Source organism: Saccostrea cucullata, unplaced genomic scaffold (assembly GCF_032062105.1).
Source record: "Saccostrea cucullata isolate Sc308-1 unplaced genomic scaffold, CSIRO_AGI_Scuc_v1 ctg114, whole genome shotgun sequence".
In the NCBI taxonomy this organism is placed as follows: Eukaryota; Metazoa; Mollusca; class Bivalvia; order Ostreida; family Ostreidae; genus Saccostrea; species Saccostrea cuccullata.
In genome coordinates this window covers 184174-256262 of record NW_026930714.1, presented here as the reverse complement: position 1 = coordinate 256262, position 72089 = coordinate 184174, and the positions used below count along the sequence as shown (strand labels likewise).

At 32.1% G+C, this 72089-nt stretch overlaps 4 protein-coding genes and 1 pseudogene across 5 annotated transcripts in view; 2 read left to right on the top strand and 3 right to left on the bottom strand.

Annotated features, from left to right (window-relative positions):
- LOC134229800 (prominin-1-A-like) overlaps positions 1–19353 on the bottom strand; it is a 19650-nt gene extending 297 nt beyond the window's left edge. The window contains exons 1-25 of the mRNA XM_062711589.1: positions 18999–19353; positions 13603–13661; positions 12688–12893; positions 12256–12376; positions 11990–12059; positions 11663–11734; positions 11285–11385; positions 11120–11161; positions 10791–10845; positions 10613–10698; positions 9900–9979; positions 8813–8965; positions 6651–6783; positions 5551–5633; positions 5301–5409; positions 4800–4955; positions 4310–4348; positions 3975–4010; positions 3597–3650; positions 3418–3489; positions 3242–3310; positions 2390–2482; positions 1583–1707; positions 1442–1468; positions 1–1298 (exon numbers count right to left, since the gene is read on the bottom strand). The exon at positions 1–1298 is cut by the window's left edge and continues 297 nt beyond it. Coding sequence (XP_062567573.1) covers positions 1265–1298; positions 1442–1468; positions 1583–1707; positions 2390–2482; positions 3242–3310; positions 3418–3489; positions 3597–3650; positions 3975–4010; positions 4310–4348; positions 4800–4955; positions 5301–5409; positions 5551–5633; positions 6651–6783; positions 8813–8965; positions 9900–9979; positions 10613–10698; positions 10791–10845; positions 11120–11161; positions 11285–11385; positions 11663–11734; positions 11990–12059; positions 12256–12376; positions 12688–12893; positions 13603–13661; positions 18999–19218 — 2295 coding nt within the window. The 5' untranslated portion in view covers positions 19219–19353 and the 3' untranslated portion in view covers positions 1–1264. The remainder of the gene's footprint in view (positions 1299–1441; positions 1469–1582; positions 1708–2389; positions 2483–3241; positions 3311–3417; positions 3490–3596; positions 3651–3974; positions 4011–4309; positions 4349–4799; positions 4956–5300; positions 5410–5550; positions 5634–6650; positions 6784–8812; positions 8966–9899; positions 9980–10612; positions 10699–10790; positions 10846–11119; positions 11162–11284; positions 11386–11662; positions 11735–11989; positions 12060–12255; positions 12377–12687; positions 12894–13602; positions 13662–18998) is intronic.
- A 15042-nt stretch (positions 19354–34395) lies between these two features.
- On the top strand, positions 34396–54935 carry LOC134229797 (uncharacterized). Of its 2 annotated transcripts, none has more exons than XM_062711584.1 (4): positions 34396–34563; positions 52833–52935; positions 53266–53361; positions 54591–54934. In XM_062711584.1, exons 1-4 carry the CDS (start codon positions 34489–34491, stop codon positions 54857–54859), a joined length of 543 nt encoding a protein of 180 aa, XP_062567568.1. In that variant the 5' UTR covers positions 34396–34488; the 3' UTR covers positions 54860–54934. The 2 variants fall into 2 exon arrangements, with proteins under 2 accessions (XP_062567568.1, XP_062567569.1); XM_062711585.1 differs by lacking the exon at positions 34396–34563 and adding an exon at positions 52023–52231 and having other exon boundaries at positions 54591–54935.
- A 931-nt stretch (positions 54936–55866) lies between these two features.
- On the bottom strand, positions 55867–60237 carry LOC134229813 (spermatogenesis-associated protein 24-like). Its single transcript, XM_062711606.1, has 6 exons — positions 60075–60237; positions 59763–59840; positions 57905–57967; positions 57601–57731; positions 57093–57163; positions 55867–56478 (listed from the first exon to the last, which is right to left on the bottom strand). The coding sequence occupies exons 1-6, from the start codon at positions 60210–60212 to the stop codon at positions 56249–56251; spliced, it is 711 nt and encodes a 236-aa protein (XP_062567590.1). The 5' UTR covers positions 60213–60237; the 3' UTR covers positions 55867–56248.
- Positions 60238–60311: 74 nt separating this feature from the next.
- Positions 60312–65602, top strand: LOC134229812 (pantothenate kinase 3-like). The gene is made up of 7 exons (XM_062711605.1): positions 60312–60685; positions 61114–61466; positions 61662–61906; positions 62235–62411; positions 62847–62970; positions 63592–63717; positions 64302–65602. Exons 1-7 carry the CDS (start codon positions 60574–60576, stop codon positions 64389–64391), a joined length of 1227 nt encoding a protein of 408 aa, XP_062567589.1. The 5' UTR covers positions 60312–60573; the 3' UTR covers positions 64392–65602.
- A 1635-nt stretch (positions 65603–67237) lies between these two features.
- Positions 67238–70195, bottom strand: LOC134229810 (uncharacterized; annotated as a pseudogene).
- Between the last annotated feature and the right edge of the window lie 1894 nt (positions 70196–72089).

Below are 72089 nucleotides of genomic sequence, written 5' to 3'. Positions count from 1 at the left end.
CGAATGAAAAATAATTTGATAATTTGAAATCATAGACAAAACAGAGATATATACATGTACTTCAAAAATAAAATCACAATCAAAATATTTGAAATGATAATAATATGATCATTAAAAACTTGGGAAACAGAAAAAAATATTATCTAAAAAAGACAATTTACTAAATAAAATTAAGAACAATTATATATTATATGGCACAGCTAACGTTTTAGAACTTGTGTCGAATCCCTTTAATTAACATAATGTCAAAAATATGTTCAAAGCAAACGAAAGCATTCTTAAAATTAAATTTTGGTAAAAATCATTTGTGAAAAAAAAAGAATTTCAGTCAAACAAGTTTCAAATCACCTGACTGATATTGATAAAATATTCATGAATAACAAAACACCAATACAAAGCAAAAGAAACCTTTTAAAAATAAATATTCCAGTGAATTTAACTTAAGGTACACATGCATAGAATTATTCTAATTTTATTTGACTTATTGCCGATTTCTAACAAAAATACTTGCGATATTTCAGTCTTGATTAGGGAAAGGAAAAAAATAACAAGAGGTCCATGGGCAACGTCGGTCACCTGACAGCTTTTGGTAGAATAAAAAAGTATAAATGCATAATTTTTCTGAATCTACACTACCTGAGGATTCTTCTATATAAATATGACCAATCAAGTCTTTGCTTTTATTGAGAAGAAGATAAAAAAAAATCTATATATTTTTATGTATAACTTTGCTCGTCCATTATGGCCCAACCCTACCCCAAGGTTCATGATTTGAAAAGACTTGAATCCACACAAGCTGAGGATGCTTCCATATAAATGTGACCAATCATGGTTTTGCTATTCTCGAGAAGCACATTTTTCCTATATACTCCTAAGTAAAACTTTGTTTGTCCATTGTGGTCCCACCCTACCCCAGGGATTTTTCATATAGTCTGCATCAAATGTCAGAATTTTTCAAAATTAAAATTGATTGTTCAAGAAATTCATACACATTTCCATATATAAGAAGAATTATATTTAAATGAAACAATACAGTATTACCTCCTCAATTCTGTTAGTATGACAAGATAGTTGGTTGGCACTTGGAAAGAAACAAAAAAGGTATAATGCTGCAATGATGCATTTCAAGAAAATTACAAAATCATTGTTTTCTAAAACAAACGTTCACACACCAAAAATGTTGTCATATACATGTTCTGTGAACAGTAACATGCTTTTTATACATTAAATATGAATGTTGTCTAACAACCTAACTTTTTATGTTTTATTCTTCATCATCTTTGTGTCCTACTTGATTCCTGAAATTAAAAGGATGAATAAGTTGGAGATACAAACGCGTAGTTTATAAATGCATAAGTATAAGTTTATATATAAACATTTTTATCTAGTGGCTTATTATACAATTTGATATTATTCATTGTTTTGATTTTTTTTAACCTACTTTTTTGTGCGTTTGGTCTTTCCACTCCTATCGAAAGAAAGTGCAACAGAAAAACATTAAAGACAATTAAGTGTATGTTTTAATAATGGAAAATTGATAGACGTTTAAACTGCACATTTTAGAATAAGCCTTAAAACTTACTCTGCATCGTGTTTATTTTCGTAGACGTACTCCACATCTCGCAAGAAGTTGGAGAGTTTTGTTCCTATAACTGCTGCGGGCAGTAAGAAAAATATACACCATCCAATGGAAAACCAGAAACCATTCTTGAAATATAAGAAATAAATGTTTGACTACACTTGCGTAAAAAAAGATGTTGATTTCATATTACATGTATATCTTATACTTAAATAAATTCGATCGTTAAGCTTTACTCTTAATACAGCGAATAGTTAAATCTAGAAAATAAAAGTATTTCATTGAAATACTGCGATAACAAAATAAAATAAAATAAATACATCAATAAATAAATCAATCAGTTAAAAAAATCATGGATTCAAACGGTCAACCGCAGCTGCCATTGCCTAAAATAGGGCAACTGACTTGCATAATAAAAGCTAAGCTTCGTCATTATCAAAGAAATAAACTCATTAAAAAATTCACTATATAGTATTTAACAATTTTTTTTTATCATGGTTCAAAATAAACATTTTGGCATTGAAAGTCAGCAAAACGATTGTAAAAGCACTTAATGGACAATTTAAATGTCAAAATTCACTGAAATTTTAATTTGATTTCCTATATAAAATCAGTAATTGTAGAATTATAGAAGAAGAATTGTATTCAGAGTTCTAAAAAAGCCATTACTCCCCATAACAAAAAGAGTATGTATTGTCTTATTTTTTTTTTAAGAAAGAGGACAAAACTAAATCAGAAAAAAATATAATATATTGTATTTGCAAATATATACCTATTTTTTTTATTTCCTTTTGCAATATGTATACTTACAAACGCGTCCACAATGTATTCACAAAGAGAAATTTTTATGATAGAGTTGTAGAGATTCCACAAGGGCTGACATTGGCCTATTTCATTGTGTACCTGTTTGAAAATAGAGGGGTAATATGCCATAATGACTTTGATGTTGTTGGTACATGTCCCAGCACATAAAAATATTTTATTAAATACTTTCAAAAGCTTAGATGTTGAATAGGGAAAGGCAATATTGAACTTATGATGCTCATACCATTTTACCAAAAACACCCAAAAGGTACTTTGAGCAATGAGTTCACAAAATGATACCTCACTTCTCATGTGAGAGTAATAGGAAAAGCATTTTTTTTGTTTTTTTGCTATTGGAAACCCTATTGAAAAATATGGTAATAACAAACAGTTTTAAAGCCAAAACGTCCATTCAAACATTACAAATCAGAAGCAGAACAATCACAGGCCTAAAAAACATCATGTGCAGTGGGATCAAGTGTCATGGAGGAGTGAGTATCCTCTGCCGACCGGTCACATCCGCCGTGTGCTCCTTGTTATGACGGGGAAGAACGAAAAAAAATGTAGTCAATTCAGTGGACTAACAATTAGCATGAAATGTCACTTGAAGACCAAAGCAAGTGTTTTCTTATCATGGTTTGACATAAATTCTCTCTGTTGAGAGTATTTAATAGAAGCTGCACAATGGCATCTTTTTTTAAAATAAAGATTAAGTTAATTTCTCATTTAATTTTATTCAGTGGTATAGATGGATTTTTAGAGGAAGAGCTGTATTTGTAAACAGGGTTTTAATAGGGTTTCCAACAGCAATACTCGAAGTAATAAAACAACTACATGTATATATGTCTTCTAGCTTACCTTGTTTTTGACATCTTTGAAATATAAGTCAACAATGTTTACTGTTTCATTAATAAATGATTGTGCAATCTACAAAATATCAAAATATGAAATTACCTGTAAATAATTTTAATATCTAATGATTGGATTAAATGATTTTCATTATACGATGAACAAAAATTTAAGAGTATGATTACATTTTTCATTCCGTTCTTCTTCATAGCATCAGTCGCATTATTTAGTTGCTTTTTGACATTGTCTACAGCAGACTACAAAATACTTAAAATAATCAGAAATACATTCACAAGCTTTGCATCAAAAACTATATTTATCTTATAATGCTTATCATTTTAATTTTGCTTGGATTCCTACTTACGGGAATGTTTGATTTTTGTTTGGAGAGCTCCACCTTTGCTGATTTCATGTCATCCTATGAAATCATCAATCTAAAGCTATGTACATGTATTTATGTATTGTAAATATGTTAAATGGTGTATTAATAGATTTAAAATAAACACATTTTTCTTTTGCATGATATATCTATTTAATCATTCATGATGGTTTTCATAAAATCTTCCTATATATGCAATCGAATAGAACTGGCCTGAATTACTGGATTTTTATAAATGACATTTGTATATATTTATCATTTTATCATAAACATTTTTATGGATATTTGTTCACATATTTAGGTCTAAAAAATTTACAACATTTTATGTAAGCATGTTTATGCTTTCTTTATCAATATAATTACCAATGCTTTTTTCATGTCTTTGACGTGTGACGCACCCTTTGAAAAAAAAATCAGTATTCATTAAATATCAGGGGGTTAAAGAAAACCTGTTTTAAGATCCCAAGATAGAATATTAATTGAACACAAATTTATCTAATTTAAACATATTCTTAGTATAATGCTATTCTTGTCATAAGATGTTTATCCAAATTAACAATTTCTCTTTTAATTTTAGGTCATTGTTTACATTTATAGAATGAAAATATATTTCATTAAAGAAACTTGTAAGTATATTTGCAGTTTTTTTAATCATTAAATATCCAATTGAGTCGAAAAGGATCATGCACTGTACATACCGAACTAAAAGTTGAGATTAAATTCTCCATGTTTTTCAGCTGTAAGGAATAAATTATTGCAGAGTTATTTCCATTTGTTTTTATTTTGAAGAAATAATTTCAAACCTTAACCCAACCCAACCCCCCTCCCCTTAAAAACCATAACGAGTTGCTTTGAAGGATTAAAGAGCTTAAATGTCAATTTAATTCAAGTTTAATTTTGCTTGGACAGTAAAACAGAAAAATTGTATGGCAAATTGAAAGTTTGTCGGTATTGGGTGAGATGTTAACCTTGAAAAGTTTTCAATCAATATACGTATTTCCTTTCATTCAACAAAACTTGATTATACACTGTGTCATCCTACAAATTGTATTAACTATGTAGATACATGTATTGAATTTTTGAAGCAATACAAGCTTTTCAAGAGTTGAGTCTCTTTCTTCATATGTCGCTAAATAATGAAATACATTAAACATTTCTGTTTAGTTGTGAATATTGCCAATCTCTTACTGCTGTATCCAAAGCACTCAGATCTAAACTCTGCATCTGTTGTTTTACGTTGTTCAGACTTGCGTTTAGGCCTGCAGGCAGTAAATTTGCGGAGCCATATTTGGATGTATCATTCAGCATATCGCCCATCCCGGATGAGCCTTTGGTTCTCATATCCTGCAGAAATTATAAAATACAGTATTAGTAACAATAATTATTATAATTAAATAATATTGTTTAATGGTAAATAGAAAAATAGACGATGATGGAAGTAAAGTTTATTAATTCATGCCTCGCGTTCTTTTGATATTTTGTATTCTACAGAATAACTAAGAAATGACATATATAAGAATACGTTCCTTAGAAAACAATCATGAGTCCCAGAATGTTAAAATACGTTGTCTTTTATGATATGAATGCTATCATTATGAAGGTCAAAAATAATCATTTTCCCAATAACAGAAGAAAAGAGAAGAGAATTTTTAAAATTATGAATACTTTCAATTAAAATGACGCACTTACATTGATTATATCCTGTACTTTCTGCTCAAGTGTAGAAAATTTGAAATTGAACAATGTCAAATGTTCTATATCCAATGCCTTATAGATTGCCTGGTTTTTCTGACAGTTTCTGAAAAAAAAAATTCTGAAGAGTCTGAAAAGTCATTTTCCAGCTTGTAAGATCAACAAATTATGCACAATTGATATTATAGTGAATCTTTCAGTCAAATGGCTGCTATATTGAAAATGAAAGTAATAAGTAGAGGTATACCCAAAGAAAGTTTTAAGATCCATTTCATGTCCTTGTTCATGTTTAAGAACACCTTCTAGACTGTATTCAAATCCATCGATGAGCTTTAAAGATAGCTTCATAATGTCAAGTTTTTGTGATGTCATTCCTTGACGTGAAACAAAACGATTTCACAAAGCCTTGACATTGTGAAGATGCACAGATTACATGCAAATTCAAAGAACTGAGGTCTTCTGCTTTCGGTGTCAAATATGAATGGTCTATTATATATGTCATTAAAAATATTCACAAAGATTAATTTTTTTCATAGGCGTCGGAACCGAAGAGGGGGGGGGAGGTAACCCCCCCCCTATTTTTTTTTGGCAAATATAGATATAAGTACCCCCTCCCCATGCACACAAACAGAATAGGATATTCGTGTTAGGATAATACACATTTTCTTTCTTTCTCTCTATTTTGCTTGTCAAGTTTTTTTCAGGTTAGAATGTTTATTTTTCTTTTACTTAGCCCCCATCCCCTTTCAATTTGCTTTCGATGCCAATATTTTTGAAAATATGGTAAAAATCTAAGGTCAAGGGTTAATCTTCTAAAAAAATTTAAGAAAACAATACATTTTTGAAAAATAGGTTATACTTGAATGTCAAGGACTCAGGGTCACTGGGTAAAAAATCACAGTATAGTTGGAAAGGTCTTGTCACAAGTAATACACACATTAGATATAAAAGGTCTATCTTTTCTCTTCCAATACTTATAACCAAATTAATGTAATGTTAACATTTTTGAAAAAGTAAGTCAAAATTTAAGGTCATTTAAAATGGTTTTGTCGTAAGTAATGTACATGAGAAATATGAAAGTCTTGTCTATGTCCATTTAAAAGTGATAACCAAGGTTAAAGGTTTTGTGACAGACAGACGAATGAGATTTAGTCTCCCCTCGCTTTTCTCAAAGCGGGGGACAAAAAGCAACATGTATTACAGACATGTAAAAATTATAACTTTTTTCGGAATCATGGTAAATATGAATGCATCGTTATTTTTTCTAACTTCAAATTACTATTAATTATTGAATTATAATAAATTATCATGATCATAAAATGTTGGAAGGAAAGTGGAAACATTTACTTCGTCTATCAGCTCCAGTTTTGGATCTGTCAGCGGCTGGCAGATGTATCTCTCTAGCAGTGCTCCAGGAATATAAAGTGTCGTAGTTATCAACATCAGTAGTGGGCAGAACACAAATATAAAAACTAAAGACCTACAATCATGGAAGGGTCTTACAGTGAGTAATTTAAGACATCACCCAAGTAAAGATATTTTGAATGCAAACGGGAATCTGTTATTAACGTTTCAGCTAGTTTTGCCAATTTGTTTATTATTGAATAAGGAACACTTGCATATAAACAAATTTTGATTTAATGAAACCTGTTGGTAAGTACTGCAAATTTACTTCATATCGAAACATGTTACTGGGTTATTTTCCATCAGAATATGTTAAGCTTTATAAAATTACATGGTGGCTCAGTACAGAGAATGGAGAAATACAAGATGCGAAATCAATTGCAAACTTGCATCTCAAGTCCATTGGTAACATTAACCATGAGTCATTTGTGATTGGGCAAATGGAGTTAAAAGTGGACAATTCTACATGAAAATAATGGCCCTACAAGTGAGCATCCCCTGCCGACCGGTCACACCCGTCATGTGCTCCTTGTCATGATCGGGAAATAACGGGAAAAAAATCTTTCGTCAATTCAATGTGTAAATAATTAACTAACAATTAGTATAGAAACGTCAGTCAGCATTTAGTCAATGATAACTTGTATTTGCTGACAAGGTCATTGTATCGACCATGCAACTTACAATATGATGACTTTAAACAACAATGCTTATATTCTTGTTTCATCAACTTGTTTGTCATTAATTTACTTCGTTTTAGAAACTGTACTTACGTAGAGCATGCTCTTGAGTATCGAATCAACTGAGAGATATAAACTTTGGATGTAGGTGATAAAGGTATTTTGCTGCATAAATAAAGGAAGTTGACGATTGAAAAGTTTAAGTCATCATGTTTATCACAGAGCTTGATCGCTAGATTACCCTTTACGTCTTTTTAAAGTAAAATATCCAAATATGAAACAGATATGTTAGACTCTGTGGTATTTTTATCTCAAGCTCACTGGAATATATCGTAATGACAAGAGAATGGAAATAACCATTGTTAATTGACAATACGTCGTCGATATATATCTAAATGTCGAGTTGAAAGCCACAGCAAGTGTTTTCTTCCTTTTCACGTATAGGATTTTGGACAAATTCTGCTTCATTTGAATACAAAAAAAGTTTGCTAATAACGGGGCATAGACATTTTATAGAAATGGATATGCTTTATTGCGTATTGCTTAAAGGAAAGCTGGTGATAATAAAAAGGTTAAATAAATCATGTTTATCAAAAATAAAGATTTAAGTTCTCCTTCAATGTCTTTTTCTAGTAAAACAGAGGTCTATGATGCTGTAAATTGAAAATCGTCGTTGAGATATCTAAATATCAAAATCTCCTTCATAAGAATACACAAATATTTGTTATAATGGAATCACCTCACAAGCACCCATGGAAATCCCCCAAAAGACCCTTCTCTAAAGGCTAGCGAGGAACGATAGCATCTTTTATATATATATTTTTGAGTAAAATCATAATAATTTAAACAAAATCATTTTCAGAAATAACAACTTACAAGATATGAAAATTCTTTAGTACAGAGTATCCTTTTTATAAGAAAACGCAGTTGTCCGAAAGAAAAATCCTGGTTAAATTCATAAAATGTATGTATGTATTAAAGTCGACATTTCCAGCATTAACATCTGTGTTAAAGAGCCCCTTGCCCTATCTTTAGACGTATAGATAATTTTCGATTGACCTAAATTTAGCAAAAGTTACCTCCCGTTGGCAGCTATACTGGAGGTCCAAATGGGCCAAATGCTCATATTGCTTCATGTTTTATTTGCGATTTTGAATTAGGAATAATTATTTTTCTGATCGAAATATATAAATTTTTTGGAAGCCTCCTTTATTTAAAAAAAAAATTAAAAAAGATTTTCCACCAAATATATCTGCTATATTTTCTTAAACTTTGTAAGACAAAGAGGAAAACTCACCGAGTCGACCTCCAATATGGCGACCAAAGGGAGGTAACTTTTGCTAGATTTAGGTCCATCGAAAACTATCTATTCACTAACCCAATCATAAGACGTATTTACTAACCCAATCATAAGACGTATTTACTAACCCTATCATAAGACGTCCCGCGCAGTTAGAAACACAGCCTTTCTCCAGAGGGTCATTGACGGACCTCCCTCCACAACACCCACAGCACAACCCACAACAGTAGAGAGCGAGTATAAGGGAGACAACCCCAGCACAGCCGATCCCGGCATACCATCTGGTTACATGTAATGCATGCATCGTATTCATAATATGTATTTACGTTTTATTTCATTTAATGTAAGTCAAGCTTAAGGGGTCCCGACCCTCTGCTATAAAATTAACTTTAGAAAAATTTAAATTTTGTAATATTGATTTTCATAAACAACAATAACATTAGAACCACAAGGAAAATAGTTTGAAGTATGAAACTCTGCTTATGTTTTCAGAAATGATTTTTATGTCAGATCATGATATGAAGAAATTTAACATAGAGAACAGACAGAGTAACAATTTATTATCACAACATTAAATTTAAAATATGAGGTGCATATGAAAATAATACTTAGTATCATACCTATTAAAATCATGTACAAAACATTATGATGCAATGCTTCCTAAGTCAGATAATCAGAATGTTGTACGTTGTTGTTAGAAAAAAAAACATCTCTTGGGAGGAGTTATATTTCTTCTAAATATTTCTTCATGTGAAAAATTGTCATACTAAGTAAAATGCTGTATTAAGTACTTGAAACATTAAACCATTTTGAAAATGGTCTTTAAAAAGACACAACTGTACAAATTATTCAATTGAAGTTGAAGTTGAAATTGGATTGAAATGTTTTATTGTTAAATATAATTAAACAATTACAAAGAAATTGGCAAAAGAAAAAGAAAGTACTGTTTTCATCCTATGTTAGATTTCATCGAATTGACTACTCAGAGGTCTCAATTAGGAAACTCTGATTAAGAAAACTGTGAGTAGTATTCATATTTTGTACTTTGAAAGTTATCTGTCTTCTCAGAGGATCGGTACCCCTTAAGAGATAAAAATTTAAGTTTCATTTTAGATTTTTATGCGGTGATATCAATTTAGCCAAAAAAAAAAAAAAAAAATTCTATCATTTCTGAAATAAAAAATTCGCATTTCAACACCTTTTAGTGCAACTTACCTGTATTTGTCGTACGGTTTTATAAAATTAGAGTGATCCTTCACCATTTCTTTTGTTCCTTTTATATTAACTGTATCTCCCTGAATATAAGATACAAATATTATAAACCTCAATGAAAAATGAAAACGCCGTGAGATATGAGGTGACAAAAAAGGAATCGCTTGAATATAATGTATTTTTTTCCATCTCAAATGATTATAGCTAAGAAAACACGAACTTTAAGATTTTATTTTCTAGAAAATATAGAAAAAATTAAAAGTTTTCGAAATAATTTTCAATATTTACAGAAAGAGTAAATAGAAGAAGACACCGTTATTAAATTTATTAACATATACTTATAAATATCTTATCTTGAAATATTAATAGCGCGGTCTGAGCTTAGTATCCTCTATGTGTTTTCAATCGCAATTAATGAGCGAAACAGAAACAAAATCATGAATATATTAAGTACAAATAAACTTCATCATCGCCCAAAAAGCATCATTTCTGGAATAATTTTCTATTATCTTTTTCGAATGTAATATAAACTTTTTTAAAAAATCCTGTCTTTCTCTGTAAACTTTTTTTCTAGTCTCCGTCCTTTCTCTTGGGAGAATCGATTGAGAGAAGTTTGCGAACAATTTGGAGAAGTTATTCATTTAAGCATTCTACAGTAAAAATGTAAATTTAAATAACAATAAATCTAATTAAAAAAGATCTAATATATATTTTACCTTTTGTATAGCGTCCTTTGTGTTCGTCACCAAATCATGTATCTCTGTGTCAGCGTTGTCTAATTGTGTCTTTGCTTGGTTCATTGCTAGAAATCAACATATGGCTTTACATTTTACTTAAGTTTGAAAAAAACTTGGTTATTTCAGTCAAAAAAAAACTTTTAAAAAGTAATATTACTTGCAGCTGATCCACTTAAAGCGTTGTCAATTGTTGTTTTTATACTTGCTGTGGCCTAAACAGAGAGAGTCAATTTTTTATTGGTCTATAAACTTCATTTAGTTATTTATTTATTTTTTGATTAACAAATAACACATACATCTCTTGTTTGGTATAGAGAAATATATTTAAAAATTGATAAAGATTTATTGATAATAACAGGATAATTAGAAGATTTTACAAGCGCCATATATTTAAGATAAGAGATCAAGCTTTTCTTTTTGTAATTGTTTTACATCGACATCTAACAAATATACAGATATTTCAGTAATCAAAACAATAAAAATTACATCTCCAGATATATTTATTGGTGGAACTGTAGGAAGCAGCACCTGAAAAATCCAAGAAAAACACACATATACACGAACCATTTTATGTGCATAATCATTACATTTAATTAAAACCTTAATTTCAATTTTAACTCTTGAAAATATAATGCATTTTGCGATTCTGACCGTAGGCACAGAACATGTTGATGATATTGCTGAGCATGCTGTCTGAAATTTTTGAGTTCCCTGATTGATGCTGTGTATTGCAGAAATTAGATGATCTACATCTGTAAAATGAAACATTAAAAGAACCTTCATTAGACAAAATACCAATTTGATGCTAACTGTATTTTGATTTGAATAAGAAAAATTTGAATGAAATGTTCCATGAAAAATAATGATCATTTTTTTTTTAATTAAAAACTCAATTACGCTGCTAGATATAGATTTACACTTCATAACTATTCGGTCAAAATAAGGACCATGCCAGTCAGATTTTTTTTTCGATGTACAGAACAGCCTTACAAAACAAAAGTGTTAATTACGCATGATGCTATTGATCACCTCTCTGGAGATCCTGAACAGCGCCCCCTGTCAAAAGAGACACGGCTTTGTGCTGTAAAGTCTCAGAAAGTTCTGTTGATAAAACAATAATAATGAAATTATTTTATTTTTTATAATGTATAGTATATATATTTTATAAAAATAAAATAATTTTGATAATCAAATAGTTTATATATCTTATCATTAAAGGACAGATGAAACAAACACAATTTTATTTAAAATCTTGAAAATCACTCTCGTAAGTCATGTTTATGTGTGTAAAATAAATAAGCAAGTGAATTATTTTTTAAGAGGAAAGCGAATTTTGATCTTAAATGTAAAAATTACTTGTTATGTCCAGTTTTTTGTCGATTTCGTTCTTTGCTGCTTGGAAATTTGTCTGGATTAAATCTATTTGCTATTGTAACATAACAAACAGAAGTATAAATTAAATGACGTTCTTCTATATACTAGAAATTAAAAAAAACACAAAAAGGAAAGAGAGAGAGGAACATGTATCAGAAACTCTAATGCAGTGATAAATGAAAAGAATAAAATAGGATGTCCCTCTAGAAATGATCCAGACATTAAAGTTATCCTAGTATAGTCAGTACCGTGGTTGTGTGGTCCATGAACAACTTAAGATCGTCAAGGTTTGTGTCTACATTGTCTACAATTTCTGTCAGTGCCAACGAAATTCTATCATTTGATACATACACGCAGATATTACCAGCTCTACAATGCACATATATATTTCAGTATAAGAAAATGTAGGAAAAAGATTGTTTGTTTTCAATAGTGTCGGGTTTAAAATTCGTAAAACATTTAACTTGAAATCTAAACTCCTTTAGGAAGAGAACATCGTAATTAAAAATTGTATATTGTTTGAAGATTTTTTCTCGATCGATCAATGTTTGTTACCTTCTCCCTTTTCAATCTAAATAATTACATATATTATGTTTGCAACAACAAAATCGATTTTTTCTGTATTTCTTAAAATAATAGAAAAATCCCCGGAGTCCAGTTGTCCATTTGAAAATACTTACGCAGTGAACGCTATGAAAACGAAGAGGATAGTTCCATAAAGAGCCTTTTTGCAGGACACGTTAGGATCTTCTTCCTCTGGTTGTGCACAGCAAGCCTTGCAGCCCAATCTACAGCAACAGAAGCAGCAACCCACGATCGGGAAGATGACAATAAACAAAATTCCCACAACCACAGAGATGGAAAATCCCAGGAAGTTGTCCCTTACCTAAACAACGAGGAATTATTAACAACTCATCCATGCATACAAAGGTCATTGATAATCTGAATAATCATAACATTGTTACTTTAAAATGAAATATAAAGATATCTTAAGATGAAGAGAAAATATTTTTTTTCAGTTTTTCTTCTATGCATAAATGAAACAAATGGAGATACGAACAGCATTCAAGATCAGAAGTCCACAAAACAATACACAATAGGAGCAGAGCAAACATCAAAAACAATCGGAGGTGGGATCAGGTGACATGGAGGAGTGAGCATCCCCTGCTGACCGGTCACATCTGCCTTGTAATCCTTGTCATGATCGGGAAAAAACCCGGAAAAATCCGAGGTCAATTCAGTGTATAAATAAGGTACTAACTACTAGTATTACTATGAAAAACGTCAGTCAGCATTTGACTCAGTAATAAATTGTATTTGCTGACAAGGTCATTGTATCGACTACTAGTATAGAACTTACGAAATGATGACTTTAAACGAGACTGCTGAAATTCTTGTTTCATCAACTTGTTTGTCAATATTTAATCTCGATTTAGGAATTGTTCATACGTTGAGCATGCTTTTGCGTTTCGAATCAATTGAGGTATATAAAATCCGTATGCAGGTGATGAGGGTATATTGCTGCATTCATCGAACAGACAAGAATTGTAAAAGGAAACTATTTCAAATGTAAAGAAACATACAAAGAAACTTACCGTGTGGAGAATATCCTCTACATTTTGACCAATATTGCCTTTTATGGCATCTTTGATAACTGAAAATAAGATGTTACTTCCCTTGATCTTAAATTAAAGTGTTTGATTTATTAAAATAATTCATCTGTATTTTTCCATTCCTTTCGTATTTTTGTTTTTATAAATAATGCGTCATTTAAAGACGTACAACACACTGGGGGAGATAATTCTTGCGATTTCAATTGAACGTTTGACGTGACGTCAAATTTAACGTCAAAAATAAAGCGTCAAAACGACGAGTAAAACGATCCCGATGTATATCAATCATGAAAGAAAATTGAGATATGGGACTTGGCTGTGATTGTGCGTACCATACTCAATCAATAAGTGTTTCTTTAATTAACCCGATTAAACTCCGTAAAAAGCAAGACATAAAATACCACCCCTTAATGTTTATTTCATTTCATTTCATATACAATAAATTGTATTTTTTATCAAAATGCAGAATTTTCTTTTATTATGAAAATTTTATTTTACCTTGCCGAAATTCTCATTATGTACAATTGGCTATATAACATTCCGATTAATGACCTTCATTACAATTTGTGCATACACGATATAAATACATGTATTGTTTTTCTTCTTTAATTAAATAAAACAACAATAAATAAACAAAAAACTTCTTACAATGTAAAATCGATGTTGTTCTCAGACCCTTACTGATCAAAGAGGAACAACTCTGAAAATGTAGGAGATGTTTATTTTCCTCCCTTTATTTACGGTTTTCCACAGAATCAGATACATTTACAGCAAGACCTGATAAATCCGAGAATTGAATACTATAGACCTCATATACACAATGTAAGTATAGAATTGAAAAGAATTGTTCACTTGTATTGAAATTATCTGCATTTATGAATATCCTATTGCAGCAAATCGTAACTTTGACTTTCTGTCAACAATGTCGGTTCGCATTTCCTCGAATCAAAACAAAACGTAGCCTATAAGCTTTTAAAAAAAATATCAATGTGCGATTTGATATAAATTGAAATAGATGAAGAGTTTAATGTTTGATATTTTGAAGTTAATGTGGACGAATACGGAATTTTCATTTTAACTTTAGAAGCGACGACATTGAAAGAAATGCGTACAATATCATGAGGGGTGTATACATGTACATCTAATGCAAATGTCGATGTATCCCCACGGCCACATACTGTCTCGTTTGAAATAATGACATGAAAGAAACTACAATTATTCCCTTTATATCACAGGAGAGTTGAACAAACACCATTTTTTAATGAATAAAATTAAAGAAATAAAATCAAAAATCAACATATTCAAGTTCAACAAAACTTGAATTCGTATCCAGGTTTCATGTGATATGGAATGCATAACGCATACGTATATGGACTAAATACTAAAATCTTTCAGTAATTTTTTCCTGATACATATAAAAAGAGTAGTCAATATGTATTCTGCATTCATGAATTTCAAAACTAATGCATACCTCCGGGATCCTTGACGAAATACCAGTATATTTGCACTGTAAACGACGTTTCGTCAAACGCTAATGGTCTGCGACGCAAAAGAGGAAGGGGTGGGGGTGATAGGGGTATTCGAAAATTGCCTAAAAATCTACATTTAAATACGCTTTACACATGAGAAGTTTTAAATTTGTAAGTTAATATATTTTTCAAGCAAAAGCAATATTCCAATTTAATTTTTTTTTAATGTGTATTTGTAGATTCATATAACAAAGTGATCGACCCTCGTCTAAAAGACGCGCGGGAACGTGATTTATTGAGAAAGGGGGAGGGGGTAATTTTCCGCTATTAAATCAAAACTGGTCGTACAAAAATTATACAAAAAATTATGAAGATTATTTTTACTACCAGCTACCTAAAGAAAGTTTTTTACCAAAATTAAACGACAGGTTTTTTCACAAAAAAATTTTGAATTTGAAAAATACGCAATTTTCAAGGCTTGGAAAATTCATAGTTTTTCAGTTTAAGGTCTTTAAAAATTGTTTTGATGATATGTATATCAAAAAGATGACTATGTTTTTGTGTTAAATGGTTAAAGGAATAAGCCAATGAAATTTGACATTGATATATAACCTGGCTTTTTGAAAATCAAGGTTTAAGTAGTTCATTGATTAAAAATTTTCTCTCCTTGTAAACAACTAAAGGGGGGTAACTTTCGGAAGTTCCTGTCCAAAAACCACTCGAACGATTTTGTCCAAAATATGCATACATGCAGTAGATATATAGTCATGTATTAAATATACAAAAATAACGAAAATTAAATGACAGGAATTTTTTGGGGTAGGTGTGTTGTACATCCTTAAAGGCATTCTGCTTTCAGAATATCACGTAGAAAATGAAAAAAAAAGTCTTTAAAGAGCTGAAAATAGATAAAAATTTTACGGTAAAAATGAGAAAAAGGTGATGATCAGAAACAGTGCTTTGTCCTAAAAACTATCAAGAACTACCAAAGTCATTAAACATGGACAAAGGAGGGATCAGGTCTCTAGAAATAATTAAGCATCCCCTCTAGTCCTGTCATGCCTGCTTTGAACCTTATGTTTTTATCAGGTAGATAGAAAAGCCGTAGCCGTTTATTTTAAATACATAGACTTAATAGCTGTTATGAAGTATGTCAAAATACCTGTATCGAATTAAAAAAAGTATTCCTATCCAAATTGTGATTTTAAGTATAGAATGGATTTGGGAACACAAACACCATATGCATAAAATAACGGATCATTATTAGATAAATAAGAAAACATGACAGTTTAAAAACTTAGGTCATTTTTTTTTGTGTGATACCGTTTAATTGATAGTCGGCCCTTATCTACTATAATTATGAAACATATGGAGATAACGATCAAAATTCAAGATCAAAAGTCCATAAAACATTACAAAACAGGGGCAGTTCAAACATGGACCTCAAAAACATCAGAGGTGGGATCAGGTGTCCTGATGGAGTTAGCATCCCCTGCCGATCGGTCACACCCGCCGTGTGCTCCTTGAATGATTGGGAAATAAGGGAAAAACCCCGTCGTCAATTCAGTGTAAATAATGGACTAATAATTATTATGAAAAACGTCAGTCAGCATTTGACTCAATGATAAAGTGTATTTGCTGACAAGGTCATTGTATCGACAGTAGAACATATGAAATAATGACTTTAAACGAGACTGTTGTAATTCTTGTTTCATCAACTTGTTTGTCAATAATATAACCAGTAAAAATCCAAATATGATACATCTGAGGCAGATCTTATTGTTCCTTTTCGTTAGAGTTCACTGATATATATGGAGTCGACATATGAATGAAATGCTATATACAAATGTACGGTAAAATCACATATTTTCGAAGGGTAAGATTTTCGGGTGTTTAGGGATATATATTGGTTCATGAAGATTTGATTTTGTGGCTGAAGAATTCTTCAGTAGAAATATTTGTGAAAAAATGCATTTCGTGGTGGACATCAATTCGTGGGTCTCTTCATAACTTGAAAACCAGGAAAATTAACCCCCACGAAAATTTGTGCTTTCACATTATCTGTGTTAGGATATATTTGAAGCTTTGAATATAAATAGGGTAAATCAAATACATTTTGTCGGCTGATGTGTTTATAGTTTTGAAAAGAAATATGATTAATAAGAACTATTCTCATTAATTGAACTGTAAGCTTAAGTTCGAGATAAAGAATCCAAAAGAATTCAACAAGTATCATAATGAGCCTTACAAAGATGATATTGCTACATAACATATGTTCGAACCATTTGATATTGTTAATAAAGTATTTCTGATTCTTTTATCATCATACGAAGTATAAAATCAAATTTCTTACTGTACCGTAATCCGCTGAAAATTATTTAGGAATGATTACATTAATGATATTTTTATATTGCGGTACATTCTTTGTTTTGATAAAGCTTTAAGATTTAGTTTTATGAACATTAATTAAATGACCCATCGTCTCCTCTAAAGATCTGATGATTTTTCAGAAATGTACATAGACTTGTATCTATGCACTAAATTATAACTCTAACATTTCTTTCTCTAGATATTTTTCTACCCACAAGTTTTCAAACGTAATCTTTATTTATTCATAGATTTTTACATTATAGATTTTTCGTTTCGAATGATTGAAAGACCAAACAATTTAACTAACTTCAATCGATTTTTTCAAAAATGAAATACGGTTTGTTCCCCAAAAGAATTTTTTCAAAAGAGCTACGCGAAGAAGATTTAAAACATTTCAAGCACCTGTTGATAACATAAATCTATTTGAACGTGCATTCCTTTATGCCTACTATCTACTGTAAACCTAGTTTTATTAAAGTTAGAAAACATCAAAATTTTCACAATTTTTTTGTTGCTCCCAATTGTATATATTTGATTGCAAATTTATAGTGTATGTCATAGAATATGATTTTTTTTTTTTACATATGAAGAAACTAGGAGGCCAAGCATGTCTTTTGCCATAAAAATAAACAAAATGTAAATTATTAAAAAAAGAAAAATCGAAAAATTGATGACAAAGACTGCATCCTCTCAATAATCCTAATGCGTCTTCAACATTTAAAACCATTTCTTATTTTGAAGAAGGAATAGCTGTAGAAGCTTGTTTGAACTTTGCATTTGCTTTCCTTCTATTTCGGGATTAAATTGTTTTACGGTAGAGGGAGATCTTAATCATTTGTTGTTTAACTTGATGCTTAAGGTCAAGATGTGGTAAATAAGTATAGTCTTTCCTTTTAGTGCTAATTCAATCATGACGTCATAATTGGTATAAACTTATCTTCCCCGTATTTCATGACAGTAACAGAATTTTGTAGGGAAGAAAGCATTTACACGACATTTAATTCAAAAATATACCAAAAGCGACCCCGCTATTTATGTTCATGTTAATGTCAGTTTAAAAAAATGTCAAGAAGATAGAAAAAAATCTGATAAAGTGTAGGCAATTCATACATTTCCTTCGCAGAGATAAAATAAAACGTCCATATTAATAGATAACCTTTTTTAATTGAAAAAGGCAGTTTGAATTTTCGTTGAGTTTAATTACCTAGAAATTAAGTCCCGATACATCTAAGCTTACCAAGCAACAGTTATAGTAGTAAGTACTGTCAATGTCAGCTGTAAGGCGTTTTGTCATAGCAAGACTTTAGTATAAAACTATAATTGACCTATTGAATTAAGTTCAGAATTTTGTGTCATAAGAAAAATCGTCAAACACTTTACATTTATCATGCTCAAAACATTCAGAAAAAAATACCCCAGTTTATAAGTAGGTTCGTTGTATTATCTGATGAATATACCAATTTAAAAATAAAATTGGTGACAACATCAACAACACATCAAAAGAATTATTTGAATACTTTTTAAACATGAAAATTATACCTTCTATTACATCTTTGATATCAGATAAACACATATTGATGAATTTCCGGGCGAAGTTGAAGAGCGGTGCCATTCCTCCATCCTCATATTTAGCTTCGTCCGCTTTGTAGTCCGGTGAGGAGGGACTTGGCGCGAGGGTGAATCCTCCATTTCCCGCCACCAGTGTACATAAATACAATATACAGATACAGAAACTTAACAAAAAACAATTCAATTTCATCTTACTTCTGGTTAGACCATTTTTACACTGCCCTTGTTTGACACAGTGCAAAACTCATATTCCTCCTCGTGAGGGAAGAGATAAGACACATTGAAAACCCTCTGTCAACACCCGGGATTAGATTAAACCTTTCAATCGATCAACCAATACTTCCGGAAAGGACAATTAATCATTTTTGAAAAATTAAAGACAATAAACTAAATTCAATAAGTAAGACAACTAATTCTGGTTATATATTGTTTAAAAAGTTGAAGTGATGTTTTGGAAAAATATCATTGAAATTGCAAAAGGAGGATTGCTGCTTATAAAGTTGAACGTTCCACTCAGATTTATCAAATTGACAAGTCTTATCAGTTTTGTTTCTGTCTGTGTAAATAGCCCCTGAAGAAGATCAATACAGTTTAAATACAGAAGACATTACATTCTACTGATAAACAGTAATATTAAAGCAAAGCATTATATGATTTTTGCAGCAAAATGTCATAGATTGAATTCACTTATGCCTGCGTTTATGAATATTCTTTGTACATGCAATATCATAGATAAAATGACATACTGTATCAAACTTTTTATAGAATAAATGGACCAGAATTCAAAGTTATTAATAATTGATGTAAAATATTCGGAACTTTACCTTCGTAGGGACTAGATAGACATCTGAAAAATAGCTGGACATTTGGCTTATAGTATAATGTGACAAACAGTTAACTAGGCTCATTGGCTATATAACTCGTATTTTTAAAAACCGATCTGTGACATGATATATTCTGTTTGATAAACTACATATTGGAAAAAAGGTGGAAGTGGAAATTTTCAGAATTATTACAGCAACAATTGAGTATAAAACTGATCTTATTACGTGCATTTTGGATTTAATTCTCAACCGAATTGCCTGATTTTGAACAAACGGACAGGCGTACTCCAAATGTGGTAATACATTTGTACTGTTATTTTGTTTTGTTGTCATATTTTCAATAAAATCCATATCTTTAATTAAATTTTTTGGAAAGGTGAAATTTATGTAAGCTCCGGCGTGATTCGAACTCATGACTTTGTCTATAGATCACATGGGGGGATCAAACGTATTCTGTAACATTCATTGTTTATTTCAAAAGTACCTAACAATATGAATGTGTCGATGTATCTATTATGTTTATGTCCGATATGCACATGTATGCATTCATAACAATGTCACCCCGCATTGGCGGCGCGGAAGCAAATTGGAAGGGTGAAGAGGGCTTATTCAAAAAGAAAAAATTCAAAGCTGAAAAACTAAACAAGCAAAATAAATAAACAAAAAAGACGAATATTTGACCATTGTCTAAACCTGAAAAATCCTATTTCGTGGGGGTGGGGAGGGTGGTGAGTAGGTTCCAGTACTGAATTTTTCCCCAAACACTATCACTTAAACCTTTTTTAACACTGCAACGTGTCTGTTGAAAGTTGAGGCCCGATCTTCAATGCCCTGTGGCCACGCACTTTGAAAAAATTACGCACTTTGAAAATATTTTTCAAAGTGTGTTAAAATTGGGACAAAATCAACGCACTTTGAACATTTTTTTCAAAGTGTGTTAAATTTGGGACACATTCAACGCACTTTGAAAAAAATTTTACAAAGTGCGTTAAGAGTTTACATCAACATTTTATACTATGGGGACTTTTAACGCACTTTGAAAAAATGTGTATAAAAAAATTTACACTTAGATCGTAGTAATTGAGAGAATCAATTTGTAATAATTGATCTTTTAAAAGAAAGCCTTTTTAATTTTCATGCATTGATTTATCCTAATTGAGAACAAGGTGAAGACGAGTAGAAGGTCTATACTCTCAGCCTAACTCTTTTTTTCTTATACACTGTACATAGCTGTCGGTAGCAAATTGAAAGTGGAACCCAATTTTCAATGCCTATAATATGTATATGTATATCTTTAAATGCAAAACATGCATTTGTATGCGTAACCCCCTACCCCTCCCCCCGCCTGTACCGATACGTATGCTACACCCAGATATTATGTATTATTTTGCATAAATACTATGACGTTGTAAACTTTCAATAAATTTTAGTTGACAAAAAATGTATGCAAACTGAAAAATAAATTTATACAGTAAAACATTTAAGAGAGAAACAATTTTCAAAGTATAGAAAAATCAAAATCGCTCCCTTTAACATTCTGGAGTGACCCTATTACCGAAAAGTTATCCAAAAGGTTCAATTATTTATCATACCTAAGATTTAGAAAAATATTGACCAAGCCATACATTTTTTTTCAAAGTGCGTTAATATGGTCTGTGGCAACAAATTACGCACTTTGAAAAATTTTTTCAAAGTGCGTTAAAATTGGGACAAAATCAACGCACTTTGAAAAAAAAATTTCAAAGTGCGTTAAATTTGGGACCAACTCAACGCACTTTGAAAAATTTTTTCAAAGTGCGTTAAGAGTTTACATCAATACATTTTATCATGGAGACAATTGACGCACTTTGAAAAAATATGTAAAAACAAAAAAAATCTGGATTAAGATTTTAGTAATGGAAATATTTTATTTGTAATTTATCTTTCAAAACACATGCATTGATTTACTCCCGTCGAGAAGAAGAGAAGACTGATAGAAGATACAATGAAGCGCATTGAAGTGGTAAAATTTTCCATTTGGATGAAACGTTCTGAGTCATGTTTTGAGCGTCAATTATAACATAATGACACGCCCATATTTTTAGAAACGAGAAAGAAATATTCGTCGTAATGTTTTAGGACACCCCATACTTCGCGACAAGCAACATAACTGACACTTAAATAGAGCTTTAAAAAAATTAGAAGAGATAGTTAGAGACTCCCCACTTCTGTAAAACTCAAATTGCAACGAATATGTAGATATTTTTGAACTTATCGTGTCTGTTTAAGTTATCACGACACATGTTTCGGTCGAACACGCGTTTACTCGGTGTTCATTTAGACCGTCAATTTGATTGGCTATTATATTTATGGAAAACCTGTTCAACAGGTATTCGAATAAACAAATTGACCGTTTTATCAATTTCTAAAGAAATGGGCGTATCCTAAGATGACAAAAAAAGTTCTAAAGATAGCTCAAAACGTTCCATTCGAACAGAAAATTTTACCACTTCAGTGCGCTTCATTGTATATCAGTCCAATCTTTATCATTAGAATATTTAGGCGTCGGTAACAAATAAAACGGGGGAGGGGAGTAATAAACCTCAATAAGGGTAAGCCGCATTTTCAATGCTTATATGATGTATATCTTTCCAAAATAAGTGGGGGCTTAGCCCCCCCCCCCTCCTCTTGCCCTTCGCCCGGTTTCGATGCCTATGCTATACCCAAAACAGGTACATGTACATGTATGTATAATATATATTTACATAATGGTATGACGTTTCAACCTTTCAACAAATGAGTTAACTTAAAACAGATGAAAACTAAAAACAATGTAAGTACAGTAAAATGTATGAGAGAGAAAGAACTTTTATAGTTTTGAAAAATCAAATTGCCCCTCTTCTTAAAATAAATTCAATGCTTTAAGTCGTTCACTTTGAGCCCCCCCCCCCCTTTACATCTACCTATTATAGACTAGAATTTTCAAACAGAAACAAAATAATGATATTAAACAATTATCTCTCTATTTTTTCTAAAAGATCCATTTTCTTTTTTTAACTTTTATCAAAACCTAAGATATTTAAATATTCAATATTTCATGTCCTGAAGTGACCTCATCATAAAAAAAGTTATCCAACCATGATCAATTATTTATCATACTGATTATTTGTGAGAACATTGATCAAACTTTACTTTTTTTCAAAGTGCGTTAATATGGTCGATACTAACGCACTTTGAAAAGAAATTTTATTTTTTCAAAGTGTGTTGATTTGGTCCCAAATTTAACGCACTTTGAAATTTTTTTCAAAGTGCGTAATTTTTCAAAGTGCGTTGTAACAATGCCCATAATGTCTATCTTTGCAAAAAAAGTTGAAAGTGGGGGGAGGGGCTAAACCTATGCCCCAATCTTCAATGCATGTATTATTTCTATCTTTGCAACAAAAAGTGAGGGGGATAAGCCCCCCTCCCCCGGTTCTGACACCTATGACCCGTGCACGCACGGTTCAAAGTCTAGTTGTAGATATGAAATAGGACAGAAAACTTCAGAATCTTTTTAAATGTATGCTATATAATAACGAGTTACCAAGTGAAAAATACATATATTAGGGTCGACTTATCACAGAGTTTTGATGAAACTTATCGAGATAATGAACAGTATTTAAGATCAATATTTAAGCCCATAAAACAGTACAAAATAGGAGCAGAGCAAACATGCACCTCCAATACAACAGAGGTGGGATAAGTGCCATGGAGGAGTGAGCATTCCCTGCCGAACGGTCACACCCGCCATGTGCTCATTGTCATGATCGGGAAATATCGGAGAAATCCAACGTCAATTCAGTGTATAAATACGTAATGGACTAACAATTAGTATGAAAAACGTCAGTCAGTGTTTGCCTCAATCTTAAATTGTATTTGTTGACAAGGTCATTGTATCAACTATAGCATTTACGAAATAATGACTTTCAAACAGACTGCTGATATTCTTGTTTCATCAACTTGTTTGTCAATGGGAATAAATTCATTAAATTGTTATATACGTCGCTGCATATCTCTTTGGATATTATATAAATACCTTCCAAATATCATACTGATATCCCAGTCTTAAAAAAGTGATGCCCAAAATGATGCTAAAAATGACTTTCAAAGAGACTGCTGATATTCTTGCTTCATCAACTTGTTTGTCAATTGGAATAAATTCATTAAATTGTTATATACGTCGCCGCATATCTCTTTGAATATTATATAAATACCTTCCAAATATCATACTGATATCCCATTCTTGAAAAAGTGATGCCCAAAATGATGCTAAAAATGTAAGTAGTGTGACACCTTATTATGTTTTTAAAATCAAATATTTATTTTTAATCTGTGAAATGAATAATATTATATTGGAAAAAACTTCCTGATAATATTCAATCTACAAAGCTTTAAATGTAGATTGTGGCAAAATGTGTTTGACCAAGTTAGGGTTTCGGATGATGTTAAAAAAATGTTATACCATGTCAGGAGTGCAACAGAAAAAGATGTAGTGGTGCCAAAACATCAATTTTAAAAATATCTTAGACAATTTAGTCAACAAGTAAATTTCTCAAGTGTAAAACAATAACTGATATACTGTGAAAAACTTAAAAATGTTATATAAATCACAAGCAGCATGACAGTCAAGTATATGTGCATACTAAGTTATGTCAGAAATACAACATTTGATGTTTTACTCCCCAGCATGTAAAAAATTCTTGCATTCTCTGATTATCTGACTTATATGTGGTAATAAAATCACAAAGATGATAATTCTTAATAAATGGATTTTTCAATTACATGGTATATTTGGTTTACCTGATAATGTGTGCTCCTTAATATACGTTTTTATTTGTCGCATTCTTTTAAAGTAAGCCCTATTAGAGGGTCAATATTCGTCTTCACACCGGCAATTGAAAATCTGGTTCTCACTGAAAATTAAAAAAAATATATTTCCATAAAAAATTTACCGAGGTAGAGTAAAAAGCAATCCTAATCAATAACTCTTAGAGATAAAAACTCATACCAAAAATTTGCAAGCATTTAAAAGAAATATATGGAAAAAAATCCGAAGGCACAGATACACAGACGGATGGGCAGTCTAAAAGGAAACCTATAGTCCCCACTGGTCTCTCTTGTAGGCGACCAAAACGTCTTTTTTATTTTTAAAATATTATTTACAACGTCTTTTTATTTTTCTTAATTAAAGTAATTATTTAGACAGAACACTTGCACATAATTTATTAGTTATAGATGGGTAAGAATTGAGATATTTGAATTTATACTATTGAGAATAAACAACTGCATCTTTAGCTCAACGTTTAAGATTTGTGAGGAAGGTTTCCGCAAAACTTTCTTTCAATAATACTTTGAATAATGTATTCATTGTATTTCGTATCTTTTTTTTTTTATATAAAATCTTTTATGAACTTTAATGAAGCAAATTTTATTCTTAAAATTCAGTGTGTTGAAAAGATGGACGGAGATAAATTTTAAAAGCTAAAGCTAATTATATTCCTTTCCGCGAAATGAAACTGAAATTTTACTACCGAGACGTATCTTGGGCCAATAAATCTGACAAATTTTGCTCCTATAAGCGTATTTGATTTAGTCCAAATCTCTATGTCGGAATAAAAGGAGAGTAATAAAAAGATTTGTGTTCTTCTGAAGGTAAAATGTAGTACTTTATAAACATAACCGACGGTTATAGCTGCACAAAGTCTGGATACATTTAAATTATTATCGTTTAGGTTTTCTGAGACTTTTTGCAGAAAACAAACATGATAAATAACAATAAAATTAACATGTGAATGAAATACATATATAGAGAAAACGAACAGTATCAAAGTTCAAAGTTCCATTAAATAATACAGAACTGGAGCAGAGCAAACACGGACCTCCAAAACGTCAGAGGTGGAATGAGGTGCCATGGAGGAGTGAGCATATCATGCCGGTCGATCACACCTGCTACCGTGTGTTCCTTGCCATGATTGGGAAATAGCGAAAATAAAAATCCGTCGACAATTCAGTGTCTATATACCGGTGATGTCCTACTAATTATTTTTAAAAATGTTTGTCGTTAATTGACTGAATGATAAACTATATTTGCTAACAAGGTCAATGTTTTTACTATAGAACTTACGAATGATGTCTTCATACGAGACTGTTGATATTCTTGTTTCAGCAACTCGTTTGTCAGTAATTTACCTCGTTTTAGAAATAGTTTATACGTTGAGCATGCTCTCGAGTATCGAATCAAATGAGAGAAATAACCCCTTATGCAGGCGAGGAAAGTGAATTGCTGCATAAGTAAGGAAAGTTGGCAATTGAGAAGATTTAAGTAATCACATTTATCATAAAGCTTGGTCATTAGATTAATGTCTTTTTCAAATAAAATATCTAAAAATATGAAAAAGATGTGTCCGACTTAAGTATACCTCTATGTGTTTAAGATTTTTCTCCATATTAAAAAATTGCTTAAACTATTTGAATTAAAAAGAAAAATAGATTTTTTTAAAGAAATGATGAAAGTAAAATTCCTTCATGAAAGTTATTTGATATTCTTTATCAGTATAATCATCGATGCCTGAGGCCATGGTATGTTCTGGTTGAAAGGAAAAATCAGAAATCAATACCTATAATTCATACATAACTGCCTACATTTGATTTAAAATATTTTACTTAAAGATATAGCAATAAAAGAATTCAACAAATATCTTAAACTGAGATTGATTGTTAAATTCTAATAAATATGTTTTTATTTTAATTTTGAGGTAAAATTTAATTCTAAAATCATTCGAGAGGCTTCAGCACGCAGGCAGCTTACATAGAAAGTTTTAACAAACACTTTCGTACCCAATGAAAAAAAGTTATGTTTAATGTAGATTTTACCTTTTTAAAAAAGCCTTTGAAGTATTATTAGTAAGTAAGTAGTCGGACTATATACATATAACAAAAACATAAGCTTTTAAGCTTTTTTACCGACTTGTAACATAGAAACACATTTAAAACAAACAAAATAAAGAGACATACATATAAGAGGAACATTAACATACTCAGTATTTACATTTCACGTGGACGGAAGTACATATAAACGGAAGAATGTAACAAGAGATACTGTATGTTTAATATATACGTTATTGTAATTGATTCAATTAACCAAGTGAAAAAAATCCAACTCGCAAACTGTCTGTTTTAACTTATCTCAAATTGATTCTTCTCTTGGTATTTTATTAAGAATTTATCAGTTTACAAAGTCAGTAATTAACAATGATTTGACAAGTGTCTTTTACGGGGTGAGCAGAAACTAATTTCTCAATTCGCGTAATAATTTAACCATTTACCTTATTTTTTCTCTTTTCTTCTGATAATGATGAAATCTTGCAGACTACAGCGTCTTTTATTTCAAATTTACTTGAATATGTCGATATATGATTGGAAATAACTATTAATTGATAAAACTTCTCGTTTTCTTTTTGTAGTTTTTTTAAAAAATAAATTCTGTTTTTATTAATTAAAGGAACATAAAAATATGTGGGGAGACATAAGCTCCGTTTTACATAAACATTGTCAACGAACATAATTTTATAATAAAATTCAGAATACTCTCATGTCGAATCTGAGTTATTTTATCGAAAGAATCTTTTCTCTACTCGTCATAAGATACAAATATTTAAGTCAAAATTCCGTTTTTTTATTAAATGTATATGATGTATTATGTATTTTCTTTTATTTTCATAAATAAATTTTAATCTATAAATACATTTAATTTTTTTCCATGCTGTTTAGTTTGTCTGTCCGTTAACGGTAATCTAATAACCAAGCTCTATCATAAACGTGATGACTTTAACTTTTCTATCGTCAACTTTCACTACTTATACTATACATGGAGGTCCGTATTTGCTCTTCATCTGTTTTGTATTGTTTTGGACTTTTGATCTTGAATACTGTTCGTTATCTCCATATGTTTTATTGGAAAAAAATGTCTTTAAAAAAGAACAACGAAACCTACCCCACCCACCCCCCTTCCCAGAAAAAAGGAATTGGACACTTACAGGTACAAATAAATTGTTTAGCAGTCAACTAAAAATAACTTAATATTATTAAATAAAATCTCTATGATTTTTTTTATACAACTACACATATAGTTTAAATGAAGACAAAATCTGACATTAATGAAATTTAAGACGTCAAACAACAACATGTAATAATTTATGAATAAGCACATGACTTTCGAGTTTTTTTCTCTCATAAATTTCATATGTATAGATGACTGACGCTGATATTGAAAAGATATTAAAGAGGTACTACGCTTTTGAAATGATATCTTCTTCTTTTCTTTTTATTTCTTGATAGTATCAACTTTTTATTATATATTGACTTACAGTGCCATCTGTGTCATTGAAAAGATTCTGATAACGAACATTAGAAAAAGGAAAGAGTACTTATCAGAAATATATAAGGGTTTTGTAACATAATGTTACAGTAATCATCCATTAAATCAATGAATAAGAACTGATCCATAGCGAAAAAAAAAAGAAGTAAGATCACTTGTCAGATTCACTGTACCGAACATCTTTAATTTGCAGACACATGTACTTAATTCAAACATTTTGTTTTGCTTCTGAAATAAATTTGTTAAACATTTCAAATTAAAAAAAGCTCTAACAAATTATGGTAACCTGAAGTCTACGTAACAGTTCAATACCCTTAAAAATAATGTTTTGCTAAGTAATTGATAAATATTTTCATTTTTTAACATATCACCTATTTTTACGTTAAGGGTCATAAAGCAAATTTTATTTGAAATAGTCATATACAATTGTTATTGCATTGTTGTGCTTAAGTGTCTTTTTTATTTGCTTTCATGGAGAATGACGAATACAAAATATTGAATGTAGTAAATTTCAACCATTTCTTTGCAATGTTTAATTCATTGTTTATAATAATGTATATTATATGAATGTGCTTGGTCACAATCATTGTTTGAAAATAAAAATATTCCTGATATATTCATAATTTTAATTAAATCAATGCATTTTCTGTTTCCTTAAACAGAAGGAAAACACTAGATACACATGATTCTACGATGCTTATAGATTTAAATTAGTGTCAGATGGTTTGCCTGTGTCATTGACCTATAGTTAAAATGTACAAAGTTGTGGATGTATGGTTATAACACTTAAAGTACTGCAGTTTGAAAAAAAGAAATCAGCATAAAGTCATTCATTATAAAGATTCATAAAGTGATTTAGCTTAATCCGTTGATTTTTTTAAAATACAAAAGTGTTGTAAATCTTGCATGAAATATGAGTATGATCAAGCTTAAAAGTAAAAATAACCAATATTAATCAAGAACAAAGTAAACATGGGCCTCCAAAAATCAAGGGATTAGGTACCAGTAGTCAGCATCCCCTGTCGACCGCCCCCTCGTCATGTGCTTTTTTTTTTTAAAATATCTTTTATGATCGGAGGAACGAAAAATCAGTGAGTAAATTATGGTCTTACAATTACTATGGAAAACGTTTTACAGCATTCGATCAGATCTAATGATCGATTGTATTGACCATAAAATAACTACCTTGAACTTTTTTGTTAGGCGTTTGGCTTGTTTTAGAAATTGTTCATGTGTCTAGTATTTTACCATATCTATATTTGACGTCAAATCCTCAAAACACAGACAGATAATGGGTTGCATTACATGTTCTACCAAAATTCTTTCTTAACTCTTCATTATTATATATCAACAGCAGTGAAGGAGAGAAAATTCCTGAGTTCTGTGAAACAATATATTCGGGATGTTGTGTTGTGGATAGTTAGCCATTCCAAATAACTTTTGGAAAATTTGAAATCATAAAATTTTGCAAAAATCAATAACATAGAACGTAAGAATTTTCAAGCCTATATCATCGTTATTGGTCATTTGCAAAATTATTTTGATAAAACATTCTGATTGTAAACACAAGTACCAGTACTCTAAAGTTGAATTTTAAGATTGGCTATATTTATCACAGGATGAAATAAGACTATTCAGTCGACGGAATGGTAACTGAATGCCCACTGAATGGTCACTGAAAGGCCACTGAAAAGTACCTTTCCCGTGACTTTTCCGTGATCATTCATTTACCATTCAGTCTACTGAATGGCATACATTTCAGTGACCTTTAAGTTATCATTCACTTGCATCTTTTTATTGAATAATCGCTTATTTTTTAACATAAAATTTTTATTTCACTTTTTCCTGGTATAATAGCATTAAAAAAGTGGGCACACTAGATAGGCAAGGAATCATTGACACGAAACAATTCAGATTTAAATGTCTAAGCACTATGTTCTTTACTTGTCTTATACAATGAACCTAGAACCTTAATGGAAATGGATTTCTGTCCTATGTTTATTTGTGGATATTTTTTTTAACTAAAAGATATCATGAACGATAAATTATCTATGCTGGATACATTTAATAAAATGTAATAGGAGAGTAACACTAAATAATTTTTGTGCGCAGTTTTCAAATTCACTGAAAATATTAAATGTAACAGAAAGATCGAAGTTGTTTGTTTTTTTATTTTATTTTCAATATATGCAATATTTTTTCATCACTTGTAACTTTGAAGTTACAAATTCATATACACATGTATGTTTATTTCTATTTGGGAACGTTAGCACTATAAATGACAAAATGTGAACGCACTGAAAAATAAAACAATGTTAATTAATCTAAATTTTAAACATACTTTGCAACTTTATTCAAGGAGCAATTTTTTGCTACCAAATCAAAATTTTCAAGCAAAAAGAAAAAAAAATTACAAAATCGAACCTAAAATGCTGCTACGACGTGGCTCGAATCCAGCGGCAAACCAATGTCGCTACCAGGACACTATATATGTTAGGTATTTAAATCTTATTCAAAGCCATAGCCCTATACAATTGGACTTTGTCAATTTTCTGCCAGAAAATAAATGGGAAAAGTTTAGATTTTTAGATTTCTGGGGCGTCTCTCCATTTTTTAAACATCTGGAATAAATTTTACGGTTAAAAATACACTGATAACGCATTTAAAATTCATGGAGAGAAGACCCAGAAACAACAAAATTCAAGAAAAACTGCTATAAAAGAGTCGTTTTTTTGTTGTTTTTTTTTTGCTTCATTTGATTCGTACAGCCATCTTCAGGCCCAAATTCAAATAAAATCAAGCATATTCAACCGAAAATTTGCCCATTTTACATTCACCTACAACAGAGTCAATACCTAGGTTTAGGAAAAAAAGTTTAAATCAATGATAGTTTTCAAAATTCTTTTTATGACCCACTATTCCTGCCGAGTCCCCTCTAAAGCGCCCATTTTCTTTACCTAATTTCGAAAAAAAAAGGATAAAAAATTGATGCAAGAAAGATTGTGCCAATGTGCAGAATCGAACTCTGGTCTCAAGCTTCAGAGTGTGCGACCTTAATTAATTACGCTACTTCTTCTTAATTACTGATGAATTAAATTCAATCAATTTGTAGAAATCGATGGGACACTTGGTTCACCGGTTGTATCGAGGAGCGCGATGTGTATATATTTTGTATATTCTATGTTAATTGCGCGGATTTTGGGGACAGGCTGATTAATTACACATCTCTTATCGGGATGATGACAATTATCAGCGACGGGCACCTGTTCCTGTGTCAAAGATTTGAGATCGTTTTAAATTATCTATCTAGAAAATTAGTAAAATAATTCTAAAACAATTTCATTTAAAAAGTTTAAATCTATATAATTAAGTTTCTACCACCAGAGCACATATAATTCATGTAAAATGATTTTAAAACGATGTCTTTCAAAAGCTAAAATATCCTGCGGTTTTGACAAAATTTATAATTTTAAGGTTCTTCCAGAAAAGGTGCAAATAATTAATGATCTTCTCTAATTGTTCAATAATAGATAATTCCATGAAAAATATATAAGCACGATAGGATGTGATAGATCGACATATAAGAATAATGAATTCTACTAGTATATTTTAGCTGTAAATACAAGTTTTAAAAATAACATTTTATTTTCTTGTTTATATTAAAGAACACTTTGACTAAAACCTACAATTTTTTTCAGATTAACTGATTGTTTATGCATTTAATAGCTCATTAGATTGAATATTTATCACCGATTTAGAGATTTACAGAAAGAAAAAAATAACTTAAGACAAAACTTATACAACATTTAATTAAATTTTGATTCGACTATCGGATCAATATTTTTTATCACTTGAAGAATTTTTTTTGTTTTTTAAATCAAATACTAGTAAGAAAATTTCAAAAAAAAAAAATCAAACTTTGAATTAGTATCATTTGAAAAAAAAAAAATTATAATTATAATTATTTAGACATATTTTGTACCTATAATCACAGTTTAGAAATTTAGTAAACACTTTAAAGACAATTAAACCTCAAACCGTGATTACCAGTTTAAGGACTAGTAAGCCAATGAAGAAATCGCAAAATTGACAACTGAAAGGTGGCGGAAAGGTCACTGAAATACGACGGAAAAGCCACTGAAAGTTAACGGAAAGGTCACTGAAAGTTGACGGAAATGTGTCCCCTGAATGGTGACTGAATGGTACCTGAAATGTGACTGAAGGGCAACTGAAAGAACACTGTATTGTATGTGCCGTTCTTCTGACAATACATGTGTATATTGGAATTTTCAAGGGTACTTATTGGCCCTCTTATAAGCAGACCTTTTTATGTATTCACGTGAAGCAAAATTTATTCAAAATCTTATATATATGAACAGAAGATAATACTTGCGAACGACGACTTATCAATTAACAATAATTGTTCAATTAATACGTCGACATGATATGTTTCAGTGCGCTTGAAAATTAAACATACCACAAAGTTTGACTCATCTGTTTCATATTGTGTTAATTTACTAGAAAAGGTTGTTAATGGTTATCTAATAACAAAGGTTTATGATAAACGTGATTACTTTCACTTTTCAATCGTCAACTTCTCTTACTTATGCAGCACTATACCCTTTTCACCTGCATATTGGGCTTATATTTCTCTTGTGATTCTCTATGCAAGAATTGCTCTACGTATGAACAATATCTAAAACGAGGTAAGTTACTTACAAATAAGTATATGAAGCAAGGAGTCAAAGTAAATCCATCATTTTGTAAGTTAAAAGGTCGATACTAAATCTTGTCAGAAAATACAATTTATTATTACTAGTAGATCAAATGCTGACTTGTTTTTCATGCTTATCACAAGACCATTGTTCACACACTGAATTGTCGACGGATTTTCCCGTTATTTCCTGATCATGACAAGAAGCACAAGGTAACTGTTCGACAAGGGATGTCCACTGCTCCATTGCGCTGATCATACCTCTGAAGTTTAAGAGGTCCATGATTTCTCTGGTTCTGTGTGCATTGTTTTAATGGACTTTTAGCTTAAATACTGTCCATTGTCTACATATATTTCATGCTCTTGCAATTAAAATTAAACAATAAATCAAGTAATAAGGATATCTTGCTGCATAAATTTACAGACAACTCTTTTTAATTTAAATAGGAAATTTTACATCATTTGATTGGTCATCAAAATATTTAAAATCACTCTGACCTGTCAAAAAGGGATGATAGCTCCTTCTAGACACCGTGTACTACCTCTGGAAATTACGTGTTATATGACCTGTTGATTGATTTGTATTGTTTGCCCCCCCCCCCCCTCCCGCCTCAAACAGTAAGAGAGTCACTGAGTAAGGAGCTGATTCCACTTTTGAATTTTCAGAGGTCCTTTTTACGCCCTATTTACAGATTTCAAATTTTTATGAGATCTAGCACTGTTTATTATCTTTACCGTTGTTATCTTTATATTTTCTAAATACTTTGCCAAACTTTACAAAATGTATTACTTTTTGCGAAATATATCTTGAATCAATTAAGCAAAGATTATTTCAGCATATAGCGTTTTTTTTTTTCAAAATGAGAACGTTTAAATAATCATCCAAAAATTATACATTTCACAATGAGTGTATTCAGTATCCCTCATGTCTATTGAAAAATAAAATTTAAGAATATCATGATGGTTTAATTAGATTTATTTATTTGAAGAGACACAAATAAAACGTAAAATGTGAAAATAACAAACTGTGATCGATTTAAAAAATATATAAACACTACAGACATGTTAAAAGGGTGTTAAACGCGAACCCCTGAAAACTCTAGATACGGGATCAGGTGTATATGAGAAGTGAGCATCCCCTGTTGACCAGTCACAACCGCCGTGAACCCTATGTACTGATCATATATTAAAACGGATCGAGGAAGAGATGCATTGAATAGTGCCATGGCTTAATTAAGGTCGACCTTTCAAGATAAAATCAGGATAAGCTTATATAAATTTAAAAGAACAGTCACACGCTCTGAATAATTGATAGGGATCTATGTAAAATTCACCAATAAAAAATGTTTCACTTCCCACATAAAAATAGGATTATTAATTATGAATAAAAAATCGTTAAGAGAAAGCAAAAGATTAAGAGATTGTTGATTTGTAAAGCTTTGATTGGAAGATCTAGATCCCTTGTAACGGTATATATCCCCCACTTTCTCAGTCCTAGCATCATCACGACTTGGATCTTCCATCAAGATGGACGGCCGAGTCATTGGTCTCCTGGGAATACTTTGCCTTCTCGCCATACAGGCGAAAGCGCACAGTGATGGGGTAAGTTAAGAATTATATAGAGAAGTGGTAGGATGTCAGTGCTTATATTCTTTATTCTCTCGGGTCTTTATGCAGAATACTTCATCTTATACATAGTCTCAGTCAAATTATTTTATACATGCACGAAAACGAGAAGAAATCATCATGCCTTATGAGCACGTATGAGAAATAAATTTATGAATATTTACTCCAAAATTTATAACCTTGCTATTAATGTACGTAATTTCAAGGCTTAAGTTATTTTCATGAATTAACCATCGTTTAGTAAATTAATAAATTGAGACAATACAATCCCTAATAAATACTCTAGATTAGTTACCATGTAGCCGGTTGTCGATAGTATTTGTCTTGAAGAGAACAGTTTTCATTGTCAACCATATTCACATGAAAAACTGAAATAGTTATATATCTATATAGCTAGTTTAATGTTAAACAAGAGATGTTTTCTTAAAGAACGCATGAGGCAGGCAACTTGGTTCACTGAAAAAAACATTGTGAAACTTAAAAAAATCCATATTAATTTTCAGGAAATAGGACAGACTCAAAATTCCCCCAAGGACTGCATTTGCATAAAATCGGAGGGGGCGTGTAAAATGACCAAGGACAAGTGTGAAGATGAAGTTTGCTCGGGTAAGAATGTTTTATGTAAAAGAACCACAGAATTTTCGTAATGTTGACTTAAAAAGGGATGTTTGAAATCCCTCTAACATCATCTTATTTGTCAATAGCCATGCACACCATTTGCAGTTAAAAGTGGAATCTTACCACATAAGTGTGGAAAGGTTTACGATGAAATATGTGAAGATAACGAACAGTTTTCGAGCCCAAAAATCCATTAAACATTACAAAATAGGGGCGGAGCAAACATCAGAGGTGGAATCAGGTACCATGGAGGAGTGAACATCCCCCGCCAACCGGCCACACCCGCCGTGTGATCCTTGTCATGATCGGGAAATAACATGGAAAATTCAATGGAAATGCTAAATTTATCCCGTTTGTCTTTTTTCCATTAATTGTTAGGAATAGTTGCTATATAGTATATTATCTCATTCTCTTTTTAAAAAAAAATTTCATTGTTTTTTTTTCACGTTTCACGTGTGTAAAGCACTCGCTTCGTGATCGGAAGGCTGTGGTTTCGAACCCCCTGTCGCGACAATCCTAGGTCAATAAGAAATACGCAGTAAGTGTTCCTTCACCATGCGCTCGACACTTTGAAGTGAAAGTTATCCTTCGGGTGATAACTAAGGACTGATGTGCAATGCCATGGCAGGCGTTGTCAAAATATAGATTCCTCACAATTACCCTGAATGCTGACTTAAGGTTTAAATTTGCAAACCCTTCACTAGTTTGTGGTGAAGCCTCTATATGATTGAAAAAAAATCGTTTATGGGACGTAAAGCAACATACAATAAATCAATATACATTTATTTTTATCTATTTGTTTATTTATTTACAGTAAGGGAATCTTTTGAATGTCAAAGCTGCAGTGGCAATGATTGCGATTGTGTTTACAACGTGTTTGAAGATAGAGTCGCTGAAGTCTGTGTGAAAGACCCAATTTTTTTACCGTACGGTAACTCGAGGAGGGGAGGTGGTCGAAGTATTGACAGGCGGCAAATTATTGATCTTGAATCAGGTAGATTTTGGGGACGTTAACATAAAATTGGGTGTTTAAAGATGGAAGAATACAATATGTGCATAAAATAAAAGCAATAATGCTAAAGTTTCATTTCTGATATGTCATTAATTATGTGATGTTCAGGTAAATACTATTTGTCAGACAAAACCTTGTAAGCCATATTAATTCAATATTGTATGTCTTGCTAGAGGGAGAAGGACCCGAGAGGAAACGAGGCCTAAAGAAAGTCGTCAAAAAGATCAAGGACAAAATAAAGAAATTTCAAACGAAGGTGAAACAAAAGGTAAAGAAAATAAAAAAAAAGCTGCGACGCTTTTTTAGAAAATCAAGAAGAAATAGAAGACAGAGAAGTCGAAAGGGGAGTCGAATTAGAAGAAACCGTAAAGGAGGAAAGAAACCAATGATTAAAATACCGAGACCAAAAAAACCAAAACTGAGAATGAGGCCGAGAATAAGAAAACCAAGGGTAAGAAGACCGAAATATGGAAGACGGAGAAAGGGTAGAAAAAGACGGAGATCAAAATATGGAAGGAGACTCAAACCTCCAAGTAAAGATTGCGATGAGGAGTTTCCGGTATGGCAAGGGTGGTCAAAATGGTGAATTTGGTCTCCTATCGTCCGTGGTTAAATAATAAAGTCGCTTTCAACTCAGTTTTCTCCATTCTTTTTAACAGGTTTTAATTTAGATACACAATCAGGTGTTACTGTACCTATCGACATTTTTTTATATTTTCATCGGCGACAATATGCAAAAAAACCCTTACTGCAAATATTGTCATTCGTTTACACATAATGTGCCGACGACCGAAAATATTTGAAATAAGGGAAAATGCCTGCTTAAATATTATGTCAAGGACGACACTGTGTGCTTACCCTCACTGCATTTTGTCACGCCAAGTAGGGTTTGCGGCAGTACAAATTGTAATTTTCTGTACATTGTCGGGTAAATGCAAATTTAATTCCAATACACATTCTCATATTGTCGTCAAAAATTAAATATGTATATACGTATTGTCGCAGGCGACATTGTGCCTGCACTTATTGAAACTAGCTTTCCTTATGATATTTGTTGGGTAGTGTGGTTTTGTGAATGCAATTGGAGTGTAAATCACTGTTTCGCAGTCAACGACAACTGTCAATTAACAATGGTTATTTTATTCCATTCCTATGTCGATCCATATATCCTAGGGAGCTTGAAATAGAAGAAACCACAGAGTCTTGCGCATCTGTTTAACTTCATACTTTTATATTTTAATTGAAAAAGACGTTAATGGTAATCAAACAACCAAGCTTTATGATAAACGTGATAACTTTAACATTTCTTTCGTCAACTTAATTCCCTTATTTATGCAGCAATATACCTTCATCACCTGCATATGGAGTTAATATATTATCTCAGTTGAGTCGATACGCAAGAGCATGCTCTACATATGAACAATTTCTAAAACGAGATAAATTATTGACAAACAAGTTGATGAAACAAGAATATCAGCAGTCTCGTTTAAAGTCATCATTTCGTAAGTTCTATGGTCGATACAATGACCTTGTCAGCAAATACAATTTGACGATGGGTTTTCCGTTATTTCCCGATCATGACAAGGAGCACACGGTGGGTGTGACTGGTCGGTAGGGGATGTTCACTCCTCCATGGCACCTGATCCAACCTCTGATGTTTAGGAGGTCTGTGTTTGCTCTGCTCCTATTTTGTATTGTTTTATGGACTTTTGATCTTGAATACTGTTCGTTATCTCCATATGGTTCATACAGGAAATTGGAGAAAATTTTAAATTCAAATCTATGCCAGAGCACCTATTTGACATCACATACTTGACCCCCTGTTGACAAAACAATACAAAATAGGAGCAGAGCTAACACGGACCTCCAAAACATCAAAGATGAGATCAGGCGCATCGGACCTCTCAAACATCAGAGGTGGGATCGGGTACCATGTCAGAGTGAACATCCCCTGCCTACCGGTCATGATCGAGAAATAAAAAATTCCATCGACAATTCAATGTGTAAATAATGGCAGAATAACAATAAGATTGAATCTAGTATTCAACCCCATAGAGTTCCAGATTAAGTATATAGGATAAATATTGCTATATTCGTTAGATTTGTGACGTTGATCCCATATTTTAATATTATTTTAGGATTGAAAATGCTTATACCCTACATGTATGATGGGGGCTCTTAAATCTAGGGTAGAATTAATGAAGTTTGACAAGTTATCAATAAAATTGTCATTCATTTGAAAGATTCAAAATGTGATTGGAAGAAAAAACAAACTAAATAACGTTGGAATCTTGTGTTTAAATCTTAGTAGGAAAGGTATTGCATGACATAAACAGTAATAAAATATATTAGAAAAATAAATGTGAGTCAGATTAGTAAGAAGTACTTTACAACACGATGTTTATCTAAGTAGATACTCGTGACTGTGTCACTGGAAACATGCATCACCGTATATTTTAAAGTTTAACATTGGCCGCATAAAGTTAAGCACTATTCAAGGCCTATTGCAGGACTGATTGTAGATTTGAGTCCCTTGCAAGGTTTTTTAAAATTATATAAGATGCCACCATATGCCGATGAAAAGCTTCAAATTTAAAACATTATTGCCGAAAAGGGTCGTATAGCTTGAGAGATCTAAATTTATCAAGGGATGTCGGTTTAGAGTCTCATCCGAAACACCCCTAGCCTTCGCTTTAATGTGCCGAACACTCGGCAAATAAACAGTTGTTGTTTATATTTGTCTATTAATTAAGGTGTATCGTAATCAGGACGATGGGTTTTGTGTACAAAGGCATAAAAATCTCTTTTAAACTTGGACGGGTAGAAAGAAGGTAAAGATGAAAATCCATTAAAAAGAGAAGAATTAGTTAAAGTTTAGGACTTTCTCCTAAAATTCTCTAGACTGTAGAATCACTCTCTAAATGCCAATGATATTACAATGTGTCATATAAATATATATATTTCCCCCTGAATCTGCCAAGATATTAAAGATGCATGGACTTAGATTTGAAGTTAATATCTTCTTATAATATTAATTTATAAGACTTTTATATTTTAATATCATTTCACACAAAAATTTATTAAAAATCTTATTTAATCTAATAGTTGTTAAAACTTCAAATTTTTAGACGGGTTTGATTGACACATCCTTGCACTTTCACAATTTTTAATTTTATTCTTAATACTTTGGAAAAGTGGCAATCTTGTTGTGTATAAATGAAAAATATTAAAAATCCAGAAAATTCAGAGTAAAAATGTTCGAAAGCAAAACATACACACAGTATATTGTCAGTCCGTGCAGTTGTGGTGAGCAGACTTTAACAATTGAACGCACCCAGTGAATCGAAAACATCAACAATAACAGAGCTCGTGCCCTGTTTACAAAAAACTGTTTACGTTTCACGAGTGTGATCAATTTGCTAAACTCTGTACACAACACTTACCGCGGAATGATGATACTTGTGAAAGGGTTTTGCTTTCTAACATTCCTACTCTGAATATACAACTGTAAATATTTTTCTGGATTAAAGTTTTAATATTTTTCATTAATACACAACAAGATTGCCACTTTACTTAAAGACCCAATTTTTTTACCGTACGGTTACCTGAGGAGGGGGAGTGGTCGAAGTAACAGTGGTGCTTTTTACCTGGAGACCCCCAATACCCAAGATGTCAAAAATCTGTGTATACATAGCATTACACAGGAAGTCTGTGTTTGTAATCACGGTCAACATTACGTGTTTTGTGTCTGGTTTTGAGTGAAACTACGTAAAATAATTATTTTAATATGAAATTTATTTGTAAACTAAACGCATTCATCGTAATCATGGTAATGTTGAAGGGGAAAAAAAATAATAAGATACATGTATACATATCGTTTTAGGAAATGTTTTCCTTACATAAAAGAAAAAATCATGAGTAAAAACTACAAATCAATAAAATTTATCTTTTTTAATCTTCAGTGAAAGAAATCACTTGATTAAAAAAGTCTGAATATTGAAATAAAAAATAATTAATCCACCTATCCGTCTTGCATGTGAACATGCATTTACCGCGATCGAAATGTTTTTTTTTTTTTCTGGCCAACAATGTTGTCCAAAATATTCTATAATTTTGATTCTTCGTGTTTTAACAAAGTTTTATTGCTGGAAAGATTTCTTTTTAGAATTGATCACTATTAATTATCTTCACATTTTCATTACGTATATATACAGACTCTAGAGGAAATTCGAGCATTAATTCTGACATCAATTTCTGTACAACATCGTGCGGATTGTAGCCATAGTACAAAATAAAACATCTTTTAAAAACTATGATATGCCGTTTATTAGTGCTGAATATTTTTCTTATATCCCATTTCTTAAAAAATAATTTAAATCGTCGGACTTCCAATTACGGCAAATAGAGCCTATTTCTGTAGACGCGGTCTTTTTTCTACAGATACGTGGACGATATAACACTTACAAGTAACAAACAGCAGTGAAGATAAAAAAGAAATAGTTATTCGAAATAATTATGTCAATGTTTTAATAATCTACTTTCAATTTTTGTTTGAAATAAAATTCAAACATATTGGAGTTTTCTAACCCCGTGTATACTATGCGGGTACATGAAAGCGTTAGACGCGTGACCAGGGAATTGTTTTCAAAACATGCAAACTCGGATTATCAGGAAGCACAGGTAGCTGACCTGTCAATCAAATCAGAAGCTATTGTTTTTTTTAATGATTGACAGGCGGTAAATGATTGATCTTGAGTCAGGTAGATTTTGGGGGCGTTAACATAAAATTGGGTGTTTAAACACCCAATTTTATGTTAACGCCCCAAAAATCTACCTGATTCAAGATCAGTAATTTACCGCCTGTCAATCATTAAAAAAACAATAGCTTCTGATTTGATTGACAGGTCAGCTACCTGTGCTTCCTGATACTCTGAGTTTGCATGTTTTGAAAACAATTACCTGGTCACGCGTCTAACGCTTTCATGTACCCGCATAGTATACACGGGGTTAGAAAACTCCAATATGTTTGAATTTTATTTCAAACAAAAATTGAAAGTAGATTATTAAAACATTGACATAATTATTTCGAATAACTATTTCTTTTTTATCTTCACTGCTGTTTGTTACTTGTAAGTGTTATATCGTCCACGTATCTGTAGAAAAAAGACCGCGTCTACAGAAATAGGCTCTATTTGCCGTAATTGGAAGTCCGACGATTTAAATTATTTTTTAAGAAATGGGATATAAGAAAAATATTCAGCACTAATAAACGGCATATCATAGTTTTTAAAAGATGTTTTATTTTGTACTATGGCTACAATCCGCACGATGTTGTACAGAAATTGATGTCAGAATTAATGCTCGAATTTCCTCTAGAGTCTGTATATATACGTAATGAAAATGTGAAGATAATTAATAGTGATCAATTCTAAAAAGAAATCTTTCCAGCAATAAAACTTTGTTAAAACACGAAGAATCAAAATTATAGAATATTTTGGACAACATTGTTGGCCAGAAAAAAAAAAAAACATTTCGATCGCGGTAAATGCATGTTCACATGCACGACGGATAGGTGGATTAATTATTTTTTATTTCAATATTCAGACTTTTTAAACCAAGTGACTTCTTTCACTGAAGATTAAAAAAGATAAATTTTATTGATTTGTAGTTTTTACTCATGATTTTTTCTTTTATGTAAGGAAAACATTTCCTAAAACGATATGTATACATGTATCTTATTATTTTTTTTCCCCTTCAAACATTACCATGATTACGATGAATGCGTTTAGTTTACAAATAAATTTCATATTAAAATAATTATTTTACGTAGTTTCACTCAAAACCAGACACAAAACACGTAATGTTGACCGTGATTACAAACACAGACTTCCTGTGTAATGCTATGTATACACAGATTTTTGACATCTTGGGTATTGGGGGTCTCCAGGTAAAAAGCACCACTGTTACTTCGACCACTCCCCCTCCTCAGGTAACCGTACGGTAAAAAAATTGGGTCTTTAAGTATTAAGAATAAAAGTAGAATCTGTGAGAGTGCAGGGATATGTCAATCAAACACTAACAAAAAAAATGAAGTTTCAATAACTTTAAGATGAAATGATTTTTTAAAATATATTTTTGTATGAAATGCTATTAAAATATAGAAGTCGTGATATTATACAGAAAATATTAACTTCAAATCTGCGTCCATGCACTTTTAATGAAATAAAACAAATATTGATTTTAACTTCACTTTGTCCCTGTATTCAAATGAATTGTTCTCATTCGTTCCCTGGTTGTGCCAAAATAAAGAACTGGGTAATATTAGAAATCACGTTTCCCGGTGTCGCATAATATTTGGTCCGCCTCGTTTAAAGGTCCGGTGTAACGACGAAAAGTGACCCCCGTAGAATATTGACCGGGGGGTCATTTTTCTACATAGAAAAATGACCCCCCGGTCAATATTCTACGACAAGTAGGGTCATTTTTCGACTGTAGAAAAACATTCCAAACCATTAATTCTACGACTTCACACACGTTGAAAACTGACCCTCATAGAAATATGACCCCCCTAAATTTTATACAATAAAACCTTGTATATGTGTCTCCTGATTTTTTCATACTTTCAAATCCAAGTAGGGGGGATTTTTTTATGCAATCTTATCCTTTCCAAACTTATATTCAATTGCATATCTTAAACGTAGCATCACAACCAATTCATGTATCTGGTATGGGTATATTTTTTGCTTGCAGAATCCCAATGAATATTTATTCATCGAGAACATAATTTATGATTATATATTTTGGTTTTTTTTTCATTCAAAGGTTTCCGAAAATGGCATGATACGTTTCTAATTACTATAATCTTTGAAACTTCTTGCAAGAAAAAAAATAGCACAGAAGCAAGAAAAAGGGATATGGAGATACCGAACACTCAACAGTATTCAATATCAAAGTCCATAAAACAATACAAAATAGGAGCAGAGCAAACACGGACCTCCGAACATCGATAGCAACATTGTTTTACTATATAAATTCAGTTCCATTGGCTCTTACCTTTAAACTTACATATACATCTGTATGCATTTATTCTGCTTTAAAATACATACTTTTTAACTACCTTATATATTACTATACTTTTTACTTTATATACAGGAAATACAATACACATCAAGAAGTTCTTATGATGATATTACAAATTTCTCCAAAACTGGCAAAAAATTTACACCTGAGTGAAAAATAGTTCAACCTTAAATATAATAAAAACTTAAAAATCTCTTTTCAACACTTTCTAGCTCACAGATACGTGACCAATGGTTGCTGTTACATCCACTTTCTTCTGGGATTTTATAGACACTGGTAACGTTTGCAAATTAATGAACTCTTAGTTTTCATGCCCTTACTTCAAAATAAATTCTAGCACATACCGTCCAAAAGTTAATGTTAAAGTGTGGAATTGTTGATTTTTTCCACAATGGATTAAATGTATCAGATCCATGTTAACGCCGCGTATTCAAAGACTGAGGGGTAATATGAAAACCCTCATTCATTCTGTGTTCAATAATCCAGAAGTGAAAAAAAATAGATAGATAATATGATCAGTACGTACTGGTCCTTGTCGGCAAAGCAGGTAACAACATTGTCTTCCTTTGTAAGTCTCATTAATTGTATTTTAGAAGAACTTTTAAGATTTAATTCTACAAGTGGTAATCCTTTTTATACTCATACTTCCCTTTCTAAGGAAGAAATTCTACAAAATTTTAGGTCAGTTTTAAATATTTTTAATATTACACAGAGCAAAAATAAATTTGAATTACCCGATATATATTGGATTCGAAACAAAGACACATTGCGGGTTCCAGTAAATGTTCATTCAAATCTCTTTTGTACTCCGCACTAAAGTTTTGACAGTAGAGAAAGAAAAACTCTTAGTGTAATGCTCAACAATTTATTCAAAAAGTAGTGTGAACCAGGATTTTTTTTTATTTCAATGACAGCTGCTTTTTTAATAAAACGGAACTTGTAAATTTACAATGGTCATTGGCCATTTGCAAAATTATTTTGTTGAAACACATTGCACACACAAGTACTCTGAGGCTGACGTGAAAGAGATGCTTGAGTTACTGATCGACAATATCTGTTTGTTTTTTTTTTTTGAAGACCAGATATTCCGACAATAAATTGGAATTCTCATGGGTACCAATTGCGCTCCGTTATAAGTAAATATTTTTTTTATGTTCACTTGAAACAGAATTTGTGGGAAGTTTAATGCATGAAAAGAAGAGAATACTTGCTGTGGCCTTCAACTCAACATTTAGATATATATATCGACGACGTATTGTCAATTAACAATGGTAATTTTCATTCCTACGTCGATACGATATATCCTTGTGAGCTAGCTTGAGATGAAAGATACCACAGAGTCTGACACATCTGTCTCACCCATGGATATTTAATTGAAAAAAATTTACTTGAAAAAAGACGTTAATGGTAATCTAACAACTAGGCTTAATGATAAATTTGATGACAAACTTTTCTATCGTCAAATTTCCTTGGTTATGCAGCGATATACCTTCATCACCTGCAAACGGAGTGTATATATCTCGATTGATTCTATACGCAAGAGCATGCTCTACATATGAACAATTTCTAAAACGAAGTAAATTATTGACAAGGAAGTAAATGAAATAAATAACAAGAATATCGGCAGTCTCATTTGAAGTCAACATTTCGTTAATTCTATGGTTGACACAATGACATTGTCAGCAAATGCAATTTATCAAATTGAAACAAATGCTGACTAATGTTTTTCGTGCTTTTTGTTGGTCCGTTATTTGTGCGTCGAGTTTGCGGAGGATTTTCCTGTTATTTCCCATTCTGACAAGGAGAACATGGCAGATGTGACCGGTCAGCAGGGGATGTTCATTCCTCTATGGCAATTGATTCCATCTCTGATGTTTCGGAGGTTCGTGTTTGCTCTGCTCCTTTATATTTTGTATTGTTTTATGGACTTTGATATTGAATACTGTTAGTTAATATCTCCATATTCTCCTTGTGTAAAAGTGTGTCAAACTCCAAGGTCAATATTAAAAGGTCAAAATTGATTGTACACAAAAAGGTCTTGTCACAAAAATACACTTGTGAAATATGAAAACCGTAGTCTTACCCAGTCATGGGCATGGGCAAGGTTCAAGTTTTGCGGAAAAATATACAAACAGACAAGCGGACAGGTAAAATGCTATATACCCCAGAAACTTCGTTTACAGGGGCAAAACCCCGGAAATTTCGTTTACGGGCATAAGTATAATATCATGTGAAATAACAACTTTTTCATCATCTAAATTTTTTTCTATTGGTAAAAAACTCCTAAAATCACCATATGTATTTTTATGTACATGATAGAACGGGGAAAACGATACTACATGTGCCTTTTTTGGAAAGGTGGGAACTTATTATTATTATTTTTTTTTTTTTTTGTTAATCATGTTTTATGCTACAATCCCTATTTTGTTAACACTAGCAAACGACAAAAGACATTTTACAGGTTTTGAGCTAACCACTTTTTGTTTTCCTTGTATCATAAAGGTCAGAGGCAATTTAATTTAGTACTTATTTTTACAAATTAAATTATCCCCATTTTTTTAAAGACGTTTGAAACTTCATTCGTAGAAAATCAAATATTTATATACGATTTTTCTATGTTGGAACACTTTTTCGTGCCCGTTTTAAAAATATGGATAAAAAACTTTAAACTTTTGAAAAAATATGTAACCAGGGTAAAATCAAAAAGATTCATTATTGATTAATAACGGAAACTGTTCTTTCTGACACCATACCGTCAGCTAGAAATGACCCATACTACCCATAGTCCTCTGCTTCTCCGCACACAGAGATTTGAGATTTGGTTTGGTACAAGCGAACTCTGGCGGAAGTTTGGAAATAACCCTTTTTTAGAATTAAAATGGCAACTGTGGAAACTTATTTACTGGTATATAATTACTGGTATAAAATTTAATAAAAGTTTCTATGAATTCTCGTATCTTTGCTCTTATAGCCTTTGGGTTAGAACATTTTTATACCGTTTTCCTCTAGTGGAGATAAACAATTTGTATCATTAATGCAAGGTATTTTATCGCTTTGATTTCGTTATCTTAGCTTAAAAACCTTCAGAAATTAACACTTTAAAGCCATATATGGCGTATGAACAGTGAAAATTATTAGATTAAAATTATAAGAACTCATTATTCGTATCATTACTTTATATAAAGATAGAACTTTTCCGTATATTACAAAATCTAACTCAATTGCGTTATAAAGATATCACGATTTAATTAGGATTCTCGGAATTTTCTCCGACTCGGAAGAAAATACAAAAGATTTAAATAACACATAACAGAGGAGATAAAATCTTATTTTTAGTTGAAACCAAGTGTTCTCCGTGTTCAGAATTGTATGAAAAGTTTTAATTTGAATGTCTTAAGTATATTTCTTTACTTAATTTTGTATTTTTCAAAAATATATTTTTTTTATCAGTTACGCCATATATGGCTTTAAAGCATAAGTCAGCTTGATATTACCCGCTTGCATATGCCTAATAAGAATATTCCTTCTAAAATGAATTGTTTTGGCATCAAAAATGAAAGGGGGTCATTATTCTACGGGGTCAATTTTCTACAATGCACACGGAGAAATATGACCCCAAGGCCATGATTTCTACAGAAAAGGGGGTCATTTTTCTACGTAGAATATTGACCAGGGGGTCAATTTTCTACGTAGAAAAATGACCTCCGGTCAATATTCTACGGGGGTCACTTTTCGTCGTTACACCGGCCGGACCTAATACGATAAAATATTTGGTCCGGCCCGTATAAGAAAAGGTCCCCCTGCGTTTTAAGGTCCGGGTGGTGCAAAATGTTTTAATCTTGACTTTAACATATGAAATTAAGGCTACCGAATGATTTGTTTATATTATATGATGAAAGAAGGATTAACCCTGTTGTGTTTTATTTTTTGTTCAACATACATATATCTCTAGACAAGAATCTACTCGTATAGTGTGCTTTAAGCAGTGCCGTTTAGGGCCATGATTTCTTTAAAAATCATGCCACAATTATTTTGCAAGTGTTTGTTTTTCCTTAGAATTTGCCTTTTGTAAATTAGTACGATCAAAGGTGTGAAATCTGTCGGTGTGTATAGCTAATAAAACAATGGGTGTGTGACGTATTTGTTACCTGACAGGTACCCACAGGTAGAGCCCGCGGGAGATGGCGCTGTCATTGAATGGTCGGTGAACCTAATGGTCATGTGTTAGCTTTACATATCAATAGATCTGATTTTTTTTATTAATGGATTATGCCAAGGAACCAAATATTCAGACGTACACTTCAAAACTGCGACATTTATAATAATTATAACCATACATGTATAATCTTTATTTGAATAATTAAAGCTAAATATGGCGTATCTGAGCTAAAAATTAAAAATACAAGATTAAGCGTAGATTTACATGAGATTTGGTTTTTATGTTCAAATTAAAATTTTCACCGATATTGAACTTAAATATCCCCACGTTTCTATTAGTTCAATTCAAACTAATTGAATTAAAATTTAGTCTGATATTTATTTAAATTCCGAGTCGATAACAATCGGCCATTGTTTTAAATCTCGGATATCTACATGTATGAAACGCGATTGATTTAAATTGTTTGATTTTCATTAAATGTTTCAGTCTGCATTCCATTTCGGATTTTTCATTTTGTTGAAATTGTAAACTTTTTATTTCCGACATTTTAAGCTTTCATTTCCGACATTCTAAAGTGTTCATCTCTGACATTTTTCAGAAAGTGCTTTTCGCATCGTCTCAAGCCAAGATCCGGAGTCCGCATTAGCTCTCTCCTACGGAGAGGAGCGTACATTTTGGCCGTGGTTTGCGACGATGTGCTTTCCGGTAATGAAATATTTTTAAAAAAAATTATAGACTGTTTAGGAAATCAATCTTCGGCGCAGTCTTTGACATTTAGTGAACATTAAATGCGATGAAAAAATTGCATGCTCATTAAACTCTGTTAACTAGACTTAATGCTTCATGTACAAATGTATATAAATGTATATAATAATATAAATTTTATATTAAAAATGTTGTGTATAATAAATTCCTCGAAATTCCATTTCTACATACATGTACCTGGTAAACATTAAATTGCTGGAGAGGTACCTTGCAAAAATTCCAGAAATGAAAAGAAATAAATGTCGGAAATGAAATAAAGAAAAGGCGGAAATACCATGCCGATTTCCGGAAATGAAAAGCAGCAGTCCTATTTTTACAGTGGTATATAAAGTACCAAAACAAATAGAATGATCTTTTTCATATTTTTAGTCTGAACTTATAAAAAAAAAACGCCTTATATGACTTTAAAGTTTTTAAATGCAGTATAATATAAGTTCCGCCTTCTGTATTTCATATATCTTCATATCATAAAGTGAAATTTTTGGACAGGGTTTATTTTCGTAGCTTAAAAACTAGAAAAATAGACAGGGCGGACCTTAAACGCAGTTATCAGAAAAGGTCCGCCTTCTGTATTTCAGATGATTTTATGCTATAGAGGGAAATTTTTGACAGGGTTTATTTTCGTAGCTTGGAAAGTAGAGAAAGAGACAGGGCGGACCTTAAAACGCAGTCATCAGAAAAGGTCCGCCCTCTGTATTTCAGATATTTTAATGTCATAAAGGGAAATTTTTGGACAGGGTTTATTTTCGGAGCTTGACAACTAGAATAATAGACAGGGCGGACCTTAAAACGCAGTTATCAGAAAAGGTCCGCCCTTGTATTTCAGATATTTTAATGTTATATAGGAAATTTTTGGACAGGGTTATTTCCGTAGCTTAAAAAAATAGAGAAAGGGACAGAGCGGACCTAAAATCGCAGTTATCAGAAAAGGTCCACCCTTGAAATTTCAGACATCTTCATGTCATAAAGAAAAGCTTTGGACAGGGTTTATTTTCGTAGCTTAAAAACTAGAAAAATAGACAGGGCGGACCTTAAAACGCAATTATCAGAAAAGGTCCGCCCTCTGTATTTCAGATATTTTTATGTTAAAAGGAACTTTTTTGGACAGGGTTTATTTTCTTAGCTCGAAAACTAGAGAAAGGGACAGGACGGACCTTAAAACGCGGTATAATATAAGGTCCGCCCTCTGTATTTCATATATCTTTATGTGATAAAGGGAAATTATTTTCGTAGCTTGAAAACTAGAAAAATAGACAGGGCGGACCTTAAAACGCAGTTATCAGCAAAGGTCCGCCCTCTGTATTTTAGATATAATCATGTCATAAAGAGAAATTTTTGGACAGGGTTTATTTTCGTAGCTTGAAAACTAGAAAAAATAGACAGGGCGGACCTTAAAACGCAACTATCAGAAAAGGTCCGCCCTCTGTATTTCAGATATTTTTATGTTAAAAGGGATTTTTTTGGACAGGGTTTATTTTCGTAGCTTAAAAACTAGAAAAATAGACAGGGCGGACCTTAAACGCAGTTATCAGAAAAGGTCCGCCCTCTGTATTTCAGATATTTTTATGTTTTAAAGGGAAATTTTGGACAGGTTTATTTTCGTAGCTTAAAAAACTAGAGAAAGAGACAGGGCGGACCTTAAAACGCAGTTATCAGAAAAGGTCCGCCCGCTGTATTTCATATATATTCATGTCATAAAGGGAAATTTTTGGACAGGGTTTATTTTCGTAGCTTGACAACTAGAATAATAGACAGGGCGGACCTTAAAACGCAGTTATCAGAAAAGGTCCGCCCTTGTATTTCAGATATTTTAATGTTATATAGGAAATTTTTGGACAGGGTTATTTCCGTAGCTTAAAAAATTAGAGAAAGGGACAGGGCGGACCTTAAAACGCAGTTATCAGAAAAGGTCCACCCTCTGTATTTTAGATATATTCATGTCATAAAGAGAAATTTTTGGACAGGGTTTATTTTCGTAGCTTAAAAACTAGAAAAATAGACAGGGCGGACCTTAAAACGCAATTATCAGAAAAGGTCCGCCCTCTGTATTTCAGATATTTTTATGTTAAAAGGAACTTTTTTGGACAGGGTTTATTTTCTTAGCTCGAAAACTAGAGAAAGGGACAGGACGGACCTTAAAACGCGGTATAATATAAGGTCCGCCCTCTGTATTTCATATATCTTTATGTGATAAAGGGAAATTATTTTCGTAGCTTGAAAACTAGAAAAATAGACAGGGCGGACCTTAAAACGCAGTTATCAGCAAAGGTCCGCCCTCTGTATTTTAGATATAATCATGTCATAAAGAGAAATTTTTGGACAGGGTTTATTTTCGTAGCTTGAAAACTAGAAAAAATAGACAGGGCGGACCTTAAAACGCAGTTATCAGAAAAGGTCCGCCCTCTGTATTTCAGATATTTTTATGTTATAAAGGGAAATTTTTGGACAGGGTCTATTTTCGTAGCTCGAAAACTAAAGAAAGGGACAGGGCGGACCTTAAAACGCGGTATAATATAAGGTCCGCCCTCTGTATTTCATATATCTTTATGTGATAAAGGGAAATTATTTTCGTAGCTTGAAAACTAGAAAAATAGACAGGGCGGACCTTAAAACGCAGTTATCAGAAAAGGTCCGCCCTCTGTATTTTAGATATACTCATGTCATAAAGAGAAATTTTTGGACAGGGTTTATTTTCATAGCTTGAAAACTAGAAAAATAGACAGGGCGGACCTTAAAACGCAATTATCAGAAAAGGTCCGCCCTCTGTATTTAAGATATTTTAATGTTATAAAGGGAATTTTTTGGACAGGGTTTATTTTCGTAACTTGAAAACTAGAGATTAGAACTTTTTTATTGTGCAGAGTTTAGAACTTCCTTGATTAATATTTTAATTACCAGCCTAATAGTGTGCAAATTTCCTACTTTCACACAAGTTTTATAAATGTATTATACGTCTTTTCCCATTTACACAAGTTTGTACAAAGTTAGGCTCATAGTAAACAAAAACTTTGAAATGAATGACCATTCTCGATTTACTATTAATAGAAAATCACAAAAGTCGGCTGACACCTACCACATTGTATGGTTTTGTTCTTTATATTTCGTGAATTTCAGCGTAAAAAATTGTTGAATCGTATGGTTTAGATATCATAAGGGTACTACATGTATCTTTGTTAAACAATTATTCAAAACAAACAAATCAGCTTTAAATTATTACTTCAAATGAAAGATAAAGTTAAGTAATAGCGGATTATAAAGCTGGTGAATATAAAACTTGAGATCAATGTAAACACATTTCAGTGTACATGAAGATAATCCGAAAATCTTCGAATTATTTCAGGTTTTTTTTTTTTTTCAAGATTTTGAACCAACTTGCGACTAGTGTGGAATGCAATAATTTCAAAACAACAAGAAAGAGAAAAAAAATCCTTCTTTGATATATAGAACATCAGGCTAGAAAAACTTTATCTACTCAAATATTATTGTGAAGGAATCTTTCAAATATCATATATTTGTATAGGTTAATTTGATGTAAAGAAGAAACATTCAACAATATGAAAAATTCAATCAGAAGAAAGGAAGTTTTTATTAACGAGTTATATTAAAAGTAAAATAAATTTAATTAAAGTACATGTAGTGTATTTAGAAGAAAACTTATAAGAGGAATGCGCTGTGGTTCATAGATTTTCTGCATACACGTATAACATATTGATAGATATCTTGATAACGTAAAATCCGCAAATAAAAATTGTTAAGATAGTTCCTGTATACATAAAATGAATAATAATTATTACAAAAATTCACAAAGAGAAAGCATGTGATTTAGAAATCGTTGATTTGTAAAGCTTTGATTGGAAGATGTGCATACCCTGTCGGTGTATATATTAGCCTCTTACTCAGTCCTAGCATCATCAAGACTTGAATCCTCCAACAATATGGACGGCCGAATTATTGGTCTCCTGGGGATACTTTGCCTCCTCATCATACAGGCCAAAGCGCACGATGAAGGGGTAAGCTTAGTTACAGCTAATTATACTTGTAGTTCATAGAAAGTCAATGTGTACATGTACATGTATATGCTCCGTATGTCTTTCCAAATCAACAATTGTAATTGATTGGATTTTGATGAAATGGCCAAACATGTCTGTTTATGAACTGAAAATTGACCTTTCAAAGAGTTGTCACTGTCAACTCAGTGTTACCAATGACACAAAATGTGACGAGTTAGTTTTGATCACTTTTGGTGTTGAAAACGTCAGTTTGTGGCAATAAATTACAGAATTTTCTTATTAATGTTTGAGATAACAAAAATTTCCAAAAATATTCAGGCATTGGACATATATTATATAGTATCATATAAATTGTTTCGTGGTGATAAGAAATCAGAGGTATTCAATTTCTAAAGGCGCCATCTTTCGATCGTTTGTTCGTTTGTTAACAAACGATTTGATCTAAATCTCTAGAAGTTTACATGTATAATATTATTAATATTAACATGATTAATAATATGTTAAATGCCCAAAAAATTGAGGTGGTATCTACGTTAAGTTTATCTTAAAGAAATAAAACAGGCAGAAAATAACTAAAGATGCGTATCAAATTAACTTTTAGGTCATTAAACAGACTGAAGATTCTATTACGGAGTGCACGTGCATGAAATCGGATAGAGATTGCAAACAGATCAAGAACAAGTGCGAAGCTGAGGTTTGTTCAGGTAAGATTTTTCTTGAAATTTTGAAGATTTCCACAATTCACTGGAATATCATTCTTCGGGCAGTTATAATAACGAGAAATCTGAGCTTGCATTCAACTTTTTTTTTAAAGAAAAACAAAACAAAACATACGTACGAGTTTTACATAAATAATCAATTCTAGCAATATTCCTATTACCCTTTGGTGTTGCGTGCTAAAAAGGGTCTTCTCATTCCAAACTTTTATATTACCGCCAAGATGTATGTACAATATTTTTTAATAATTATGTAAATTACCAAAAATTAAATTTTTTGTTATTTATTTTTATTGTTCATTTGTTCATGTATTTCAGTAAGGGATGCTTTTGAATGTAAGAGTTGTGGGGGCGATGCTTGTGATTGTGTTTACAGCGTATTGGAAGATAGAGTCGCTGAAGTCTGTGTTATGGGTAAGTCAATATGACGTCATATGACTAATGAGATAAATGTTGATTCTTGATAATAGAAAGAAAATAACTATTTTAATATGTTGAGTTAAAAGGAAAATTTAACTTTATTTTCAATGCTCGAGAATATAATTCCTTTTTTTTTGTCTTAAAAGTCAAAAAAGTAGGTGTATTATTTACATTTGTATTAGAATATCTTCTACGTGTTGTTGGATAGTACAATTATTTATGACAGGTTAAATGATGTAAATGTTATATTTAAATATTTACATTTGCCAATATTTGACGATGCCTTTCTTTTTATGACAATGCGAATTAAAATAACATTCAGTTTTAAATGACAATCAATTTTTGGAAGTTCTAGACTTTGGTCCGTCACATGACGTCGTGCATGCAAGGTTACTGTACATGGCATTTCCAAAATAAAGTTTAAACAGTGCATATTTTGCTTTGTATCACAAATAAAAACAAGAAAACATTGATGTAACCATCAATACTCGCCCGGGAAATATATAAAGTAAACAATGGAAATGAGTCTTGATCATCAAACCGCTTTGATATATGTGAAAAGACATGCGTCTAATTGATGGAGACGATAGTCGCGAATATTTTGAAAACTTATAGTCGGATAAAAATCAAACAAAAACGATACCATCTTAAACTTGATCAATTCTTCAAGTAAATGTTGGCTGCATAAAATATAAATTTAAGTTAGACACATGCATCACCTATATTCAAGAATGAATATAATTTACAATTTCAGAATATAAAACACGAAACTTGCATATTACGTTTTTATGCGAGAATAAAAATTCGATATTCTAAAAAAAGGGACCTGTCGTTTTTTCGATAGTAAATGATAAGCAACTTTACATATTAAATATGAAAAACATATATATTTTTACAGATTCACTTTATTGAAGTAAATATATTATGTATCTCGTAATTTATAAAGGGAAAGAACATTCTGATTTACAAACTTTTCAATGTTTAGAAAACCATTAATTCTGAATAACTACTCCCACCAAAATCCCCATACACCAACAATTAAACTTATATGTATAGAGCAGCCCGGTCCTCCGGGCTGCAATAAAATGCCTTCGAGCGTTAAAGGATTTGATCACGTGAACAACTTCATGTTATCAATGAATCTTTTAAAATGATATCAATTGTCTCTTGAATAACGCTATTGTACGCTTCAAAAATTCAAAAGTATTATTTATTATCAATAGGAGAAGAGGGAGGAGGGAAAAAACGAGGCCTCAAGAAATTCATTAAAAAGATAAAAGAAAAGATAAAGAAAAAGGTTCGGAAAATAAAAAAGAAGTTGAAACGTATTTTCCAAAGAAGAAGAAACAGAAGAAATAGAAGTCGACAGAGAAGAAAAAATGACAACAGAAGAAGAAAGCCAGAGACACGGAGAAGGTCAAGGATCAGAAGGATAAAACCCAAGGACTCCGAAGAATGCGATGAGGGATATTATAAGTCGTATGGGAGGTAGCCCTGGAAAGACTCCTGATGGCCGACAGATATATCAATCAATTCAATAATGAATATGATTTAATAAAACCCATTTTAAAAATCTTCCTTTGTTCGCTTTAAAATCATTTCTGTAACTCGCTTCTTTATTTAGTGTCATATGTTATCCAAATTTGGTAGAAATATTTCAACAATAAATCTTAATGATTTGTATTTAAAATTAAAAAAAGATGATGTATTTGAAACCTATCCAGATTTATCAACCACGAACTTTTCATACAATCCTCGAATGGCTTATAGTTGCTCGGAAATGTAATCTGCTTTAAAAACTTTTATCTGGTCTAATATCACTCTTTGGCTGAAAATTCAGCATCTAAATCATGACTGGTACAGTGAAATGAGTTAAGAATGACTTTTTGTTGAATGAAATATATGGAGATAACGAACAGTATTCAAACCCAAAAGTTCAATCAACAATACAAAGTAGGAGCATAGCAAACTCTGAAAGATCAGAGGTGGAATCAGGTGCCATGTGAGCAGTGGGCATTCCCTGCCGACCGTTCATACCCGCCGTGTGCTCCTTGTCATGATCAGGAAATAGCGAAAAAAAATCCGTCGTCAATTCAGTGTGTAAATGATGGACTAACAATTAGTATGAAACACATCTGTCAGCATTTGACTTAATAAGTTGTATTGCTGGTGCTAGATCCATTATGACGTCATGATTTATTTATACTAAATTTTTTCGCATACTTTTCATCTATAGTAGAATAAGGGTCATTAAAAGAACTTGTTTCTCAAATTTGAAGTATCTGTAGGCTCCTTTCATTTACTAGATCTTGACCTTATTGCTAAACTAGACTTCAGTTTATGGCTCAATCAATATAACAAAACCAAATTATATTAGTGCAGAGGTCACAAGAGAACCAGTGAGGTTTTCAAGGTGAAACATCCAATTTTACTGACAAAACATTGCAATTCAATGTTGAATTTTTGCTTAATTTTTTAAATAAATATAAAAATGCATAGTTAATATGGCAGCCTTTTATAATATCACGTATCCAGTATCTGTTGCATATATATATATATGTTAAGATGACAACAATCTCTGGAATTTACTTATTTTATATTTGGTACATATTTACAAGAACCTGGTGACTTATTGTACATAAACTAATGTATATGACATTACAAAGTAATATGTATGTCAAAAAACCATTATAAATCTATATGAATCCTGCTAAATACCATTTTTTACCTACAGGCAAATAATAAAGTAAATAAATAATTTACTTTGAAACATATACATTTTCACTGCAACTCATTGTATAGCAGTGATTTGTTGTGGACGGACTAGGATATACCCCTTTACTGTCTTCTTTTGATTTTAAGTAGTATGAGCTGAGAGTCATCATCTCTTGGTTTTGGGGACAGCGAGCAGGCGATCTCGAGTTTTCTTTTTCTGGTCTTGTTCCTCCATTAATCGGCTGATATACTGCTCGTGTTTTTTCTCGATCTCCACTTCCGTTAGCTGCTTTTTGTGCTCGATTTCTTTTTCTCGTATCTTTTTTTCTAGTTTCTGTAACGCCTCTTTCTTCTTGTTTAAATCTTGTTCTTGATGTTCCACCTTTTTACTTATTTCTGTGAAAAATGTCATGTTTGTTACAATATGGAACTGTATATCTGTAAATCATTTTCTTTCTTTCATATTGCTGTGGTTTCATTTAATTCCATGGGTATCAAATTTTAAAGTTTAAATTTTTTTTAGTAAATTACTTTAAAATGTAAATTCATAAACATCTACTTCTTTTCTTTACTTTGTAAATTTTTAAACTGGATGATTACTCAATTTTACAACTTTGCCCCCCCCCCCCCCCCCCCCCCCTAGTAAAATAATTTTTTAAAAACTGCAGTGTTCAACAATAACAAAAAGAAATGCTACCACAATGACAGTTATCTTTCTTTGATTTTTTGCAACGTTCCCAAGTCTACAATTTTTGATGAGATATCAATAATTTCCTAAATATTGTTTTGAATGAAATCACTTATCTTTTTAGGTAGGATTTTCAGTAAAGAAAGATCCCAACAGTAATTTCACAAGATACTAATACATGTTATCACAGAATGTCAACAGAAAAATTGACTATAGATTATTTTCCTGTCAAAAATTGTTCAGATTTCCTAATTTAACAAGTGGTGCTTCCATCTAGGTAGAGCTCTATTAGATTCTAATCTCAAATACTGTTTCTATTTACCTGAACATTTTGATTCTAATTTGATGTTCTTTGATGTTTCCTTCATGGCTTGTGATCTTACATCACCAAATCTGAAAAAATTTTTTACACCAAGTGACAACTTATGCCATGTGCTGCATCATCTGCAGCCCATTTTCACACTTCAAGGAAAAATTTCATGTCAGTAGGTTCATGTACACAACATTTACTGCTATCATAAGATTGGGCTTAAATGTCAGTATTACAAAAAAGTTTGCACTGTACCAAAGATGGTGATGAATTAAATCTCAGGGTTCTGGAACACCATGCCAGTGCTATAATCTCTTATATTCAAATATTTGTTAACCAAGAGACAACTGTCATTTGGATAGCTTGAGTTTGGATTTTATTGCATGTGGTAGAATCGTTTAGAACATGTAGCAGTTAACATACAAGAGATATACGTGCAAAAGAAAGTAAAGTAAAATAGATTTTATATATACAAGCTATAATATGTAAATTACATTGTAAAATGAAAGTCTTTTCTTACGCTCTTTGGAATGCCTCTTTTTCCCTTGCCAACTGTTTGGTTAAAATTTCAATTTCTCCCAGAGCAAATTCCAGTCGATCTGTGACTTCACTGAGTTCTGTCCGAGTTTTGGCGTGCTCTTTTCTCTCTTCCTTTTTTTATATACAAATAAGGAAATGGAACTATTTTAATTCAAGAAAAATCACACCTAGACCAATATGTCCAATAACAAAGCTAAGCATCAAAAACTACTTTCTTTTTTTATCACATAATTTCTATATGGAAAAAGACAGTTTAAAATTTGACTACTATATTTAGAGAATACCTCTATTTGAGATTCTAGTTGTATATAGTCTTCTTTGGGTACATAATCTTCTTGAACAGATCGCTGAAACAAAATTAGAGATATTACATGTAGTACCTTTAGAATTTAGCATACTTTGAGACTAGCGGGCAATTGAGTCAATGTTCAGATACATGTACAAGGCAACCAGGCAACATGTCTGATGGACAAGACTTAGCGCTTATTCCAGTTAATGTTGAGCTGATCTGTATGACTGGTCACTATGGTGGTGAGAGTCAAAGTTATCTCCACTTTTATTTATACACTATTTGACTTATGTTAATATTATACTAAACTGTGAAAATATATACAAATCTTAGATAGAATGACTTTTTTTATGTACACTAGATTAAATCCTGATTTAAAACATTCAGCTCTAGACAGATGCTACCAACTCACTAGTAAACAAATCTGACATTTCTCTCTGTCAATCATTGCTCTAGAAGACAGGGACGCTGACTCCTTCTTTTACCTTTACAACTTCCATAGCGGGGTTATTAATTTTATTACAATAACTGTAACTTGATCAGAAAAGCAATATCTAGTTGAGATGACAGACCTCACATCTCATTTGATCTGCTGATCCACGCCTATCAACTTGAACTGATACCACTCTTCTCAATGTACAACAGGTCCAGTACAATCACTAGATTTAGCTACAGTTTATACATTGCTGCGTTTGGACAATTTAGAGCATAACATGTAATTCCATTGTTTGGTTAACTGTCCTTTCTTTTGGGCTCGGTGAGGCATGACTGAGTATGATTACTTCACATTGTGCTGAACAATTACCGACCTATTATCGTGTTACCCAGAACTGGACTTCTTTGTCATTTCATTCAAGGAGTAACTGTTCTAACTGTCATACATAGCCCCAAAACTTTCAGAACTTTGATTGCAATTGCGCAGAAAAAGACATTTTTCCAAGAGGGATTTTTTCATGAGTTGTTTTCAGATGAGTTCAAAGTTGAAAATGATCACTGCATAAAAATGATATTTTCTGCACACCCTGAGAAAAATGCTTTTTAACAGAAATAAATCAATTTGGTAGCTAAATAAAGCTACCTCAGGTAGGTAAATAAAGCTATGTAGGTAAATCAAGCTACGTAGCTAAATCTAGTGATTGTACCGGTGTAGGGTGGTTTCGCGCCGATTACGTGTTCGCGCCGAGTGGTATCGTGCCGAGTGGTTTCGCCCCGTTTATCTACAGGTAAGATATGGGTAGTATACAGACTGGCTTCCCCCCGATTACCTGTCAGGTAGCTTGTAATTAATTAACCCCAAGCGTTAATGTCGTGTTATATGGGATAATTATCCCAATTTGTATTAATACATTTAGTGAGGCCATTTTTAGCCAAATGACTATTTGAACAGATTTGATCGTCTTATTTGGAATAATTTAGGACTGGATATTAAAATATAGATATTTATTTCACAAATCGCGTTGATTTTTCAATGAAGGTTGTCATTGTTTTTCAGTTTATTTACAATATTAAATTATGTAGAACAAGGAAACTTCAAAGGCAATCAATCTTCAAGTTGCATAGAGACACATCAGTAATTAGAAAATATAATATTCTTCATTATAAGCACTCATACAGATAGAAATTTTTGAAAACTTCACAGCTAATATATAATATACATGTGGGGCGAATCCACTCGGCGCGAACAAGTGATCGGTGCGAAACCACTCGGCGCGAACACGTAATTGGAGCGAAACCACCCGCATTCATTGTACCAGACCTGTACAAGACAATGATTTAAACTCAGTGCCTGATATCCTTGGCTAGCCGAACTACATGTAATACAGTGCTTTATATCTTTATAAAATGCTAATAACCTCAAGTTTTCGAAGGTCCTCTTCATATGTATCTCTAGACAGAAAACTTTCTCTAAGTGATGTCTCCTGCAGTGAAACCTTCAAAGAAACATTGATTTATAAATGATATCAGAGAAGCAACTTTGACCAAAAGAAATGCAAGATTTAACCCAATAAATACATTGTCATCTATCTGAACGACATCTTTTTAAAATTTACCTCCATAAATAGTCACTTTACTAAAACATTCAGTTCAGACGTAATTATGAATTCATTAAATCAAATGTATTGAGAAAATTCGAACAGTAAACATTGTTTACAAACACGACTTACGTCTTCGCTGAGTCTTTCTATGACTGACTTTTGAGTAAGAATGATGTCCTGGAGCTGCCTCTGTACTAAAACATCAGAGGGAATGGAGTCAGTCTCAGAAAAAGTGGAGATCTCCTCCTGTATTGTTACAGTTTCCATCGGTGATGTTGCCTTACGTATTCCGGAATAATTTAGTTTGTCCGTGGAATTCAGGCTAATTCAGTGCAAATTGTATTTCCTGCGTTCTAGAAAAACATTTTTTTTTATGTCGGCACAACAAAAATACTTAGGTTAAGTTAATTTCTATGATATGCCAAGTATATTCTAGAACTTATATTGAATCTTTCCAAACGCTGGATTAAGGTGGTCAATTTCACGATCAGACATCAAATTGATTTTTAACGGACGCGGATGACCTTTGGAGAACTTAGAGGAAAAACTGTTTAAAAAATCAAAGTAAATCTTATATATACAATATGGTTTTATACAGTAAGACGGATTAAATGCAATTAAAGTAGTAATGGAGTCTGAGAAAAACGATGGATCAATTCGTGCTCCTTTAACTGTGGACTGTGTATTGAATGGCGACATTGACTATGATCTCCTTAGTCCCAAAGACAGACCCAAACCATGTAAGTAATCAGTGTCTGCAGTATTTACTAACACACACAAAGAGAGAGAGAGAGAGAGAGAGAGAGAGAGAGCGTGTGTGTTTGGGTTTGTGTGGTAGAGAGACAGAGGATAATATTGAATGTTTGAATTAAAAGAATTGATTCTTTTTAAATTGTGTTGAGTATAACTAATCTAAATATTTAAAATCATTTAATTTTATTTTGTCTGTACAATATTTGGCAGAAGTTGAATTTTCAACAGGTTAGCTTAGATTTGAGTTAGTTCTCTCTGAGTGTGCTTTATTTAAACATGTGTAAACAAGACATTTAGCGATCTACTTGATTTAGTGGAAGATGCTTTCTGCGAAAGGTGCCAAATAGAATACACAGCCAAATGTTAAATGTTTACAGTATATGTCATTGTAAAATTTTGTTGAATTTTTTTCTAGGTATGCCTTGGTTTGGCTTAGATATTGGTGGTACACTAACAAAGCTTATCTACTTTGAGCCAAAAGACTTTACAGAACTAGAAGAAGAACAGGAAAAAGAAACAGCTAAAATCATAAGAAAGTATTTAGTTGGAAACACTGCCTATGGAACCTCAGGGATACGAGACGTTCATTTAGAAATGAAGGACCAATTGATTGGAGGTCGTAGAGGAAGTCTCCATTTTATACGATTTCCTACCAGTAACATGGAGGGGTTTATAGATTTGTGCAAAGCTAAGCATTTCAACACTTTAGTCACAGAGATTTGTGCAACAGGAGGGGGAGCATATAAATTTGAGAAAGATTTTGTCAAGGTAACACTAAAAATTTATTGGTAAGATATGTGAGGTGATTTACAGTACCTTGTACACCTTTACAAATTCACTTCTTGATAATCTAAATGTCATTATAAATTGCAGGTGAACACATGACTATGTTTATGATTTAAAATGTTTATGCAAATGGAATTTCTCTCTGGTGCATGTAAAATATAGACAATTCTTTTACAGGCTGTAAACCTCCATCTCCATAAGTTTGATGAACTTGACTGTCTGTTAAAAGGAATCCACTATATCGACAGACACAACGAAAAAGAGTGTTACTATTATAAAAATCCAGAGGATCCAGATAGCTGCCAGAAAGTCCCATTTGATTTCAAGAACCCTTATCCCTACTTGGTAGTTAATATAGGATCAGGGGTCAGCATTTTAAGTGTTCATGGACCAAACAATTATCAAAGGGTCAGTGGAACAAGGTTAGTGTTTACAGTGCATCTATAATGTGGAATTATTAGTTTTTATTGTTCTTTTTTTTCATTAAAGATTTTTTGGTACAAATTTAATACCTTAGCAAATACATTGTATTGACTTGCAAGTGTTGAAATTTTTCATGAAAAGACATGTTTCCACAAAGTTTTAGGAAACATAGAACATTTGAGCTGCATGAAATAAAATAAAATCAATGTACAATGACTGATGACGATGCAATTTTCTTCCAATTTTTTAGCTCTCTTCTTTCATTGTTTTTTTTAAAAAATGGATATGGCACTGATTATGGGGATGCTTTAACTTTGTTTTTAACAGTCTTGGAGGGGGTACATTCCTAGGGTTGTGCTGTTTACTGACTGGGTGCCAAACATTTGAAGAGGCAATAGAACTTGCATCTCGGGGGGACAATAAGAAAGTGGACAAACTTGTTAAGGATATCTATGGTGGAGATTATCAGAAATTTAAGCTCACTGGAGACATTGTAGCCAGCAGGTGAGTGTTTGTTTTGTCTTGCTTTTAAGGAGGCTGGGGGGGTCAACAAATTAATCACATATTAACCACCAGATTTAACTTATTTTTTTTTTTAGATTAGGTATCTTAAGCTGTCAACTATCATTTGGCAAAGAAAAAATTCATACATTTTAGTTTTAAAATTTGATCAATTTTGTATATCTTTATATGGAGATCTTCTTCTAAAGGAGATCAAAATAGTCTGAAAATGGCTGCCACACCCCAGCCTCTTTAAATATTACAAATAAGGTAGTATAAGACAATTTTTTTCAGTTCTGTTAGATTATCAAAAGAATTGATTTTTGAACCTATTTTTTGTTTGGGTATGTTTCCTTCTGTAAGATATTTTAAGCTTCAAACATTTCTTAATTAGAGAACTTGTAAATCATATTTTTTTTCAAAACATTTATTTTCTAGCTTTGGCCACATGAATCAAGCAGAGAAAAGGGAGAAAGCTAGTAAGGAGGATCTAGCACGAGCAACTCTGACCACATTGACCAATAATATAGGGTCCATAGCTAGAATGTGTGCTCAAACTCAGGTTAGTCCCCCAAACAATGATAGCTAGAATGTGTGCTCAAACTCAGCAAACATTGATAGCTAGAATATGTGCTCAAACTCAGCAAACAATGATATCTAGAATGTGTTCTCAAACTCAGCAAACAATGATAGCTAGAATGTGTGCTCAAACTCAGGTTAGTCCCCCAAACAATGATAGCTAGAATGTGTGCTCACACTCAGCAAACAATGATAGCTATAATGTGTGCTCAAACTTAGGTGAGACACTCTGACCAATGATATAGGGCCAAAGCTAGAAAATGTGCTTAAAATCAAGTGAACTGACTAATATAAGATAGGGTGCATGGCTAGAATGTGTGCTCAAACACAAGTGAGTCACACTGAACATGAGTATAAGATCCATGGTCAAAGGGTGTACTCAAACTCAGGGATTCACATTGATCAGAAGCCAGAAAGTGTACTGAAACTCACAGGAGTGATGTTGAACAAAAACATAGGGTCCCTATCTAGAATGTGTTCTCAGATGTCTTCGGTACTTTGCTTCAGTTGTTGCAAATTACAACTGTATAGTATAGATCTAATAAATAATAAACAGGCAGATTACATTCCCTTGTATTTGACCTATTTAACATCCTAATTTCAGGGATTGGAGAGAGTTGTGTTTGTTGGTAACTTCCTGCGTGTTAACACAATTTCCATGAAACTTTTAGCCAATGCCATGGACTACTGGTCTAATGGAGCTCTGAAGGCCCTCTTCTTGGAACATGAGGTAATACTAACTTTTACAGGGTTGTTCTCACCCTGTGTTATTTTTACCTTTTACCACTTGCAAGCAGTTTTGTACCATTTTAAATTTGCTCAGACACACTTGTGTTAAAGAAAATATACTGTTTTCTTTGAATTCATCCCATTCTTAACTTATTCTCTTGTGTTGAGGATGAAAGGGGTGAAAAAATAGATTAGTCTAAAATTTTCCTGCATACAGTAAATCACATTTCATTCATATTCAATTAAGAATAAAGAATCAATTCAACACTCAGTATATCAATATCAAGTACCTACCAGTGTCAGAAATTCAAAGCAAAAATGTACTATCAAGAAATATTCCAAGTTTAACAAATTAAAAAATGCTGCTCATGCATAAGTATTAAACTTAATCACTTTACATGATGATTTATACATGTAATAATAAAATCACTTTATGTACCAACTTTGCTGAATTCATGCCATATATTTTCTAATGAAATCTTATACTTTTATAATTTTGCACTGCTATTATACATTTTACATCTTTTTAAAAAGAACTATTAATGCTTTTTGTTTACATTTGGCTATTACTTATTTACTTTGCAGGGTTACTTTGGTGCAATGGGATGTCTTATGGAATATGTTGGACATAGTGGCTCTATAAGTTTTGATAGATATCAGCAATTTGACCAATAGATGTTCACAGATTATTCCATGCAATACAGAGACTGCTTTATTACAAGCTCCTGTTCTACAACCATTTCCATTCAGATTTGTTCAAATTAAATGTGCTGAGTTGAAAGTACATTACAGGGTTTTATATTCCGTAGAGACCAAAGGTTAGAAGAAGATCAATTTTGATCTGTACATGTAATTTTGTTCATATCTTTTAACTTGTTCATTACTGTAGAGTGAACAAGATGAGGTCCAGGGTCCAAGTCTTAATGCTAGTTAATGTTAAAATACAATGGGAAGGTAATTCATGTGTGCATAAACATGTATTGCTTGAGTGATAATGGGCATTAAGTTTATTTGTAGAGCTCAAATTGTTATATATTGTAGAGAGCATTGAAATCTGTTACGTGTTTATCATATAGTTTCCCCTGTAGGGAAACTGCTTAAAGTGATTCAAAATGAAAACAAAGCTTTATGCCTAATATGTTTTCATTTATTGTACTGGTACATGTATATTCAGATTTTCATTGTTATTTAGATTTATCAAGAACAATCATTATATTGGCAGTTTTATCTTAATTGACTGGTCATCAAACAGAATAATTCTTGCAATAGTTAAGTGTCTGGTGTCAGTTCATCTTTTTTTTGTCCTCCTTGTTAAGTTTTCATCTAATTCAACAATTCACAAGTGGACCACATTAATATGCATTTGATTCTTTTTACAAGAATCTGATTTCGATAAATTTCATCACCATGTTTCTTTAAAAAAACACCAGTAACATTATTTTAAAAACCAATTCTCCAGAACAGCAAGTCTCATTGAATTAATTCAAGTTAAGAAAATATCTTTACATTAAATTTTATAAGTTCATTTGCAACATTTAGATAATGATGAATGTGAACCAGAAAAGCAAGAGTCTCATCAGAGACTTCTGATTAAATGAGCTATAGGGAAAATAAACTAAAATCAGGGATGTCATGTTTCCATATTTTCCATGAATACACAAGACAAAACGTAATTTAGCAGGATTTACTAATACACATAGTCATTTTCCCCATTTTGAGTTGAGAAGAAAAAAATTGTATAAAAAGTTTTTAAAATCAATTTCATTAGAAGTACTTGGGATTCAGGGTAATCTTTACATAATGTAGCTTAATTTAAAGAAACAAAATTATCTTGCCCAATAGTAATTTTCATTTAACATGTTACTTTTCTTTAAACATGTTACATTTTAATTCTAAAGTTAAACGAGACTTACCTGGAAGGTGAAGTTTGACTGGAATTTCTTCGACCAATTGGGGGTGCAGAGGGATCAAATGAGATGATAAGCTTACCATGATTCATACTTTTAGAGTTATATTTTTATTTATGAATTTATACTTTAATGGTGGGTGTATACTGCAAGTATAAGGGCATTTGATTCCTTGAATTGGTCGAAGAAATTCCAGTCAAACTTCACCTTCCAGGTAAGTCTCGTTTAACTTTAGAATTTCTTCTATATTGTCTCAAATGAGACTTTAGAGTTGATAAATCCAAATTTTAAAGTTTTCTATAAGTATTAATATAAAGTTAAACTTGCATCCGCTTTAAAGCCTTCTTTAGCTGTGTCTCACGTATAAATAATCGTAATCCATTATGTCTATGATTTAGTTATTAAAGAAATATTTTCTTGCTTTTTAGTAGTAATCAATATAAAGCAGAAGTCAAATTTGTTTCAAATCTATTAAAATGAAATAAACACTGGCATACATGACATATATATGTGACAATCAAACTTGATCATATTTGGAAAGCATTCTTTGACTAAAATTGTCATCCACAATGATAGGTTTGTTATAATATTTTCTAAAAACACAGTCACTTTTCCATCCAACAGTCTTCAAGATGGTAGACATTGGAAGTTTGCGCGCAAGCGCTGCGCTGCTGGACGCCGCCCTAGTACTATGGGGTTTGAATATGTTAATGTCAATTCCAGCCGCACACATAACGGATTTCATCCATCTGCCAACAGTGTCCCTGGACACCCCGCGATGGGGTTTCTGCGTTGTAATGAATAAGTTTGTAACATCATTTCTCAGGTTACTCGTTCTTAGAAGATAGTGTTTCATAACACGAACAACACATAAACTTTCATCATGAGGATAGCTTGAAAAATTTAGTTCGCCCATATGTGACTTAGGATTTGATGTTTTCAACAGATCACCTATAACAATTTTCAATAATTTGTCTTCGACATGTACATTTCTTATATCTATTAAATGCAACGTTTGACCCCTTTGTCCTGACAATAACGCAAGTAACATTAATAACTTGTGAGATACATGTAACAAGGTCAAATCCATTAAAGGTTCTAGAGATTTCAAATAATCCAACACAATATCTACATTCCATGTAACACTATATTTAGGTAAAGCAGGTTTCATTATAAAAACACCTCTCAAAAATCTACAAACTAAATGATGTGAGCCAATATTTACAGAGTTTGTTAATTGTAAAAACGAAGATAATGCACTTCTGGCGGTATTCAATCCGCTGTAACCTAAACCTGCATTATACAATTTTGTCAAAAACGCCAAAACATTATTTACATTTGCGTCAAAAGTATCAATTTTTCTTTGCTGACAAAATAACATCCATTTTTGGTGATATGTCCAATATTGTTTCTTTGTGGATTCCCTCCACGAGGAGAGGAGTACGTCGATAGTGTCCTCCGATAAGCCTCGGTTCTGGAGCGATTTCCGGACACACGAAAAACACCCAGTCTCATCTTGGGTATCGGATGTACTTTGTCTGGATTGTTCGGTAGCCTCAGAAGTTGCTGATTGTTCGGTAATAAATAGCTGTTCGCTGCTATCAGCTGTAGTAACTTGGGAAACCAGGGTTGCGTCGGCCATATCGGGGCTACAATGACTGCTTCCACACTCTCTATCAATATTTTCTGCAGTACCCTGCTGAGAATACAGAAAGGACAGAAAATATAACATTTTAATTCACTCCATGAAATTGTAAAAGCATCTATCGCTATTGCATGTCTATCAGGGGCATATGACACATATGGAGAAATTTGTCTATTGTATCGGGATGCAAATAAATCTATGTCACAATTCCCGTATAGTCTTGTAATCTCGTCAAAAATCTCTGGATCAAGCATCCATTCCATATCAGGATTAAAGTTTCGTGAAAGGTAATCAGCTTCTACATTTTCTACACCTGCTATATGACATGCCGTTACCCAAATGTTTCTTTTTATACAAAATTCCCAAAATTGTTTTGTTAATTCATTTAGGGTTTCAATTTTTCCTCCCATTTTATTAATATATGTAACAGCGACAGTGTTATCTAAATACAGTTTTACATGACAGTCTTTCAAGTATTTGCACATGCGTGTCAAAGCGAGATAAGCTGCTTTCAGTTCCAGGAAATTTATATGAGCTTCCTTATCGTGGTCATCCCATAATCCCTGATGCACTCCCCGCTGTTTTCATTGATAGCGCCCCAGCCATTCCCCGAGCTGTCAGTTTTTATCGTAACGAGGGGGTTATCATGCATTATTTTTCGAGGATAATTATTCACATTATTAATCCACCATTGTAGGTTAATTAGGGCATCTGGCGAGAGTGAAATACGAGCTTCATAGTTTCCAACGTTTTGTTTTAGAAGTCTATCTTTCTCTATTTCTAATGACTTGTAATACAGAGGTGCGAATTGGACTCCTTGCTCACTTGCCACGAGTTTTCCTATCAGTTGCGCTAATTGCCGAATTGTTAGACTTTGCGAGGCAATGATTTTGTTACAAGTGTCTTGTATAGATTTTGCCTTATCGTCCGTTAAAGAAACTGTCATTGTTTTCGAATTGATGATAAATTCGATTTTCTGTGTAGGAATAAAGACTGACTTTTCTATATTCACTGTTAAACCGAGGTTGTCTAGCAATGTAGCAGTGGTTTTAACGTTTTTTACACATTCAGTCTTAGAATCACTGATAAGTAATGTGTCATCTATGTATGCAACATTTGAAAAACCTTGTTTCCGTAGAGTTGAAAATGCGGGTTTCATTAATTTGGTAAATATTCTGGGCGCTGACGCTAATCCCATTGCCAAACATGTATACTGATATTTTTGTCCGTTCCACAAAAATCGTAAATATTTTCTGTCATTAGCATTGATCTTACAGGAATAATACGCATCTTGTAGATCTATTGAGGCCATGAAACAATCTTTGGTCACTAAATTTATTGCGGCTTTTAAAGTCTCCATTTTGAAATGATGATATTCTACACAATTATTCAGATTTTTAAGATTGAGAATTACTCGATATTTCCCATTTTTCTTTGGTCTAATAAAGATATTTGATAAGAACTCATTTTCCTCCGAATCTATCACTTCTTCGATAATTTTCTTATGCAATAATTGTTTGATTTCTTGATCTACCAAAATCATTTCTTCATTGTTAAATTGAATTGGTTTTGGTGAACACATTTGATAGGGAAATTCATCAAATTCTATGGAATACCCTCGAACAGTTGAAAGTACTGTTGCATCAGAAGTTATTTCTGCCCAAGCTTCAATACAGTGGGATATTTTCCCTGCTTGGAAATTATCATTTGTGTTCATGAAATTCATATCAAGTTTACTCACTTCTTTTGTAGTTTTTATTTCCGCTGTTTGTATTGAGTGCTCGGGGCCTTCTTCCGGAAATGAGGAGTGGATCTGTGGCCTAAAAAATGGGACTGTTTTCCCGATCCTCCGTACTGAGTGTAATTTGACTTGTATCCATGGCCAAAAGGTTTCCTGTTATAAGGTTTTCTATCCTTAGGAAACGTTCCGGATATCTTCGATCCTACTTTATTGCCTTTAACAATATCTTCAACAACTTTCCCGAGGTCGTCTCCAAACAAGTTGTCAGTCACCGGATGATCATTGGAGCACAAAGCCTTAAACTCCTCGTTTTTGTCCGGTCACTGTGAGCTCTCTGCGCCGATATGAAAGGTCGCAATATACAAAAGTCATTAATTTGAGGCTGTCCATCGCTAGTTTCGTAACCTTGCCAATCGGAGCTGTTTCACCCCCCTTCTTTTTTGACTTAAGAAGTATATCCAGCTGTTGGAGCTGTGGCACAATAGCTATGCACACCAGTGCCTGGGTTTTTTAAAGTCGGACATCCTGTGTTCTGACTTTCCTATTAAGATGTGCCCAGATTTCGCTGTTCACTTTCGGTGTTATCAGATTTGCGACATTTTTCGGTTTGCTATACTTTTCACCGATCTCCTTAATTTTGTCATTGTTTAATTTTGTCCGCATGCCTTCATTTGCGACTTTCGCCAATTTCTCAGAAATTGGTTCGCTGCATTTGTCATCAGAACCAAAACATTCTGCTAGCTCTTCTAAGAGATCGTCTGGATCGCTTTCTTTTTCTTCTGTCACTTCAGACAGGAGTTCCTCAAATTCGTCTTTGGTATTGTCTGCCTCCGACTCGGACTTGCTACAGTCAGGTGCCTGCTTTTTACTTGTTGATGCAGACTGGGGATTATCCAGCGCCTTGCGCTTCTCCCCCTTATTTGTTTGTTCGCCATTCATGCGTTCTTGCATCTTTTGTACAGTTTGTGTAAGACACAACATTGATTTTTGATTTTCTAATAATTGTTTTTGCATTGTGGCAACTAGTGATTCCACAGCTGTCTCAGGTGCGTCACCTTTGAGATCTTTAGCATTACGATCATTGCCATTGACGGCCATTGTTTCTGAGTCTGTGCTCATGTCTTTGGGCGCGTCGCCACTAGACAATTTATATATATAATGTTCAATTAAGAAAGTTCCAAAGATAGTTAATCCTTGTAATCACGAAAAGAATCCAATTAAAAGTTCACACATATTATGTAAACAAAACTATAACACTAAACTAGAACACAAATAAAACTAAAAAATCCAAGAGCGTAAAAATTTTGCTGCCGTACGAATCACGTTTGCTTTATCTATGAATCACGTGGTAAGCTTATCATCTCATTTGAGACTGAGGCACCCCATTGGGAGAAGAAATTAACTCTTTCAACCCTTCATGATAATTCATCTGATGAAATCTGGATTGATTTCATATTCATCAAATCAATCTTTTTAATTTAAATTGAAATGGACATACAGTATTTGTTCATGAATGTGTAATAAAAACATGCTTAAAGTCATGTATCGGTAAAGCACTGGCAAATCTTGCTGATATTGTCTAGAGTTGCAGAAACCGCATTGATCCATTTACAGAATGTTTGTTATCAGGCAACATACAAATTTATATACATATTTCACGTAACTTTTGTTAGCACATGAGCAGCTGAGAAGCATTTCTTCTTTTAGAAATATTGCTTTGTCTTTTTTGTCGGTTTTTTTTTTAATGGAAATTCAGACTGGGATAAAGATATTTTTTTCTATATTGTGATATTGGTTGTAAAACATCATGCTGTTTTTTTATGCAATCGATTATCAATCTTTACCTGCCTGGCAGTTAAGATGTTTTCTTCAGGCAAAATGGAGGGTTGTCTGATTCTTTACTTTCACTATATTTCATTGAATGTGATTGGCTCTCATGTATTTAAGACAGCTGTATTGTAATAATAAGAATGGCATTCTTATGCCTTTATTATTAGAACTTATTTCATGTCTTAAGAAGTGAGTATTGTCCCCACAAAAGTTTATAATTACCTTTGAATGTACGAATTCAGCATTACATGTACATTGTATTACATTTGAAAGATAGAACATGTAAATGTAGCATTGTGAAGTTTGTTAACATTGTTTGTGTTAGTGTTTGTGTTCAGTCTGTAAAACCTCTGTCTCTTGTACTCAGATGGACTGATAAATTCAAGATATCCAAGATTTCAATTTATTGAAGCAAATTAAAACTTGAATTCTGTTGTTGACGCTGAATATTTGCTTCTACATATCTATCCGGGCCATTTAAAGTAATTGTTTTGAGATTATTAAGTTTTGTCTGCTGTCTTTGTATTTATAATTTTGATGCAAGTGAAACATTCCAGATGTGAATCACACATCATAATTTGTGATTTGAATACATGTATAATAAAAAGTAAGATCTAAATCAGTGAGTTATGGTAGATAACCAGAAAAAAAGAATTCCCTTTATTGATTTAAAATTGAGATTAAGCAAGGCTGTATACATTCATACGTACTACATATGATAAATGAAATGTATTTTAATTACTCCTTTGAACTGTCATTCTGCAATTATATTTTTCATATTATATCAACTTGCAATATTATGAAAAATTCTGTTTTGAATAATTTGATACACACGTGGTAAAATATTACTGCATCATGTTGAAAAAATTCAGCAAATTTTCTTATTTTGATCTGAGAATTCTTCAGATTTCATTTGACATTCTTTAGATACAAAACTTTTATCATCAAAATAATTGTCTTTACAGGAAAAGATGCATTGTACACATAAAACTAATATGATTTCCCTACATAGACCAGTTTATTTTGTTCATTTATCAGTACTGTTTAACTTCACCTTTGTCTTTTGAATGTAAAACTCTACTAGTAATTATGGTCAATTTCTTTCGAAGAAGCATTCAACAAGAGCATAATGTATTGTTATATATAAATGAACCTTTGCATCTCTCTTGAATATCCTATGTGGATAAATCTCTAATAGGGAGTATGAGTATCCATTTGAAAAAAAACAAAACACAAAATATCCAGGAATT

Excerpts from the sequence above, each read along its gene's own strand:
- LOC134229813 (XM_062711606.1), bottom strand. The coding sequence starts at position 60,212 with ATGGAAACTGTAACAATACAGGAGGAGATCTCCACTTTTTCTGAGACT. Across the intron at positions 57,732-57,904 it reads AACTAGAATCTCAAATAGAG|GAAGAGAGAAAAGAGCACGC; the intron begins GTATTCTCTAAA and ends ATATAAAAAAAG. Across the intron at positions 56,479-57,092 it reads ATTAGAATCAAAATGTTCAG|AAATAAGTAAAAAGGTGGAA; the intron begins GTAAATAGAAAC and ends CATTTTTCACAG.
- LOC134229797 (XM_062711585.1), top strand. The coding sequence starts at position 52,157 with ATGGACGGCCGAATTATTGGTCTCCTGGGGATACTTTGCCTCCTCATC. Across the intron at positions 52,936-53,265 it reads CGAAGCTGAGGTTTGTTCAG|TAAGGGATGCTTTTGAATGT; the intron begins GTAAGATTTTTC and ends CATGTATTTCAG. Across the intron at positions 53,362-54,590 it reads CGCTGAAGTCTGTGTTATGG|GAGAAGAGGGAGGAGGGAAA; the intron begins GTAAGTCAATAT and ends TATTATCAATAG.
- LOC134229812 (XM_062711605.1), top strand. The coding sequence starts at position 60,574 with ATGGAGTCTGAGAAAAACGATGGATCAATTCGTGCTCCTTTAACTGTG. Across the intron at positions 61,467-61,661 it reads TTGAGAAAGATTTTGTCAAG|GCTGTAAACCTCCATCTCCA; the intron begins GTAACACTAAAA and ends ATTCTTTTACAG. Across the intron at positions 61,907-62,234 it reads CAAAGGGTCAGTGGAACAAG|TCTTGGAGGGGGTACATTCC; the intron begins GTTAGTGTTTAC and ends TGTTTTTAACAG.